At 44.0% G+C, this 69,332-nt stretch overlaps 1 long non-coding RNA gene across 1 annotated transcript; it reads left to right on the top strand.

Annotated features, from left to right (window-relative positions):
- The first annotated feature begins 46,132 nt into the window (after positions 1-46,132).
- On the top strand, positions 46,133-60,222 carry LOC309377283. Its single transcript, XR_014171504.1, has 3 exons — positions 46,133-46,366; positions 56,114-56,371; positions 60,035-60,222. It is a non-coding gene; the product is annotated as an uncharacterized lncRNA (long non-coding RNA).
- Positions 60,223-69,332: the final 9,110 nt, after the last annotated feature.

A 69,332-nucleotide genomic window follows, 5' to 3' on the forward strand; every position in this document is an offset into this window, starting at 1 on the left:
TACATTTCGCCCCTGTGGGAAGAGAATAAACCTAGTGAACATATTTACTTGCTGTTCAAGAGAGAAAATATTTTAGTGACTAATTTCCTAAGGATGCTCTTACCTCTTCCTTCTACCTTCTAAGCGTCATTGAAGGAAGAGAAATGTGGTGCCAAAAATGTAAAAATGAAAACTGGATATGCCTCAGTGTATCTGACTGCAGTGCCAAGGTAACATCACCTCAATGCATAGGAGCCAACTCCTAGGGGCTGAGTGGTCTTTGCCTCCTCCACATAAAATATTTGAGGGGGCCAGGCCCTTCCAAAGCTGATGGGCATTGCCATTCCAATGGTGTGTGTGCACTGTGTCATGTGATCAATGATGCAGGGCAGATCTTACCCGCCCCATATTTTATTCAAGTTGGCTTCAATGGTAATGACATGTGTGGCACCCCACTGAGAATTTCATTAGCCTTTTCAAAACGAATGTTTTGTAAATACAGACAAACATACGGCATATGGCAGTAACAGTTGTTGATAACATTGCTATACTATTATATAAAATATATAAAAGATCAGTATGGATTAGCTGACAAGTAAAAAGTTGAGGGTCAAAGGTAGAGAAGGATTAGGGGTGTGTTTCTTCTGGCTGAGGTGAGAATAGAACAAATTATTTGTCCCAGATGTCTATAGCTGCTGGACAAAGAGTTGGTAGTTTTTAACAAAGTCTGATAGTTTAGTCTAAAAATTTCCACCAGACTGCCATAAAGGAGCCTGGTTTTGCCTTTCCCTGTAGGAATCTGGCATGCCATATAAGTTTTTCAGAAAAGCACAGCTCCAAGCATTAGTCCATAAGTTTGAAATACAGTGGTACCTTGGTTTAAGTACTTAATTCATTCTGGAGGTCTGTTCTTAACCTGAAGCACCACTTTAGCTAATGGGGCCTACCGTTGCTGCCACGCCACCGGAGCACATTTTCTGTTCTCAACTTGAAGCAAAGTTCTTAACCCGAGGTGCTATTTCTGGGTTAGCGGAGTCTGTAACCTGAAGCGTATGTAACCTGAAGCGTATGTAACCCGAGTTACCACTGTACAGAAATCAGAAAGTGTCTTCCAGCACTGAGTTACAGCCTTGTTGCAATAATCAGAAAGGTAAGCTGTTTTTTGTGGATTTTTTGAATTTATTAACCTCAATTGTTCCTTCAAATATCAAAAGTAAAGCAAGTGCTCGATAGAACTGAATACTGCCTTAATAATTTTTTAAAAATTCTACAGATCCCTCAAACATATTTGTTGAACTTTTGGACATTCCCACCCCATATCAAAATCTGTGCCCTGTTGACCACACTCTTTCCAACACTTTATTTTTATCTCTTCACTGAATATGAAAACGGGGAAATGCCATCCATTTGTAGCTCTCTGGAAACTTTTGACTAGTTTGGTTTAGCATCTGTCATAGGAATCTGTGTGAATTAGCTCTTAATGTGTTCTTATCAGCAGAGACATAGGGTGGGGATAGTTAACAACAACAACAACAACAACAACAACAACATTGATTTTAATGGGTGGTTTTGCCCCTTGGAAGCACTATACCAGCGATGGTGAACCTTATAGAGGCCGAGTGCCCAAATTGCAACCCAAAACCCATTTTTTTATGACAGCAAATTAACCTGAATACTGAGGTTTTAGTTTAGAAAAAACGACTCATCCATTAACATCTTTTGTCTTAAAAGAAAAACACAATAACAGAGCTTTCAATGATACAAACAATTTTTTATTGAAAGGTCAAAGTTTGCATTATCCTTGTTTGGGAAATCATGAAAAAGGAAATGACAACATGGCCGTTTTGATAATTTCCCTTCAAGAAACTCTTCTTTGGGAGATTTCAAAGCAGAAGCTGAATGGCCACCTGCCATGGATGCTGTCGTTGTGATCCCTGCATTGCAGGGGGGCTGGACTTAGATGACCCTCGGGTTCCCTTCCAACCCCCCACAATCCTATGGAAAAAAACCAAACAGTCTCCTTTGCCCTCCACTGTGTGTTCCCTAGCAGGGAGGATCTGGCACTTACGCATGGTGAGGGGAGAGAGTTCAGCTCAAACGTTTCCCCCGGTGTAGAACTGCCAGTAAGCCTGGCGGCATTTTGCTCCCACTCACACAAGCGGGCTTTAGAAGAGCAGCCCGGTGGGCTAGCCATCAAATCATACGATTGAGGGGAGTTGGGAGGGGCGACGGCGCCTGTGCCCACAGAGAGGGCTCTGAGTGCCCCCTCTGGCACACCTGCCATAGGTTCGCCACCACTGCACTATACAAATAAAGAGCAAATGACATTAATAAGGAAAGTATTTTCCAGACATTCTATCTTACTGTGTGACTCCTCCAAAAGCACGTACTGGTCATTATTTTCAGAGTGGGAAGTAAACTTGGGGAAATCGCAGCGCATTTGACCATAAACAGCATAGCAATTATAGTTTAAATAACCCCATTAATGTGTCATGTTATGAAGTTTATTGCACAGAGCCATGAAGAGCATAATGGCTGAGCAAATGGGCACACAGCAGAATAAATAATCCTCCTTTGCTTAAAAATATCCTCATAAGTTGCAAGAATAAAGAGCATACACTGATCACACTTGAAGAAGCACTCTATAGCTGGCTTCAGTAAACTTTCCTTCCTGGGCAGTAAAGAAAGTTGCAATAATTTTTTAATGTGCAAAGTTGATTCTTCATTAGCAACTAACATCAGTGCAATCAAAATGTCACCAGAGGTTCTGAGGTGATTTAAACCATTCCTCTAAAAGATGTTAAGTCACCACAAACATGGCTTTTAGACATCCTTAATGTGTTTTGGGAGAGAGGAAGGTGTTTTATTGCCAACTAAGAAACTAAGTTTCTATATCTCTGAGGGTTTTGTAAATGGTTGTTTCCAAATAAGCACTTGATGATATTTTAAAAAAGGAGTTGAAATGTTTTAACTCATTAAGCATTATGCTCAAAACCTCCAAAATTAGACATGAATGAGCCTCATAGTTCTAAAATATTCTGAAATGCTATAATTCCTCCTTGTTTTATTATTCCTGCTCTTGTTCCTCAGATTCACTGAGCAAATCTATACCACAGTTTTAGAAGACAACCCTATCCTTAAGATACGCCACCAGAGGTGATGAGCTGTAGAAAAGGGGTGAGGGACCTTTTTGGCCCAGTGTGCCAATCAGATCTTCATCTCCCTGCACCTCACATGCCAATTTCGACAGGTGGGTGGCATCAGCTGCCTGATAGGTGGGCTTACACCACCCACCTATCAAAGGTGATCCATAGGGCGGGGAGAGCGGTCTGCTTTCTACAGCATGTTCAGTACAGGGCAAAGCAGGAGTTACCTAGTGACATCAGCTTATAGACAGATGTGTGTGGTTTAAGGGAAATCGCCTCGCAGGTGAGCTAAGATAGGTCTGTGGACCAGAAGTCCCCCACCCCTATTAGAAATGCTAAGATTTTGATTATTTGGGATGTGAAGGGAGAAATATAAGCTGCAGAGGAATTCTTGGGCTAGCCTCTGCAAAACAACCTGGCTAGCTAGGACCATTAAGGAAGAAGAGGGCCATTGAGGACCATTGGAAATGCAATCTGCCAATGTGCCCTGTGGTGTGAACAGAGACTGGGTCTGGAATATTGCTAGGGTGACTGGGTCTGAGGTGACAGGTAAATAGAATTTTGAGCTGGGGTTGCTGGGAAGAAGAAGGTCCGGGATCCATTGGACAGGCTGGCTGAAGGCCGGCTGCACTGCTGTGGGAGGACACATCCCTCTTGAAATGACCATGCTGTAAGATCTAGACTTCCTCCATGCAGACTCAAGGTGTCTCAATCTTCCAGAGGAAGACAGACCCTGAGTGAGTGCCTGGAACCCCATGGGTCTTGCCCATTTGGCAGAGAGGGGGGGAGGCACCCACTTGGGTGGATTCCCCAATATGGCACAGGAAGTTCAGATACACACCACCAGAGGTATGCCAGCACAATTGCCCATATACTTTTTAAAATGTTTGTTTTCAGTTGATGAATACAATGGATAAAAGAAAATCTTACACACACACACACACACACACACACGAAATGGAGCAAGAAGAACAATTTTAGTTCATTCATTATAAATTAGGTCCCTGATCCTCACAAATTTATTGCCAAAGGATTTCTGTGCAAGAATTGCCGTGATGCAGTTAGCTTGGCTAATGATGACTGAAATGGAATTCCTAAAACAGTTCTGTTCTTTGTGGTATTTGGTTCACTTTCCTCAACTGAGTAAAAGAAAATATTTCTAGGCCTATAATATACAGCACAGTTCCTAGTTTATCAGCACAAATAAATAGTTTTCCATCAATCCACAAACAGAAGCTAGAAGCCAGAACTATGCTCATGGAAACATTTTATTAATAACATTGACCACCAGTCTCCAAAATTTATTCGCTTGCATCTATCTATAGGAAACCAAAAAGAAAAACAACCAAAATAGGAAGCATTCAAGAATAACGTACACAAATGCCTAAGAAAATTGAATTCTTTATTTCTGCAATATGCCCTAAACGTTGCAGCCACAAATGCCTTTGTCAAGGGCATGGGTAGGCAACCTAAGGCCGGGGGCTGGATGCAGCCCAGTCGCCTTCTAAATCCGGCTCACGGACGGTCCGGGTATCAGCGTGTTTTTACATGAGTAGAATGCGTCCTTTTATTTAAAACACATCTCTGGGTTATTTGTGGGGCATAGAAATTTCGTTCTTTTTTCTTTTTTTCAAAATATAGTCCAGCCCCCCCCCCCCCGCCAAAGGTCTGAGGGACAGTGGACCGGCCCCCTGCTGAAAAGGTTTAAGGGCTTATCTAAGACGATAAGAATGTGACATTTATTATATAATTATTAAGCTACACATTAAAATTATTTTTAAAATTAGAATGTGAGATGACAGTTTCAATCACTTTGAAAAGTTTAGCTTACATGTAATCAAAAGGTTTTAATGTGTCTTAAAGGCTGCTTGCTTAAAACTATTTTCAACTACCCTAATCATTTCAATGTGAGAGATGAACACATGTTTAAAACACCACATTGGGATAAATGAAAAATCATGCCCCTATTTTTTTAAGAATCTTTATATTAACAATTTAGTACCGCAGACAAAATTTTAAAGTTGTGTAATTTATAATGGGTTGTATTATCAGTCCATTAGTGCCAGTCAGTTACTGCAAGGACCACTGTGATTACGGAGGTCTGTTTCTCAGTGCTGCCGAACCAAGGGGTTCATTGCCACAAGTCCTGTGACAGAACCATTGGGCAAATGTTTGTGCATTTTACAAGCTAGTTGCTTGTAAAACTTGTGCAAGAAGACCCCCTTGAACCCACTAGCAGAACAACTTCATTGCCAACTCTCTACTTTATTGGGCTCCTTTGGTATACCATATTTTTCGCTCTATAAGACGCACCAGAACACAAGACGCACCTAGTTTTTGGAGGAGGAAAACAAGAAAAAATATATTCTGAATCTCAGAAGCCAGAACAGCAAGAGGGATCGCTGTGCAGCGAAAGCAGCAATCCCTCTTGCTGTTCTGGCTTCTGGGATAGCTGCGCAGCCTGCATTTGCTCCATAAGACGCACACACATTTCCCCTTACTTTTTAGGAGGGAAAAAGTGAGTCTTATAGAGTCTTATAGAGCAAAAAATACGGTATATAAATTTAACAAATAAATGATTCAACCCAGTGTTTTTATTTGATGCTGAGTAGAACAACAACAAAATCCCACCTGCTTTTTTACAGATGTGATTGTGGTAGAACATTTTACTGTTGTTATATTTTTTTTAAAAAAAAGAACTTTGGAATTAAAGAAAAAGAGAAACTAGAAAATATTTACATTTTAGATACTTTTAAAAGGCCAGTACAATGAAAATTTATTGCATGAGTCAAAAGACATAAAATTAATTAAAATAGGTCATAATATATTATTTTTCTTTAGAAATGTAAAAGCTCAAGTATGCAGTGAATCTTTTGAAAATTTGATGTAATGAAATATTTCTTCATTTCTGATTTTCACTGTACTTTTATTAAAACTTCAGCCTTTAACATGGGTGTCTTTAATTCTGGGTCTCATTAATTTTATCTTCACAGACTGTCTCTCCCTTTCCCTTCAGAGACATAGCAATCAACTTTAGATCTTAAACTTTTTTAGCAGAAATTGAATCAAGCATCAGTTCAAAGGCATAGGTTCTTAAATTTTTCACAGCCCAAAAGGAGTGTGGCTCAAGAAACTTTATAGATTGACAAGCACTGGGAATGATCAGCAGGGAAATCTCAAATAAATTTAATAGAAGAGGGCTGCAGCTGTATCTATTGTTTTTGAACTGTAGATGAAGCGAATGGAAAGTATGGTCCTTTCATACTCATATAGAAGACAAATGCCATTATTATACTAGCAGTGCTTTTTCTATTTATTATGGAAACCAATGAATTTTTGCTCTTAACTCTTGCAGCAATAATCAGGGAAAGAAGCAAGCACAAATCAATCAAAGTTTTTTTTTTTAATCTCTTTGCATGTAATGTACAAAGTGGCCCTTATGGGATAAGAAAGTAAACATAGAGATAATGCATTGCCAAGCACTGACCTCCGTAGAACCAGAAAACAGTGTTGTAAGGTCAGGTGATAGCGCTGACTCTGATATCTTGGGGACAAAGCCAATAACCAAAGTTTTCTGCCACTGGGAGCAGTCCTTGTGTTCCATGAGATATGTAGGATACCATGGAAAAGCCTTTTTTATGGTGATTCCACATCTGAGGAATCACCTCCTCACTGAAATGTGTCTTGTCCTAGTCTTAGAGATACCAGGAAAAGCTCTCACTTTTATCAGCTTTTTTTAAAAAAAATAGTTTTAAAATACGCAAAACAAAATTACGGTTAACAAAATTTGTCAGACACAACTAGTCGGCATTATTCAGGTGGGAATTATGTTATTCTCTTTTCTCATTTCCCCTCAGAATAATTCAATATACCGGTAACATTTAAGTACAGTTCAGGAGAATCTGGTGGTATTCCAGTCTGACCGTACAAATTGTGAGGGAAACAATTCAGATACACAAAGTCATGAAGACTGCATTTGTAAAGATGCAGCTGGAAGAATGTTTTTCAATGTTGTATCATTGGTATATATGCAATATATGTTCACCATGTGGCTTTTAGAGGCTGATAGGTTAAGTCATTTTTTATGATGCTGCTAATTCTGTTGTTTAGGAATTTCATGAGAATTATTTTTAATTTTCTTGCTTATAATATATTATATTTTATATTTATTTTGTTCTAAACCACTCTGTGACCATTTTTGGTGAAAGGCAGTCAATAAGTATCGTACTGAATAAATGATACTTTTGATCACCAAATGGAACATGGTCCATCAGGAACTTGATAGATTTCCTGGGTTGTATGTATGTAACTCATACTCAATGATCTCAATGGCTCTTCTCTGCGTATGACTTAGCTACTTATAACCCCTTATCTTTGCTGCCTATCTAGGATCCTAGATAGTCCCTCCTATCTAGGACTTGAGGGAAGTGGGTTTCTCAACCAATTGGCAAATGGTTGGTGGGCTGTATTCAGCTTGGTGAGTCACAAGATGTGAAGGGCAGATATAGGTGCTGAACTCTAAGCACTTGCACTACACTAGTGAAACCATCCTTTCAACCTCATAAATGTCAAGGGCAACACAAACTTCACTCTCATTCTATAGTGATGAACAAATTGCCTTTGTAATTCGAGTCAATATATCTTTAACACTAGGGAATGACTTGGTTTAGAAGCACGGTTGATGTGACTTCCATTTTTAGTCCCATTTTAAAACAGAGGACTGGCTTAGTTTGTATTCTGTATGTGTGTGGGGGGATTTATGTGCAGAAATGTCATTAGCAGTAAAGAATGTCTGCTTGGCTCTCTCCCAGTGACCCCAAAGACCAAGCAGCTCATTCGATGTTCTCCAGCTGTTAAGCCTCAGACATCAGTCGGTGGAAGATCAGAATGAGAGAAAATTTGCAATCATTGTGAGGGTCACAAGGGGCCAGTGAAAGGTCATGGGTAGCTAAAATAAAAGTCAGCAGTTTTATTTTTAACCTTGTGGCCATTTACCAAAATAATAATAATAATCAAAAAGTCGATTTATACAGATAAAACATTTATTAGGAAATCATTGCTGCAAACTGTTCAACTTTTGTCAGATATTTCTTTGTATGCTGCAGTGTAAGAAAGCTTTTTTGTCATGACAGCATTTTGAACATGGTCTTGGTGCTAGGTTAGATTACTGCAACACATTATATGTGGGGCTGTCTCAGAAGACAATTTGGAAACCTCAGCTAGCGAAGAATTCAGCGACTAGGTTGCTCACCAGGGCAAGACGGTTTGAGCACACAGCCTTGGGGCCGTCCATTTTTACTTCCAACCACGTTGGTTGTATTTTGAGTCCATGGGGGAGTCATGAAACTCAACATATTGTTAAGAAATCTGTTCTGTTTGGGGCTAACAATCATGAAGTTTTTATATTGATGAAGATTTCTCAAAGAAACTTCAGTTTGTTGTATCAGTTTCCTTAAAAAAGATGGCTGTTTCAATCAAAATCTCACCAAGTGCAGTTTTGTGAGGCAGAATACATGTGTTATTATTAATTTGTAGACAAGTGGTAATTTTCTATGATTGTTGCTGATCTACCCCTTGTAGTTGGAGTGTTTCACTATGATTTGATTGAGGCTGGTTATTTAAGCCTTTCTTTTTTAAAAAGTGGTGGAAGAAAGGAAGGAGCATTGTTCACAGCACCCTCTGGGTCACATGCCTCGCTTAGGATAGTTACTAATGAAAGATAATCACTGGTCTTTCTCCTTTAAACTGCCACCTTGGGACCAGCAGATACTCAGCTTGAATTGGTCAAAGCATCCCTTAAATCTAGGAACTGTTGGTCACCCAGATCTCTTCAACACAAACTTGCAAACACCTGAATAGTAGTGAGAGGAAGCTGAACAGAGGAAAAGAAAGGAGGCAGAGGACCACAGCTGATGGAAAGATCAGCCAGCTGCTTTGGAGAGCAGGGAGGCAGCCAGAGCACACATGCAGGGGTGTCAGGGAGAGAAACGTGCTGAGTGTGGTTTGCGGGAGAGGATCAGGCAGGAAGACCTGGACAGGTCTTCAACTCTGCTTGCTCCCAAATGGAAAGGAAATCAGCCCAGACAACGACATTCTCCCCTCGAGGAAACCCCACAATAAATTTCATTGGGAGGGAAAGGCTACCTTATGGGCGATGCCATCTTAACATGACAGCTGTTTTGAACACAAGTAGTTATGTGGGCTGTTGCTTATCTCATGGAGTGGTCACATTTCTTGATTCTTTGCTTCCAAAGTGAGCAAGACGCCATATCACATGCCCTTTTCTCAGGGCCACCCACCCAAGAGGCAAGGTGAGGATGCTTCACAGGGGCAGCAGATCCAACCTCCAAGGAATGCATTCCCTGCTGCTGCCACACGCTCCATGGAGTTTGGATCTGCCACTTTTTTGGCAGCTCCCCCAATGACGCCTCTACCGTACCCTCTTGGCAAATAGGAGGTGCTGCTGGTCTCCTCCCATCCTTGTTCCCAGCGTAGATCTTCACTCACCCCTTCTTCCTTGGCAGAAAGGGGAGAGACATTGGCAGAATGGGTGGGCGCCATTGCCATTCTAGGAGAATGGGGGAAGTGTTCTTGGTGAGTTCCAGCACCTCTTTTTCTAGAAAAATTGCAACGACTGTGAGGTAGGTTGAATGCTAGCTAGACAAATAGGTGTGAGAGGAGCAGTAGTGGCTGCTTGTTTAGGAACAAAGGGTTCCTAAAGTAGAAAAAGCACGGGAAGCAAGATTTAGGAGGTTCTCTCCCTGGTGGAAGGTTGCAGCCTGATTCTTCAGAGGTTTGAACTCTGTGTTATGTTAATCGAGCTCTCATTTTTGCCACTTTTATTTTGAAGAAAAAGCAGCCACTCCCACAGTGGTTTCCTGCAGAACCCTCACTGCTCACCCCTGGCTGTGCTTTGCCCCCAAAGGTGTTGTTTACTGCAAACAAAAAGCTAATATGAATGCAAGACAGACACAAAGGAGGAGCAAATAAAAGACCATGACACTTGAGTTCAAGTTACTTTCTTACGGGGTGGGGGGTGGGGGGAGAAATGAAAAGAAAAGAAATCCCCAAAAGAGCTGTAGTAACTTTGGGAAAGAAAATGAATTATCTAAATAATTTACTCAGGTAACTGGAGAGGAGATGGTGCATACTAATTTATTATCAATTGCCCTTTCTTAAGCTAATGTTTAATATATGTGTGGCATTTAATTTAACTTTGTGAAATTTATAATTAAACAGTCCACAAGAAGCAATTAATTCTTTGCCAGCCAACTTTTTTAAAAGGTCTCTGATCCTGGTTCTACCCCCACCCCATGTCAGTGGTCTTCTTTTTAAATACTGTAGAAACAGCTAGAGAACTCAGTCGAGAAAGTTGTCTGCTGTAATAATAATGTTGTTGTTGTTTAGTCGTTTAGTCGTGTCCAACTCTTCGTGACCCCATAGACCAGAGCACACCAGGCACTCCTGTCTTCCACTGCCTCCCTCATGCTGGTAGCTTTGAAAACACCGTCCAACCATCTCATCCTCTGTCGTCCCCTTCTTCTTGTGCCCTCCATCTTTCCCAACATCAGGGTCTTTTCCAAGGAGTCTTCTTTTCTCATGAGGTGGCCAAAGTATTGGAGCCTCAGCTTCAGGATCTGTCCTTCCAGTGAGCACTCAGGGCTGATCTCCTTAAGAATGGATAGGTTTGATCTTCTTGCAGTCCATGGGACTCTCAAGAGTCTCCTCCAGCACCAGAATTCAAAAGCATCAATTCTTCAGCAATCAGCCTTCTTCATGGTCCAGCTCTCACTTCCATACATCGCTACTGGGAAAACCATAGCTTTAACTATACGGACCTTTGTTGGCAAGGTGATATCTCTGCTTTTTAAGATGCTGTCTAGGTTTGTCATTGCTTTTCTCCCAAGAAGCAGGCATCTTTTAATTTTGTGACTGCTGTCACCATCTGCAGCAATCATGGAGCCCAAGAAATTAAAATCTCTCACTGCCATTATTTCTTCCCCTTCTATTTGCCAGGAGGGGATGGGACCAGTGGCCATGATCTTAGTTCAGGATCTAAAGAGCTCCTTTTGGCATGACCAACGGTTTGGATGTGGCCAGTGAGAGTTCTGACGTTTTGACTGGTGGATCCCCAGGTCAAATAAAGTGAACTCCATTTCAGAATAGGCTTAGCATGTGTCATGGGAGTCTGCTGAATGAGAAAGACAAGTTGAGCACCTTGTGGTTCTTTGGATCCAGGACAAGGAACAACCATTAGCATTGGTTTGTAAATATGTGCATCTGAAGATCATTTCCATCGGCGAATCTTTAAGATGTGATAGAATTCCATAAAAATACTTACCTGTGGCCCACCAGAAATTGTTGGACTATTGTCTCCATCCCCTTGAACATTGGCCTTGCTGGCTGGGGCTGTTAGGGATTGAAGTCTACCAACATCCTGCTGGAGGGGCAAACAAACAGGTGGTTCTTTTTTCATATGTGGTGGACTTATAAGAAAGCAAGGAAATTGTGGGAAATGATATATGATGAGATTTAAAAAAAAGATTTTAAAAGTCATTCTAGCCCCCCAAAAACCAAACAAAAACCCTGAAGCTTTTCTTCTTATAGGGACAGAAGTTACCCAAAAATATGGTTAGGTTGTTGATGTACGTAACTACAGCAGCTAGGATTCTTTATGTATAGAAATGGAAAGAGGAAGAAGTTCCCACTAAAGAATAATGGATAAGTGAAGTGATGAACTATGCTGAATCAGCAAAGCTAACAGCTAAAATAAGAGAACTTAACAATGACTGCTTTGCTGAAGAATGGAAGTATTTTCCTGACTATTTAAAAATATATTATAATATGATGAATTCTAGAGCAGGATTTGAACAATGAGCAACAGAAAGAGATTGTTGTATGGGTATGATACAAAAGAAGGAAGATAGGGTGCAGCAAAGGGGGGAAACACCGCGGAAAATGGGGTGCTAAGTCAATAAAACAAAAGAAAAAATTATTATGTATTGGAATTTTATGTGAAATATGTGGAAATTTAATCAAATATATATTTTTAAAAAGAAGTCCACCAACCTCAAGAGAGCCAGTGTGGTGTAGTGGTTAGGAGCGGTAGTCTCGTAATCTGGGGAACTGGGTTCGTGTCTCCGCTCCTCCACCTGCAGCTGCTGGGTGACCTTGGGCCAGTCACACTTCTCTGAAGTCTCTCAGCCCCACTGTTTGTTGTGGGGGAGGAAGGGAAAGGAGAATGTTAGCCGCTTTGAGACTCCTTAAAGGGAGTGAAAGGCGGGATATCAAATCCAAACTCTTCTTCTTCTTCTTACCCACTCCTGACTTACATAGGGTTTAACTTCAGTTTGACAGACAGATTTTAAAAATGAACAAATTTGGAAGTTCAATGCCTTTGCTCTTTTCCAGCTATATTATCTCGACCCAATGCATGTGGCATATGATTAGCCATACTCTTGGCATCTTTTGGACAGAGCAGGGAGATGGTGGTCTGGAAATGGAAGGCTGGCCTTTAACTCCCTTGCCGTGGTTCATTCCTGATGGGGTTCAGATGGTCAGAACCATTCCTCTTCACAGCTTAATGGACCTATTAAGTTGGTCCACCCATACAGTAACAAAACCGGCACAGCTAACAGCTCATTTAGTAATAAAGTATGCATTACTGGGGCCTTTGGTACCCAATTAGTTCATCTTTAAAAATCCAGCTTACTGAATGAAAAATTAAATTAATACAAATGCCTAGGGGAAAAATAGCTGATGTTTTGTTTTTTGTTTAAAAAAGCATTGCTTGCAGCCTGTGCAAATGGAAAGCAAATTTTGAATTAATATTAAAAGTGGTGGATTCTAAATAAAAACTAAAAGATGGTGGCTCCTTTCAGGGGAAAAGAGGAAGAAGAGAGGGATAATGTGTTGTGTCCCGGGAAAATTTGTTTCTTTCATTTTATGGGGGCAGATGAGGTGATGTGCGGTTTCTTCTACATTTCTCTATAATTAAGCCAATTTATACCGCATGAGGCTATAAGCCAACAAATGTATGCTAAGTAATAAACATTTTAGCTGTACTAACTAATAAGCATTACAAGTAAGGCCTTTTTCCTTCCTTGATGTATAAGTTAATCTACCATGGAGAAACTGTATGAAGTGCAGAAGTAATGGATTTTCTGTTCAATAGCTTAAATTATATTATGAGGCTAGAGCTTTTGGAACCATACCTGATGGACAGTTTTTTCTTTTTCTGGTAGCATTTACTATTAATAGCTACAGCTGTAAATCCATTGGTGCAAAAGTTGTCAGCCAGCTGCTCATGCAGGTCATTTTGACAGGTATGTAAAAATAAACCTTTCCTATTTGGTAGTGATGAGCTGCTAGCTGATTCTAGCAGATAAAAGTTAAGACTGCTTTTATTTGTTTGTGAGATCCTTGGTGTATGCTCTCATTTTACAGGCAACCTTTACGTATTTCCAATACGCCTGAAATGATTGTCATCAGCACTCAGGGAAAGGCATCTCATTCCCTCTTTTAGCTTTGTGACTAGTTCACACAGTGATTTTCCATTTGCATTTGAAATATGTTCCCGCTGGTATTGCAGGTGAGACAGAAAGACGGAGTTAGGAAAGGCTTGCAATGACATATCAAAATGAAGCCAGGACCCTGTGGGGAGCAGTTCTCCAATAAGTAGAATTGTGTTTAAGAGATGTTGGTGTCAAGGTGACTCCAGTGTAGGCCTGCATAATATGTGACCAGTGTCTTCCAGCTGTGCATAAGGACCTTGATAAATCTTCTGTTTTAGCTGCTTGCAAAGGGTTACCAAAATGGGAGCATTGTCAAGTATCTAGAAAGTCACAAGACATGGTTTGGTTGGTCAAATATTAGACCTGCGTTAGCATAAGCTCCTGTATCGCCCCAGAGTGCTCTTCCCACCACTGACTGATAAGATGGGAAAGGACCTCTCTAAAGTGGATGAACAGGTAACAAAACATAGGATTGCCATGCGTCCAGAATTTCCTGGACACACCCAGAATACTGCAGTTGGAAGCAGTGTCCAGGCAGTAAATGGCAAAATGTGCAGGAAAATCCATATGGCAACCCATGTCAGCAGTGTCTTTTGCCGATTTACCTTTAAAATAGCTCAAAGAACGTCATTTGTTTGCAATGTTGCCCAAAAAGCTGAACAATTTTGTCCACTTTTTGAGATATGGCAGCCCTACAAAATGGCAAGTGAGATGTTGGGTAAATCAGCGTAAAATGATGCACTGCAAAAAAAATATATTCTAATTTCAACAATATATATGAACCGGCAGTGGCTAACATAGAAAGATGTAGTTGTGGTCAGTTTGATGGAAATGTCAGCTCAAGACAAATTCTGTGGTGGAGATTATTAGGAGAGATTCAGCTGGAAAAGCTCCCAGGGTAACTTAAAGATAAATGGAAACAGTACAATTCCTGCCCTCCATCTACAGTCTAAAAGTACACAACAGAAAAAGAATAAGGGGGAGAGGAATACGCAAGCAAACTCAGGCACCAATTTCTTAATGTTAGTAGATACTTATAATTACCACTTCAACTTCAGCTAAGGCAATGTGAATACGCTCTTAGTTTTCTTTATCTAAAGAGGTACAACCCGATGTCTGAAAAATTGGCTACCGAGAGACTTTCTAAAAATACTAACACTCAAAGTTACTCAAAGTCATCTGAAGTTAATGCCAGGTTATGCAACTGGTTGGAGGTGAGTGGCTTCCTGACAAATTTGCTGACTTCAGAAAGAAGTGGCCTTGTCATCGAAGGAAGGATGGTCCATTTTTCTCTGTTGCCTTGTAACCTAAGCCAGAAGCTTAATCAATTGCCAGCGTTGAGTGAAATTAGCCCATGAGGCATAAGCAGAATTCATCTCTAATTAAGTGCTATGAATGTGGGTCAAAGTATTCAAGGAGGAAGCTTATGTTAAGCCTCATTCCTCTTCATTTGTTCCAGGTCATTTTCCTACTCTGCTTGGCTGGAGAACAGTAATGTACCATCATTGGCATCCATCTGTTATATTGCATTTATTAAGTCCAGTCTACCCCATGTGCCCTGATTCCTCCCCTTTCTCTGTTTCAAGACCCAACTAGAAAGGCATTACATTATTTTAGAATAAAACATAATTCTTTTTGGTCCCCATGCAATAGAAAAAGACAATGTGCTATGAAGGTTTTCTTCTGTTCTGTTTTATGGAATGTGGCTGTTTTCAAATACTAGCATATGTGATCTTGATAGCTGAAAACTACTATCAGGCATATGACTCTTTGTAGATTAAGCTTTCTGCACTGAGCAGTATTAGTAATATTGTGCCATTAAATAAATAATTTTAAAGAAAATAGGAGAAATTTGTGGGCAATGGGCTTATTTGAATGGTTGTGAGGTTTGTAGGAAGGGCCCAACTTTCCCTTTTCCAGTGTATTTTGCAACTCTTTCTACCTTCCTCATTCTGTCGGGTGGGAACAGTTTGGCTGATATTCCCTGCCTTGTCATGTTGCACATGCAGATTTATTGCTTGCTAGTGCTTTGCAGCATCGAGTCAATGCAACTCTGGATTCACACCGGGAAAGCTATGGATGCTGCATCTGTTTTCGGATGTTCATCCAAATACTCATCCCATTAAGCAGCCTGCATTGCATTAGTATGAATGAGACATGCATTTAGATGCACTCTGTTCCAACTAGTCAACCAAATATGCAGTTGAGTTGTGGCAAAGGACCCAGCAAGCCAACCAGAGCCAGCAGTATAGCCTGCCCATGATTGGCCAGTTTTGCGGGCAGCCTACAATCCACTTCTCCAGGCCATCCATTGGATCACACCAACTGTGCAAAAACCCTCGACATACAATCACTCGCTGGGACATGGCACGGAGGGAGGCACCGCCACACAATGACATCTGACCTTAGAGGGTAAGCAATTTTATGGGATGTTCCCTCTCCTTACCATGCCCCAACTGTCCACAGTGCTAGACCCTTTCTGAAAGAGAGAGAGAAATATCTGAAATAGCAGAAATATTCATAAAACTCATACATTTCTGTTTTGGTCAAGCACTAAACAAAATAGAGTTGTTTACTCCTGTTTGGAATATGTTTGACTCTTTAAAAATCCATGTAGTGACTACATCACCATCTATGATAAATTTGATTGGCTTTTACTTTCCAACAATAAGAGCTGTTCTCTCCTTCCTTGGACTTTTCTAAGCAGAGGTTGGGTATTCATTTGTCATGAGACAGGGTAGAGATTCCTGCATTCCTTACTGTGTTTAGGTACAAAGGGACTGACAGCTGCAATAGAGCTATTAGACACTGTTAAAACAACTATTTCAACCTATTTATTAATACTAGAACTGAGATGAGATTTCTTAGAAAACAATTATCTGATAAATTTTCTAAAAAAACTGTTTTTCAGGCTTCTGCCAAACTGTTGGAGAGCTGAGGGAGAGCTGGGGCATCTTGTGTGAAATGCCCCCTCCCCATCTTCACTCCCCCCCAAAAGGGATTAAAAAAATTGTGCACAAATATATTTTAATATTGTTGAAGTGAGCATAAGCTTGGCCCCAACCTCATTCCAGATCTTCATCATTAGTCCAGCTAACCATATATAATTTCATTAATTTGTAAAGGTGCTGAAATTTCCCAGAAATGAATTATCTGAGAAAATTCCTGATAACATTTTCTGCAATACAGGGGGGTTGGACTGGGTGACCCTCGGGAGGCAGTAGGTTAGGACAGTTGCAATAAAGTACTTCTTCACCCAATGCATAACAGTCTCATGGAATTCCCTGGCACAAGATGTTAGGTGGCTATTAGACAGTTGAACACCATTCTGTCGCTGGCTATTTAAAAGCTACAGTTTTTAAAACTTTGTTTCCTTTCCATTGAAGCAGGCAATCATATATTTGCTCACTTCAGCAATGCGTGAATATTACCTTTTGTATCTTTTGCCCTTTTCTATAGCAACCATCACCATAGCATCTAATGCGATTATATATTTATAGCTCTTTTAGATCTGAAGGGGGAAAGGTGTTTCATATGTAGGGAGAAGAGCTAAATTGAACATTGAAAAGTGTGCATTTATTGAATTATTCTGAATGAGATGCTTATACATATGCCTACCAAACTGAAAACCAAGCTGAGTGCACTGATGTTTTCCTGAAGTTATTGATTTGCTTTTTTAAAAAAGTGTTGCTATTTCTAGGATTAGATAAAGGTAAAGGTACCCCTGCCCATACGGGCCAGTCGTGTCCGACTCTAGGGTTGTGCGCTCATCTCACTTAAGAGGCCGGGAGCCAGTGCTGTCCGCAGACACTTCCGGGTCACGTGGCCAGCGTAACTAAGCGGCATCTGGTGAGCCAGGACCAGCGCCACACACGGAAACGCCGTTTACCTTCCTGCTATAAAGCGGTACCTATTTATCTACTTGCACTTAGGGGTGTTTTCGAACTGCTAGGTGGGCAGGAGCTGGGACCGAACGAGGGGAGCTCGCCCCGCCACGGGGATTCGAACCACCAACCTTGCGATCAGCAAGTCCTAGGCACTGAGGTTTTACCCACAGCGCCACCCCTCTAGTAATAATAATAATTTATTATTTGTACCCCGCCCATCTGGCTGGGTTTCCCCAGCCATTCTGGGCGGCTTCCAACAAAGATGAAAAATACACTAAAATGTCACATATTAAAAACTTCCCTGAACAGGGCTGCCTTCAGATGTCTTCTGAATGTCAGGTAGTTGTTTATCGCTTTGACATCTGATGGGAGGCCCTCTGCCTCTAGGATTTCTAGGATTACTCATTTGTTATTCATGATGGATTTATTGTCATCACTGAGGTTCAGGGCCACTGTTTCTCTCTCACACACACAGATATCACAATGTCGTGCTGTTCACGATGGCAGGGTGATGAGGGCATGGCACTCCAGCTCTTGACAGGAGCACTGCTACCGTTTTTAAGCTGCTGCCACCACTTATCTGGTGAATGCCATTATTTTTCTTTCCCTGCCCCCCAACTTGCACTTTCATGCTGGGTTGACATTCTTGGCCCTCCCAAGTAAATCTGTGTTTGGCTGCTCCACTTCAAATTGGCGGCGGCAGTGGTCTCCGTGCAAAACTATCCTGTCTACACAGAAAACTAAGTGTCTTTCTGTTTTGATTTATTCCTCAAACACTTTACATTAAGTTATGGACTTCTTGTTTTTATTATATTCTTCATTGCCTTCCAGTAATCTCTGAAACAACTCCACTTTCCACCAAGCCCAATTTATAAAATTCTCCCATTTTTAGAACAAACATGCCATGTAATTTTATTCATGGTGGCGAGATCCCAGGGTTTAACCAACCTCTCCCTCAATCACAGAATGCATAAATCAATCTGGCTGAAACTATTATATGAAACAGTAGGGCCTCCTTTTCCTTCAGGATCACTTCCTTTGCATATGCAAGTAGAAACAATTTTAGATTTTGTAGCATTCCTGGATTTAGGAAATGGTTTACATTCGTTTACATTGTAGATGCATTGTAGATACATTGTAGTATGGTAGATTCTAACCTTTAAGGATCCTGATATACAGTATTGGATAAATTTTGGTCTCATATGTTTGCTGAATATGTTAAAATAACACACACACCCCATCCCACCCAATGGCAAGAATTGATATCCATTCCCTGTACATACTAGAGAAAGGGTAATTGCAGTCTGAAAAAGGAAACTGGAGAGGAAGGAGCAGGAAATTCTTGAGCCATAAGACTCCTGTCTTTGTTACCTATCCTAATAATATCCAGATATATAATATCCTGCTCCAATAGGCGGGAAGGGAAGATTCAATATATAGGCCTCAATGCAGGTATTGGAAGGAGTATCTCCCCAAACTCCTGCTCTGCCAGCAATCTATTTTCCAGAAATCAAAGGGATTATCCACTAAAAAATGCTTGAGATAAGTCCAGGCCTAGGGGTAATTCCAGATAGGCAAATGATGATACATTTGGCTCTCCTCTGAGATACTGTAACTGACTAGAAAACATCCAGAAAGGTCTTAGCCTTCTTTCCTGGAATCTGGCGGGTTGGGATAATAAAAGGCAAATAATGATTTTATTTGTATCCTCCAGCAATTTGACACAATACATTTGCAAGATACTTGATCTCATGAACTTAACTGCCCCCTCCCACTTGCAGAGTCAGGCAGCTGCTAAGAAATCTTAACTAGGGGCTTTCCGTCATAGCACTTGGTTTGGCAGGGGCGGTTTGGATAGCAGATTTCAAAATTCAGAATAATTATGTTTTGCCAGCACAAATCAAAACAGAATTAAGAACCTTGCTTTTCTGTATAAACATCCACCTTGCCGTACAAATAGTCTGTCACTGGCCACCAAAATTAGGTCCAATGTAACATCCCCAGACCCCTCAAGTGTCCCAATTTAATCAGGACATCCCGAATTTACAGAACCTGCCCTGGCTTCAGAACTCAATTGGGGGTGCCCCAATTTTCCCAGAAGCTACTCTGGACTGCACGAACTGGGGCGACCTTCCCGGGGCTGCTCTAGGCCTTGCATTGTATGGACACGTGGCGTCTCGTGAGCAGGAGGCCAAAGACAGCAAAGGTAAGAGATAGGAGGGGAGGAGGGGATGGGCAGGGGGGGCAAGGAAGGGGTCAGAGGCAGGGCGGGGGCGGGCAATGAGGATGAGGGATGAGGCAGAGGTGCCCCGATTTTTTCTCACAAAATATTGGAGGGTATGCATCCCTACTGGAGCAGATCAGTCATTAATTCCCCAGTGTTTATACTTCTTTTTTGTGTGCAACTGCAGAGGGTGTCTCGCTACCTTTAGGCTTAGACTTGGAAGGTCTAAGCCTAACACCTTTGGACAAGAAATATAACGCACAAGGCTTTTGGCTAGAACAATAAATTTACATTGTATTGTATATGGGATGTTTTCTTGGTTCATGCTGGCCCAAGTCTCTCAAACAGAGGAATGTATACAAAACAATCCTGAGACAACTATCAAGCATAGCTGTCAACTTTTCCCTTTTCTTGTGAGGAATCCTATTCAGAATAAGGAAATTTCCCTTTGAAAAGGGGGAAAGTTGACAGCTATGCTATCAAGCCCTCCTAGGTACCCTTCCTAGACATCTGAGTTGCCAAGGGCTTCCTAGAAACAGAAGCTGGTCCTGAATCAGGAATTTAAGTTCCCCCTGATGTTGTGGGCTCAGAGACTCAAAGCCACATACTAACTTATGGGGGGGGGGAATTAATTGTGTCTTAGATTATTGAAATTAACTTTGGCAATTAACCCCTGCAAATGGTTGGAACTAAGAGCAGCCATGGATTACTGAATTATAATTGCTTTGCTTCAGTGTGAAAATTACAAACCTTCATTATGAAGAAAGGTGAATGGAGAAGTGGAAAATGGCAAGGATGGTTGGGTGGGTGGGAGAATGTAAGGCAGAGCAATCCAACTCAGAGTTTTTAATCCCATTGTCCCCATCCTTGTTATCTATAGACACTAAGTCTTTGGAGCCTCTGCCTGAGAAATACTAATATGGAACATTTCCAAATACACAATTTACATATTAAAAATCAAGTGGGCGGGATCAAATCTCAAACAGACTATGATTAACCACTCCAACCAAACATTATGCAGTTGTTGTTATTGCTTCCCACATTTTATTCAGGGAGGGGCTTTGAGTGGGGAGTGGAAAGACAGGCATTCACATTAAATAATGATATTACACAGCATTTACTGAATCTAGTGATTTAGAGTAGTCAAAAGGCTTCATAAGTGTTATCTTGCCACAACAACCCTTTATAGCAGGTCTGTATTAGTGTCATTATTTGTAAGATAGCCTGCTGAAGGGCAAGGATTACAAAAAGAGTGATTTGCCTAAGGCAGCGAGGTGAGAGTCAAACTCAATACTGGAAGTGCTCTAAATCTAAATCTACTATGCCAGCTATATAATTAAAGGCCTGTTTATCACAAACCCCTACCTTAGACAAAACTGACTAGCATATGTTTCTGAGACAAAGTGCAACATCAAAAAACCTATGCTGGAAGGTGTGTGTTTTTCTAGAGTTGGACAACAGTAGCAGTAGCTTGGGGTTGGGGGTGGGGCAGTGGCAATCTCCTGGTGCTGCACTCACTGGGATAGAGGTGAGGCAGGGCAAGGTGGCGATGGTGAGGTCAGAGGAGTTGTAGGTTGGCTGTAATGGCTCCCTCGACCTCCCCAGTGCCACTTTTATGAGCCCCATTCCTGTATGGATGAGTGCAGAGCTGCTCTGTCCCCTTTCTCATAAGCCACAACTGGCCAACAGATGACTTGGCAGCAGTGCAAGTGAAAAAGATCCAGGGGTCTTAGAAGACCACAAGCTGAACATGAGTCAACAGCATGAACAACAACAGCAACAAAGTTAATGCTACTCTAGGCTGCTTCAACAGAAGTACAATGTTCAGATTAAGGGAAGGAATAATACTGCTCTATTTGGACTTTGTTTGACTACACCTGGAATATTGTGTCCAGTTCTGGGTACCACAGTTTAAGAAGGATATTGACAAGTTGGAATGTGTGCAAAGGAAGGCAGCCATGGTGATCAACGATCTGGAAACCAAGCATCATGAGGAATAGTTGAAAGGGGTGTGTTTGTTTAGCCTGAAGAAGAGGAGACTGAGAGGAGATATGATCACCATCTTCAAATATCTATAGGGCTGTCCCATGGAACAAGCTTGTTTTCTTCTGCTCTGGAGAAGAAGAAGGAGGAGAGTTTGGATTTGATATCCCGCCTTTCACTCCCTTTAAGGAGTCTCAAAGCGGCTAACATTCTCCTTTCCCTTCCTCTGTGAGGTGAGTGGGGCTGAGAGACTTCAGAGAAGCGTGACAAGCCCAAGGTCACCCAGCAGCTGCATGTGGAGGAGCGGAGAACGAGTCTATCTCTCTTAACCACTACACCACACTGGCTCTGGAGCGTAGGACCCAAACCAATAGATTCAAGTGACAAGAAAGGAGATTCCAACTAAACATCAGGAACAAATTTCTGACCGTAAGAGCTGTTTGACAATGGAACAGTCTTCCTAGGGAGGTTGTGAACTCTCCTTCCTTGGAGGTTTTTAAGCAGTGGTTGGATGGCCATCTGTCATGGATGCTTTAGTTGAGATTCCTGCATTGCAGGTGGTTTGACTACATGACTCTCGCGGTCCTTTCCAACGCTACCGTTCTAATGATTCTGTGATTCTATGGCTCCACAAGGGACCTAATCATAGAGAGGCCTCTATGTAGTTGAGGCAAGCTGCCTCTCAGATGAGCTGTTTGAATACTTTTTCTGTGATCCTTTCTCACCTTCTTCTCTGTATGTTGTGCAGTTAAAAGGATGGCTAGGCACAACCATTGCAAACAAGAAGGAATTCCTTGTGCCACCATGAGGCAGGTAGCAGAAGGTGAGGTTGTGCCTCTATGTCTGGCATATCATGTGTAATTGGACAATATGTCTGTCCCCATTTGCGGGTGGGCTTGATCCATGCCTTACTGACATGGGAGTATAACTGGCATGCCAGCCCATGAATGGTGGGAGTTAGTGATATCACCATGGAGCCTGAGGGTCACTCTATTTGGTGTGTTTTGATGTACCTCTATTTTCTCCTCAGCTTTTGTGCTGGGAGTACATAGGGACTTGACTGATTAAGTTATACCTGAGCAGAAGTTGGCCAACAGTTTGCCAGGACCATAGGACCATCTTGCACACAAGTTTAATATATTATATCACTGCTGTTTTGCATAGATTTATTACCTTTTCCCTACCCAGCTTACCTTAGCACCCCAACACCCAAGATGTCTGTCCAGCTTCCAACAAAGTTTATTTATTGTAATGAGTGGTATTTGGGAAAAGATCCTTGTTTATAGGATTGTGATGTGCCTGGGGCAGCTAGAAATAACTTGGTAGTTTCAGCCCATTTTATGGTTCTCACATTTGGCTGAGGTTGAGAAGCTAAGAATTCTCATAACGCACTGAGGCTGGCATTTCAAAGAACATCTCTTCTGCCCCATGGCTCCAAAGAAGGCCTCAGTGAACTGATCCTGGCAGTCATTTGGCTGTAAGACTTAATATTCTCTTTGGAAATTATTCCATGACTCACATGGATCTCTTTCAGAAATAAATTCCTCTTGAGCCAGTGTCAAATATTGCTGTTGGAAAGAACTTTTGACCCATTTCCCCTTTCTTCCAATGCTTAATGACAAGCCTAAAGGTGATAACACAGCTCTATAGCCTTCTCATTAGAGGGTTAATTAATTTAATTAAAATGGCAGCTCAAAGTTCACTGTACCATATTTAATCAGAATCTCTCCACAAGGAAGAAGTCATGCTCAAGAAAGCCAGGGGGGGCACCCTTTAATTCAATGGTTGCATTTTGACCCAGCAGCAAAGTCATGTTAATTGCAGTCCTTATGAAGAATCTGCTGATACAGAGAGGCAGCCTAGGCAGAGTAACTCTCTTGGGTAGCAGATTTTTGGTGCCATTAAGAGTGCTAGACTGAGGTACAAGCTCTAGTGCATTTCAAAAAGTTTGCACGTCAGAACTTTCTGATAGATTTTGTTGCATATTACCTAGTTGTCCAGAGTCCAGTCCCCTACTCGAGCACACAGTAAGCGTAGTTAATTAAAAAGGATGATTTATTGTCAAAACAACAGATAGCTCCAGGGGGCTCTAACACAGCCTCCCGGCATCATCAATCATGATGACCCTTCTGAAGATCACTTCCATTTTCTACAGAAGATAGAGAAATTTTGTGTCTTACGCCTCTTGATTTGTTTTGGTCTAACAGCCCTTCCCTTAGCCTACTCTGAGGACGGATTGGATCAGCTCCCCCCTCCCTTTCTGACAAACTGCTTCCTTCTCTGTTCCCGCCAGTTTGCACTCCTCAGCCCACTCTCAGCCATTCCCTTATCAACCGGTACTCCAAGATGTGGGGGAGTTTGCACCAGCGATGCTCATCCTGCCTGGCAGTTAACCCTCTCTGTTCCTGGCTGCTTTCTTCAGCTGGTTGCAAACCTTCACTGGGAACTGGCTCATTCATGACATTAGTGAAAAGCAGATTTTCCATCTTAAGCCCCAAAATGCATTGAGACTGAAAACATTAGCAGAATTGCAATAACACTTGTACAATAGACGCTCGGGTTGCGAACGTGATCAGTGCGGGAAGCATGTTCACAACCCGCAGTGTCTGCAACCCGCAGCACTGCGTCTGTGCACGCGCGGGTTGCGATTTGGTGCTTCTGCGTATGCGCGACCACTGAAACCCGGTACTTCCGGCACATCCGTAACCTGAAAAAACGCAATCTGAAGCGTCTGTAACCTGAGGTATGACTGTAATGTAGAAACTACTATGGACAAAATGGAGAGACATAAAACTTGGATGATCTAATAATATGCAGTTGAAAATATCCAAATTTAGGGTGGCCAGATTATGCATTGCCAAAAAGAGAATTTGTATCGTAAAAAAGTGAGTAACAATTTGCATGCAGTAATCTACATGTATAGGGACGCAGGTGGTGCTGTGGTCTAAACCACTGAGCCTAGGGCTTGCTGATTGGAAGGTCGGCAGTTCGAATCCCCGCGACGGGGTGAGCTCCCATTGCTCAGTCCCTGCTCCTGTCAACCTAGCAGTTCGAAAGCATGTCAAAGTGCAAATAGACAAATATGCACCGCTCCTGCAGGAAGGTTAATGGTGTTTCCGTGCGCTGCTCTGGTTTTGCCAGAAGTGGCTTAGTCCTGCTGGCCACATGACCTGGAAAAACTGCGGACAAACGTTGGCTCCCTCGGCCAGTAAAACGAGTCGCAACCCCAGAGTCATTTATGACTGGACTTAACTGTCAGGGGTCCTTTACCTTTCAATCTACATGTATAGAAACAAATAGAGATAATGGCAATAATTTAAACAGAAATGCAATACATCCCACTGCAGTGGGGAAGACACCACAGTCTGCTGGCCAGGGGACTCCTATTGGACTCCTACTATAGTGTGATTTTTTGATCCTTTGTCTCTCCTTGGTCCACAGTATCAGTATTTTGACATCATTCCCTCTGGAATTTTGAGAATATCATGCCAATCAGTTTGAAAGCAACTCAGGACCACCCAAAAGATGAAGGCAGCGTATTATGCATGCATGCAGGACTCTACAAATAGCCAGAAGTATGTTACTTTGGAAACAGAGAGAAAAATAAAGTTTCAAAAATGGTCCAAGAAGGATCTCTGCTCAGAAACCTCCATGACCCAGCAAATGTTGAAGGTGTCTGTGTGAGAGGGAGAAAGGGAAAGCTTTTTCTTTCCTACTCTCTTGAAACCTCTCAAATCCTAACTATAAAGTAATAATGAACTGACCGGCAGCCCCGACACTTCGGGGTGGTGGTGGGGAATAAAAAGGTGTCCTCTTTCATCCAACTCCTTTTGAACCCCATCCCATGAACACACATCTGCATTGCCCCCCCCCCCCCGCTACAAAACTCCTTTTCTAGCCTGGCTAGAAGTCTTTGCAGAAGCTGTCCTCTTAGAGGAGTTATAGGATTCACAATTACACAGAACGATGCGTGTGCATTTGAAAGACCCATGAGAAAATGAGGATTGAGGAGACAGCAAGGACTGTTTTTTTTAAAAAGGAATGCAGTCCATAGATCTGGGCAATTCAAAGGTTCAGCACGTAAAGTAAAAGCAAAATTACTAAAACATATGCAAAAGAGGTCCACTATATTACTTTCATTAGTTCAGATTGTCTTTGGCATTGTCCCTCCCCCCCACCCCCCCACTTTAGTCCATAAAATGCTTTTTCGACACAACATAAATGGCTGTGACATGCATTTTGTGCTGCTCTTGGCTGAATAAAAACCTCAAGCATTTTTAACGTTAGGCAAACTGTAGCAATTTTGCTTTCTTCTCCTTGGAGATTGCTTATATTTAATTGCCTTGAGACCCAGTTCATCTTTACAATGGGGCAGTTATATAGGTAATAAAGCTGTGAACGAACAAACCACTAATAATACATACAGCAAGGATAGTAGAAAAATGCTAACCCATTTCAGAGCAGTATAACCATTATCAAATAAATAAAAACTAAAATAAATAACAGATTACTGTCCTTGCAATTAGCCTAAAAATAAGCAAAGGGTCATCACGGTGTACAGAAATATGTTTGTTAGAAATCCTGTTATAATGTTCCCCTTTCCCCACATGGAGGTTATGCTGGGGAACTGTTGTTCTCCGCTGGAGTTTATCATATTGTTCCCCATTCTGTTTAACATACATGAAACTTCTGGGAGAGGTTTGTAGGAGTCCAGTATTGAGTTCCTCATCCGTAGTATGTTGATGGCACCAAAGCTTTATTTCTCCTTATCTTCAAATCCAGATGAGGCAGTAAGTATCTTGAATCTCTATCAGGAATGGGGAAGAGGAGAAGCAAAGTTAATTAGGGCTGGGAACTCTGAACTGGTTGACTGGAGATATGCTTTTTCTTGCTCGGGTCACATTACCTTGTAGGAGCAGGTTTGTGTGGTAACAAGCCACATAGAACATTCTTAGGTCTAATTACAGTAACCCATGAAGGGGTTAATACCACAGAGCAAGCTGTCTTACCAGGCTTGGCTATGTCCATTTCCCTTGAGAGGAAAAAGGTAATCAAGCCAATTGTTTCCCTTTGGTCCGCTTGATGAACTCAGTACCTGAAGGGCAAATCTGGTTGCTCCATCTTAGAACTTTCATGACTTTGAACGAAGCCAAGTTTTATTGCCTGTGCAACTTTTCTGACTGGTGGTAATAGTAGAAGTCCTGGAGATCATACACAGAAATTTGGCCATAGAATAATTCATTGCTAAGATCATCAGTGACACAGCGGCATTTGCCAGTGCTGGGGGGGGGGCGGGGGGCATGGAGGGTGAATGGAACCTGCCCTGGTTTTTACTTTTTGAAATATGGCAACCCTAAGCACTATGGCTATCAATGTCCCAGCATCGTAGCCAAAGCCACTCATAAGCCACATCTTAGAGTATTGCTGCCAACTGGGATTAGGTGATGCATGTCCAGAACCCAGATGCCTTGTAGCTGAGTAAGATTTTAGCAATGAGTCCGTAAGTGACTGTGGAGGCCAATTCTGGGTCCACATGTCCTTCCACAGTGGGGACATTGGCGGGAGTTCATAATGGTGAGGGCTTGCCAGGCGTGCCTTCCTCTTAGCACGTTTCTCCCTTGCATCCTCAGTTTGAGCGTCTTCAAAGCCCATGACACCTTTGGTAAAGGCTGTTCTCCAACTGAAGCGCTCGCAGGCCAGTGTTTCCCAGTTGTCGGTGTTTATACTACATTTTTTCAGAATTGCCTTGAGACAGTCTTTAAACCTCTTTTGTTGACCACCAGCATTACGCTTTCCATTTTAGGTTTGGAATAGAGTACAGTAGTTGCTTAGTTGTAAGATGATAATCAGGCATCTGCACAACATGACCAGTCCAGCGAAGTTGATGTAGAAGAATCATTGTTTCAACACTGGTGATCTTTGCTTCTTCCAGTACACTGGTGCAGTCTCCTAAAATGGAACTGCCACATTAATGGATTAAATCAGAGGGGGTTAACTTGGCTGCATTTCCCCCCCCCCCATTTCTTGTATATTTCTATTATGTTTGTATTTCAGCAGAAAGACCAGACACTAAACAGTACTGTAGGAATTGTAACCATGGTAACTGAGAAAATTTGGCCTTGTGAATATATATGAGGGTGTTTCAGAAAGTAACTGCAATTTCAACAGAGTCAGCAGCCATTTTGCAAAACAACCTCATACATATACAAAAAATAAAATAAAACAAAAAACCAATATGGGGGGAGAAAGGTATAACATGTGTGATAGAATTACTTCCCGGCAGCAAAAATTATGGTAATTGTAGATTTACGCTCCTGTGCAATGTGGCAATGTGCCCAATATATATATTTGTCTCTTAAACCTTTTCTTTGTTTTCCCTATAGAAAATGAAACAAATATGCATTTAGTTGGAGATAATGTACATCTACTTGAAGGTGTGTCTTTTTGTTCTGATCTGAAGCAAGACCTTTTTTTAAATTACTAGAAGGAAAGAATAAAGTTGTGGTGGTTTTGTTGATAATTTGATAATCTTACATACTAATGGCACAATCTAGAGGGAGCTTTCCTTATAGAAACTGTGTCAAAATGAATGGGAATTGACCCGGCATCTTTGATAGGAGGGCGTGCAAAAGCATGGCTCTGAAATCAAGCCAATGCCATTTGTGAGGAACAAGCATTTCATGTCAACCTCTGCTCCGTTCAATAAGCTGTGTGCGTGATGGTTGCGAATTCACAAATGTCTACTGGCTGAGATACAAACTAATGAAAGATTGGTTGGGGGAAAGCATAAAAAGAGTGCTTAACAGCCAAAGAGTAAATTCCAGCTTTTATTGTAGAATCATTGAGAATTGAGTTGGAAGAGACCCCAAGGGTCATCTAGTCCAACCCCCTACAATGCAGAAATCTTTTGCACAATGTGGAGCTTGAACCAAAACCCTGAGAATAAGAGTCTCATTGATCAATATCTGAGATGGAGTTGATTCTAGAAGCAAGGTGGGTGCTTATTTCTCCCCAGCCCAACCCTTAAACTTCGTAAGTGTGTGTTTGTGTCCAGTGTGCTCAGACTATGGTGAGCTTTAGCTCTGCCTATAATAATAATAATAATTTATTATTTATACCCCGCCCATCTGGCTGGGTTTCCCCAGCTACTCTGGGCAGCTTCCAACCAAATATTAAAAACAATACAGCATCAGACATTAAAAACTTCCCTAAACAATTGTCTTTTAAAAGTAAAATACCGTAGTTGTTTATTGCCTTGACATCTGCTGGGAGGGCATTCCACAGGGCAGGCGCCACTACCGAGAAGGCCCTCTGCCTGGTTCCCTGTAACCTCACTTCTTGCAGGGAGGGAACTGCCAGAAGGCCCTCGGAGCTGGACCTCAGAGTCCAGGCTGGATGATGGGGGTAGAAACGCTCCTTCAGGTATACTGGGCCAAGGCCATTTAGGGCTTTAAAGGTCAGCACCAACACTTTGAATTGTGCTTTGAATTGTACTGGGAGCCAATGAAGATCTTTCAGGACTGGTGTTATATGGTCTCAGTGGCCGCTCCCAGTCACCAGTCTAACTGCCTACCCCTAATTCCACCACCTATGAACTAGGGCCAGAGCAATATTGGGGGGCAGTGGTTTCTGGATCAATAGTGTTTCCCAGAGGGAGGATTCTCCTGCAGCTGTTTGTTTTCGGGCAGCAATAACTACAAAGTCTCCCCAAGTTTGAGAATGTGCAGGCTGCATCTACAGTCTCTCTTCCTAACGGGTATCATCGGTGCCAGTGCCTCAGCTTGTTATAGCACGTTTCAACTGTAAGAAATCTGTAGGTGTTAAAAATTAATCTGATTTGAAGATATGCCAACTTTGTGGGGAAATACAGAAAGAGACTGCAAAGGGCTATTTGGGTTGACACGGTAGAATGGTAACTGAATTGAAACCATTATCGAATACCTTGTTCACTTTGATGAAGCTCATGGTTGTAGCTTGAAGCAAACTTAATTAAGCAAGAGAAGAAGAAGAACAAATAATAAGGAGAATGCCATTGTAGCCGTAGATGCTGTAACTTTTATTGCATGTATCGGATGCTGGCAAAGTTCCCCTGAGTCAGGCGGAAATGAATTTTGGAGGCCTCAAATGAGAGGTGAACTTTACAAGCTTTGAAAACTTTGTCTCTGCTTCAGATTAAAATCTGAGCCAGCGAAGAATCAGTGGTTTGTCCGCCTTTCCCTCACTGCTTCCACCCAGGCCCCAAGACCTTCCCTTGTCAGCCTCAAGCCCCCAGACAAATCTCTCCTTCCCTTGGCACTGGGGAGCAGCAGCCAAGACATGCAAGGAACATTGGGGGCTCAGGCATGCAACACTGGGGGAGATATAGGACTCCCAAGCATTTAAGAGTAGGCAGTATCCATTCTTAAGGAAAGCTGAGACTCCAATACTTTGGCCAAGAGAAGACTCCCTGGAAAAGACCCTGATGTTGGGAAAGATGGAGGGCACAAGGAGAAGGGGACGACAGAGGACGAGATGGTGGGACAGTGTTCTCCAAGCTACCAGCATGAGTTTGACCAAACTGCGGGAGGCAGTGGAAGACAGGAGGGCCTGGCGTGCTCTGGTCCATGGGGTCACGAAGAGTCGGACACGACTAAACAACAACATCAGTCGATCAATCAATCATTTTATTTGTATGCTACCTTTCCAAAGTTAAAACCATGGTTGAAGCTTACAACATAAAAATTATATAACTACAAACATAAGAAAAGTAATTGTAAACAATAAATGAAACATTAAAAGTACATGACCAAATTTGAATAATTTCCACATACCTAAATAACAAGGTCCAAAATAAAGAGACAAAAAGTTAAAGAGGCTGGAGAGGCAAGCCAAAGAGCTCTAGAAAGTCTTTGAAAGTACCTTACCAAGGATCTCATTGGTGGGACACAGAGGGCCTCTCTCCAACATCGTGGCTAGGGCATGGAGAGGGGGCAGGATCCCAGGTCTGTGTGCAGGGTGGGGGGGGAGGTGGGGGAGCAACTGAGATCTTGCACATGCCGAAAAAAGAGAGAGCGCAAAATGCATGACAACGCTGTCATCTCTGTGTGTTCCCCACCCCTTTGCTCTTCATCCACCTCCCTCGTCTTCTGGCAACCAGGTGTAAACACAAATGGAAGCACCAGCTCAGTCCAGAGCACCTGCATTCCCGGGTAACACATGCTGTGGAGGATGAGGGGGGAGAGGAAGGAATCCCAGCCAAAGTGGAGATCCAGCTGATCCCAACACTTTACCCCCATGGAAGCGCAGAGAAAGTTCTCAATGGCTCCATATTTGCAACACCTACCCTACCCAGTTTCCCTCTTGGGGCCTGGAAAAGTTGTGGCATTGGACGTGGTGATCTCTTCAGCCCAACAAAAGCAGGCGGCTGCAGCTGCGGGTCAGGATGTGGAAGGGACTAGGAGACCGAGGGACACCACATTGATAACCATCAGAGGAGGGAGGGAGGGAAGGAAGGAGGAACGGAGGCCAACGCTACCTGTGACTTCCCCCACCCATGGCTCTCCTGACAATCGTTCAAGGCTCCCCAGGGAACCATGGATCACCAGTTGCGAACAGTTGCCTTAAGTGATTAGAATGTGTATGAACATTATGTGCTGTCACAGACAGCAGCTTACCTAACTGATACCAGAGATTTGGCCACCACAAAGAAAATACAATGAATTTTTTGTCCAGTCCCTGACTTGGAATAAGTGTGCATGAACTGCAGTACTGGCACCCTTAAATCAATTATTATACTGAATATCTATACTCGCCACTCATCCATTGCGTGCATTTTATTTCCTTCTTGCACTTTCATAGTTGTGAGATGCAGTGGTTTGTAAAATAAAAGAACAATTCTGATATTTTCCCCCCTGAAAACCTGCTTGGGAGTACAATAACACAAAAATGTTGTGGAGCTGCACTAAATTAAACCTTTTCCTTGAGAGGAGATTGCCAGCAAACACAATGAATTATGCATTTCACTATGAATCGGTGATACGACTAAACCTATTTTTTTCCTCCCTGCTTGCATTTTTGCCTCCCTGCACCATTTCTATCCTTACTGTTCATTTTCTGAGGCTTTGCTCAGAGTGCTAAATCCTGGATAACTGCAAGTAGGCGGAGAGAATTTGTACCAAAGTGCTACCATGGAGCAGAACTGGGGGCTTGTGTCTGGCAGCAAAGCTCCACCCTTCACTGGAGAATGGGTGGACATATCTTAAATCGACTGCCCTCTGCCCCTCTTGGGTTAGTGCTTCAGTCAAGAATTTACAGTGTGTGAAACGATAAGCAGTTCGTACATACAGTCTCTGAAGGCCTTGAGCTGTTCAATTAGGTGCTCTGCATTCCTGGAGCTCTGGGCCTGTGTCTGGCAGTGGGTCTTCCATGACTCTCCAGGTGAAGCTACCCTCAAGGGGTGTGAGAGTTGCTTGTCGCAATGGTTAGAGCGTTGGAGAGACCAGGGTTCAAATCCCCACTCAGCCACGCAGCTCACCTTGGGCCAGTCACATCTCTTAGCTTAACCTACCTCACAGGGTAGGTTGTGGTGAGGATGAAATAGGGAGAAGGAGAATTATGTACACACCACCTCGAGCTCCTTGGATGAAAAAGGTACCATCAATGTAAATCAATCAAGAAATTTAAGTCGGCCACCAAGTCAGAATCAGGGACACGGCTATGAGGACACAAGCCGCTCCTGAAATTCATGGGGCTGTGCAGCTAAAAGGTTAAAACCAATTGTGCAAAAGAACAAAATAAGATGTATTTCTATGCCAGTAGTTTTGAATTCCCTAGTAAAACAAAAGCAGGCTAGAAATATTTGAAATGAGTAAATGTTAAGCACAGAATTCAGCCTTCTAAGACTTTTCTCATTTCTTTTTAAAAGAGTAGTTTTTTATTGTCAGATTCCAAAAGTAAGATTGGAAACAGGTTGACAGTATGTGACAAAATCCCTGAGATATGACTAAATAAGCCGTCCAAAGTGGGGAAGAGGACAACTTTGCTGTGACCTGAAGAGCTTAACCCACCCACCTGCTGCCACTACGAATTCTAAAAGCAGAATAAAAACATGCAAAACCAGCAAAAAAGCTCATAAAATGTTAACAGATTTTATTTTTCAGAACAGAGTGCACATATTCCAATGAAAGCCAAAAGCTTGCATGATTAGTAAGCAGCAAATCTGTCCATTCATAAAATAAATCTTTTAAAACAGCCCTGTTGAAAAGTAGTGAGAGGATGGGCTGGTTCTCTCTGTCGACTAAGAAGTCTTAACCAGAATCTGACATAAGGCAATTGCTCCAATTAGCAAGTCAGTCATGTGTTGTGAGGGCAGCTGATCAAACTGCACTCTCCAGATGTTGTACAAGAGCCTACCTTTCAGTCCTGGCACAGAATGAGTTTCATTCAGTTATTTTGTCTCCCCTTTCCTCACTGTTCATTTATAAGCATGCACAATTGCGCCTTTCAAAGGATGCTGAAACTGGGAGAGAGTTTTTATACCTATGGATTGTACATTCAAGGCAGTGTCACTTTCTCTAAAGCAAGACTGCAACTTGCGGCATATTTTGAATTGTGAGAATGGCTAATACTTGCCTCTGGAATCATTGTTAACAGATCCAAATTATTTCCCTACAGTTTGAAGGGCAGGGCAAGCATTTCTGGTTGTGCTGAGCAAATGTAACTGTAATTTGCTGGGAAGCTTTTCCGAGCGCTGCGCATCTGATATTTTTCCAGCCTCGCAAAAAATTACTGAGTACTATTATTTTTCTAAGCATGTTTCACATTATAAGATGATTTCCAGTATATGACCACTGTACAATCTTAAAAAAAAAAATTAATTAAAGTGGTTTATCTACTGCCCTTCATTTAAAAATTCCAAAGTGATTCAGGCACAATTTACCAAGAAGTTGTCTTGCCACTGAAGTGATGTCAAACTGCATCCTTTTGTGCAACTGCTGTTTGTTTCAACAGGGCTCCTGCAGCAAAATGTCTGGGTGGGTTGCAGTTTCAACGCTTTCCTTCATTTAAAGCTCCATTGCTTTTCTACACAGATGAGCTCAAAGTTTACTCCACATAGTATATCATCGGCTGAAGGAGTTAAGTCATTTTAAAGCCGTCCTGCTGAGTTCTCATCCACCGTGAGAGGTGCAAAGGTTTCTTTTCAGGGAGTTAATGGAGAGAGGGAGTAAATAGATCTGAAATAGACAGTGACGCTGAGCAAAGGAGAACTTGGCTTGTTGCGGATGAGACAGCCTCAGGGGTTATCCCTGAGGCATCGCGTTTTAGTCTGTTCTTCAGTACATGGACTCCTTGTCTTTTGACCCACCATATCAGATAACATGAAGAAATGAATAATTCACAAAGGGCAGGCAGTATCGCCACACACATTAGAAGTTGTGTGCAAAAACTAGCATGTTTTTGACAAGGTCATTCCAGGTTTCGTTTACAAACGTGTTTCACTTTACCCCTTTGCTCATATCAAACATGATGCTATTTCTCCAGTTTGACATTTTATTAAAAGACCCCTGGTGACACCACACAAGGGATTCTTATTATATTTTTGTCAATTGCTTTTTATGGGGCCCCCACGTGGGCAGTCATGGCCCTCCTGCGTTTTCGGCTTGGTCTTTCCAGCTTTTCTCAGACCACAAAAAGTTCAACTTCAATAAAGTTTGTTGAAGATTTGAAGAAGAGTGCAGTCTCTGCTGGTGCTGGTGGCCCATTTTTTAAAAATAATAATAATAATACTTACTTATCAAACCTTTATTAGGCATTATGCGAATAAAACCATAAAAGAGAAAATAACATATAAAGGCCTTGAAATATATATAAAAGGGCAGCAGTTGGCTACATACATATATATATATATATACATATAGAGTCAATGGTTTTCTTTGTTAACCTGCTCCTTGGAGGACTGCTACCAAAAACTCGGCTACCCCCGCCGTTACCCTTTGGTCAACGTCGGATAGATAGAGTCCCACACATTCACCTTGCTGGGGTTCCAGGAGTGGCCAAGGGTAGAGGAAGAGGAAATTAGAGAGATAGTTAAAAATTTCAAATCGGGGAAATCTCCTGGGCCAGACGGTCTACCAATAGAACTATTTAAGACCTATATAGACTGGTGGGCAGAACCCTTAGCTCAACTGTTTACTCTCATAGATAAATATGGGATCATACCTGAGATATGGTTAAGATCAATAATTATCCCAATCTTTAAAAATGGCGACCCAAAAGAACCAAGGAATTATAGACCGATAAGCCTATTATCAGTGATAGGGAAAATCTACGCCAAGCACCTCTTATCTAAACTCCTTACCTGGATGAAAAATCTAAATTTACCAGGGAAAGAACAAATAGGTTTCTCCAAAGGTTGCTCTACACTAGACCACTGTCTTATACTTATGCACTTGGTTGAAAAATACAGATTCCAAAGGCAATCTAAGATATATGCTGCTTTTGTAGATTTTCGTGGTGCATTCGACTCAATTGACCGCCCAAAGTTGTGGAGGAAACTCGCAGAATTAAAAATTGATCAGCGCTTATTGATTCTAATGCAAAATCTACACTCTTCCAATACCTGCCAAGTCAAACTTAACACCAAAGGTCACCTTTCATCAGACATCCCTAACTCGAAAGGGGTAAAACAAGGGTGTGTCCTTGCCCCCTTTCTATTTATTTCTATCAGACTTGCCAGATTACCTTCAAAAAATAGAATCACATGCCCCTAAACTTAATCAGAAACCAGTTCCTCTCTTATTATACGCAGACGATGCTGTCCTACTATCATTAACGAGCTTGGGTCTGAAACGTCTTATATCTTCACTGATCCTTTACTGCGAATGCAACAAACTCTCTATAAATTATGAGAAGACAAAAATTTTGGTCTTCTCGAATGGTTGGAAATTAGAGAAATGGAAAATAAGAGGGCAAGAAATCCAACAAGTGAAAATCTATAGGTATCTGGGAATCTTATTCCAGAGCAATTTAGGGTGGGCAACCCATCGCACAAACGCCACAAAACAGGCAAAGTGCACCTCATCAGCAGTTGCCCGTTTTTACTATCAGAAAGGTAATCAATTTATTCCTGCGGCCAATCAGATATTTCAAACAAAAGTGCAATCCCAGATATTCTATGGAATCCCGCTATGGGTCCAAGCATATAACAGTGATTTAAAAAAGATTCACTCCAGCTTTCTGAGACGTATTCTTGGACTCCCAGCTATGATCAAATATGAAACAATGTGTGCAGAATAATAATAATACTGGTCTTTTAGTAGACATTGAAACACTATTCGACATTAAAACACTGGCACAGCAGCATCTAAATGAATATCACTAATATTGAAAACAGTTAAATACATTACTTTCTCCATGGAGAAAAGAAAGGCATCACCCACAAAAGCAGCTGGAGAGGGATAAAGGCCCATTGGTGAGGCATCTAATCATAAGCCTGCATTTTTATCAAAGCTTATACATTTCAATCAAGGCTTGTATTTTAAAATGAGCTTAAAAAAAGATTTTCAAATGTTTCATGCCAGGCAAAAGACCAGCTGCTTAGAAAACCTTGGCAAGATGTTTTTCCTCCTAAGACAAGGAGCCCCCTGATTTACAGCAGAAGAATAAACAATTCTCAAAGTCGTAAAAAAAGGGAATTACAGACACTGACCTTGCAGATTGCAAAACACAATTAGGAATGGGCAAATAGTAAAATAATACCATGGGCCTCCCATTAAAATGAGCAAGATCTTCTTCCTAAGGTTGAAAGGCCAAGAGCAGTGAAAAAGGCAACTGGCTTGGCTGGAAAAATGAGAGCATTTTTGGGAAATCTTTTAAAGCTGTTTCTTAAACTGAGAGAGTTAAAGGGTAATAAATGCTGGGAAGAGCTAATGGGAGAAGCATCTAGCTGGCTGGGAAAGGAGGGGTGAAAGGAGGGGTGTAAACTAAAGAGGCTTCTTTTGAAGCTGTTTTTTTACTGAGTTCCTTTTTACTTTACAAAGGTTTAATTCTTTTAAAAGGCTACCTATGATAATGTATGAAATATATTAGCTTAAATATATTGGCTTAAATGTAATTATGCAAAGGATTTAAGAAATGCTAGATTCTTATTTCATAGAGTCACATTGCAATAGGAGACCAGAGGGGCAAATGAGCCCAGCCCCCTGCCAGACAGGAGACGCCATAGAGCACTCCTGATATATAGTTGTCAGGCCTTTTGTTTAGAAACCTTCAATGAAGGAGATCTTTCAATGTTGATGTGAACTCAAGATCCTTGACATCTGTTGAAGATAAAAATTTAAGATTAACCATTTGTTTTAGAAGGCAATAGGGCAAGGAGGGCAAGAGGTGAGCTGGTAATTAAGATTCCTTGTTGAGACACATGTAAGATATATTACTACTTATTTGTCATTTATAGATGTAACAATATATAGCTCTTTGTGTTCCATATAAGGACAGGAGGATATGGGTGTATCTATTGTGATTGGTTCTAGCAAACAACCAATAGGAATTTCAACCAGGCTGATTGGACAGAGGCAGCCACAGGAGGGGCAAAGGGGGCTGGATTAAGGGAATATAAGTGCTGGCCAGAATGGCAGGAGGCCAGGCCAGAGCTTGGTAACCATATACCACTGAGCCTCTCATTTATTTGTCTGACAAATAAATTATTATTTTAATTTCTCTATTGCTGCGTTGAATATTTCATTCCAGCTAAGCGTTAACCACAAGCAGAAGGTGCTACATTGGTGCATGCAAATTGACAGAGATAGTGGTGTCTCCATTGGTTTGTGGAAGTGGGGGGCTGCCCCCAGTGGTGACATTGGGGCAGGACTGTTGGGCAATTGCTCAGGGGCCCACTCTGCTGAGTAACCCAGTCAGGCTCCCAAGCACAGCAGAACTGGCTCAGCACATTTGCAGTTAAGTAAAGCAATGCAAATGACCTCCAAGAGAGCCCACCCAGCAAGCAAGGAGCCTTGGGGCAGCAGAGTCCTTGCTGGAGGTGGGTCTTTGCCCTTCACCAGCTTTCCTTTGTTGATGCTTGGTGTGAGCTGCACTCAAAAGAACCTGGCAGCAAAGTTTGGGAATGTGGTGGGTTTAGACCAGGGGTCAGCAACCTGCGGCTCCGGAGCCACATGTGGCTCTTTTAAACCTTTGCCGCGGCTCCGGGGCAGATACTAGCGAGGGGAGAAGGCGCATTGTGCACCCCGACACTCCCCACTGTGGCGGGCGCTGTACTGGCTGTGACGTCGCATGGGGGCGGTGCGTGCGGTAGTCACGCACCGTCCCGACGTCACCTTCCCGCCTGCCCGCTACATTGTAAGGGGCATGTACGCTGGTCACTGCATTGAAAGGGGGCATGTACGCTGGTCACTGTTTTGAAGAACACACCCACACAAAAAGGTAACTTGTTAATTTAACGTTTATTTCTACGAGGAGGAGTAATTCTGAGGGGTGAAACAAAGAAATAATAAAAAAATGTGACAAAAAAGTTATTTTTATAATGACGAGTTTTGCGGCTCCCGGTTTTTTTTTCTTCGGAAACGGGTCCAAGTGGCTCTTTTTGTCTTAAAGGTTGCAGACCCCTGGTTTAGACTGTACCTTCTCTGCTTTGCTGCGGGGCTTTCTGGTCTTCCACTTTGCACGATATATAGGGCTGATTGGTGGAAGGCTGATTAGCATGAAGGTCCTTAATTTAATTTAAGTGGGCTCTGCACTGTAGACTGTTAGCAGACTTTCTGCCTCCTAATTACGGATTGCAATCAGATTTCTTAGTTTTGGCATTATTTGCTATTATTTTAGATCATTTTGGATTGATCAGTTGGGTTGATTGGAGGCATTAATGAATTTATATTTAGTTGCTTGGCTTGTTGGCTGGTGAACTGGGGAAATGAACGGATTTTTGCTCCGCTTTCTATTTCGGCATATTTGTGATTTCATTTAAAAGCACTGCTGAGTTCATAATCATTTTGTCATTATGTATTTTCTCAATTAATGGAGATAAAATAGCAACAATGACCGCTCCCCGCTTAAAACGGGGGGCGCCCTTTGCGTGGACGCGTGCAGCCGTTAAAGGGGTTTTCTGAAGGGAGGCTTTGACCGTACGCCGAAAGGTCGTCATTGCTCTCCCCTGCGGCGGCGGCGTTACGGGGACGGCCATCTCTGCTTGAATGTATGTTCTCCAGAGCTGGCCCATTCCCCCCCCACACACACTGGATAACCCTGATGCTCCCTAGGTCCCCGGCTGGGGACTGGGGAGGGAGAACGCCCAATGCCTGAGCCAAGGTCTACCCACATTTGAAATTTAATAAATTTGTGGCCAATAGCACGTTGTCTTGAGTCGTTATTCCACATGACGGGGGACCGCGTGGGATCTGGGGACTCCGCCTGTCCACACAATTAGCATGTGGGGGGTCTGCAAAATTTTGTGAGATTAAAAAGAGGTCCGTGTACCCATCAAAGTTGGGAACCAATTTTCTAACCCCAAAAGCCCCAATGCTGTAACCTTTTCAACACAGGGAAGCTGCTCCATCCCTTTGATAATTCTGGTTGCCCTTTTCTGATCTTTTTCCAACTCTGCAATATCCTTTTTGACATGAAGCAACCGGAACTGCACACAATATTCCAAATGTGGATGTGTCACAGATTCATATCATGGCAGTCCTATTTTGAATTCCTTTCCTAATGACCCCTCGCAAGGCATCTGCCTTTTTACAGCTGCTGCTGCAGCATCATCATCATCTCAACATCTTCACTGAGCTATCAACTATGACCCGAAGATCTCATTCCTGGTCTGTCACTGCCAGCCCATGTGAAATTCAGATTCTTTTGCCATTACATGCATCACAAAACACTTATTTACACTGAATTTTAAAAGGGACGGGGTGGCACGGTGGTCTAAATCACTGAGCTTAGGGCTTGCTAATCAGAAAGTTGGTGGTTCGAATCCCCGCGACGGGGTGAGCTCCCGTTGTTCTGTCCCAGCTCCTGCCAACCTAGCAGTTTGAAAGCGTGTCAAAAGTGCAAGTAGATATATAGGTACTGCTCTGACAGGAAGGGAAACAGTGTTTCTTTGCACTGCTCTGGTTCGCCAGAAGCGGCTTAGTCCTGCTGGCCACATGACCCGGAAGCTGTACGCTGGCTCCCTCGGCCAATAAAGCGAGATGAGCGCCGCAACCCCAGAGTCGGTCACGACTGGACTTAACTGTCAGGGGTCCCTTTACCTTTTACACTGAATTTTATGGCCCATTCATTCAGGGCTAATCCAGACTTGTGCTTCTCCTATACCTAGAAAACATGGGTCTGGCACAGGTCCGAGCAAAGGTCAGTCTGGAGAAAACCCCATTCACATTTGCTCCAGTTCAGCGATAAATATAGGGTTTCCTTGGGGAAAAGCAAGGACAAGTCTGGATGAGCCCTCCATAAGGAGAGGTCACCTTGGAGCTCTTCGCAATCCCTTTTTGCTTTAATCACCCTGAACAATTTAGTATCATCAACAAGCCTGGCCACCTCACCACTCACCCCAAACCCTGCTGAGCTTCAGGGGAATCCTTTCTGACTCCCACATATAGAAAGAGTGCCTGTAATTTTTTGGCAAGGCTGAAAAATGTTTCAGAACAAACTTCTATCACTGCTGCATCCATTTCTGTTCTCATCCTGAAGCAAAGTTTTTAACCCGAGGTACTATTTCTGGGTTATCAGAGTCTGTAACCTGAAGCGTCTGTAACCTCAGGTTAAGAACTTAATTTGTTTTGGAGGGTTACAGACACTTCAGGTTACATACAAATTAAGTTCTTAACTTGAGGTACCACTGTAAATGCTGTGTATTTGCACATTTACATACATATTCCAATTTTCAAACCTTATTTCAACCACATTCTATAATTCTTGTGCGTGCATGTGTGTGGTGTGTGTGTGTGTGTGTGTGCATGCCCCTTCGTGTATCATAACAGTATGATAGCATCTCCAGCCTATGATTGCATTGACATTTAAAAATAGTGCAGGGAAGAGAATCTCTTTTATGCACAAATGGCAGTGTCTTATCACATACATGGCTTGGAAGATTAAAAGCCTTGGATTCAAAGTAGGTCCTTTAAAAAGAGCGCTTTTTAAAAAATGCTTATCATTCAAGGAAATAAAGAGATTTGCCTGGAAATGGACTTTTAATATTCATTTGATGCTCGAATATAGGTAGCATAGGAGTGTGGGTCATGTTATTTCATTTTTTAAAAAGTTGTTTTCCAGTTTTAATGCACATTAGTCCCTTCCTTATTCTGGAACTCAAAAGTTCAATAAGCTATTCTATAAGCCTGTTTTGGAGTGAGGGGGATACATTGGACCCTGAGAAAATAGGACTGATGCTCCCCGGCCTACAGCATTTTCTCCACATCCCAGAAACTCGGTCATCTCTCAGAGTTTATTCACATTTCCTCTTCTCCCCACTGTTTTCCCCATGTTAGCACTTGATTGGAGCAAATGTCAATTTGGGTTTTCTCTGGATTAACATTTGTGGGAAAATGTATTAAATTTGTTTTAATTTGTGGTTGATTCTATAAAATTTGGAAAAAATCAATAAAAACGATTTGGCAAAAAAACCCATTTGTTGTGATTTAGCGCTAAAGAGCAGGTTTTTGCTGGGAAAGGAGCGGGTCAAGTGAAAAACTGCTCGGACCCGTGCTTTCTAGGCACAGGACAAGCGGAAGTGTAGACAAGTCCTCAGCTGGGCTACTGTGGCTGTACTTCGAAAATGACCCCCAGGTCCCTTGACAGACAGCATCCCGCGAGTCCCGTCCTTCGCTGCATGAGAGATGCAGAAGAGAGACAAGAAAGGCAATGTATGTACCAGCTTGATAAAGCGTGTCCTCCAAATCATGGAGAGCCACGTGTTGCGGTGAGATCACCAAACTGCCTTCTTGTTTGGATGACCTCCGCACCTCATTGGTTGCCTCTTTGTTACTGGGGGAAATTTTCTGTCGGTTGGGGTTTGATTGGCAACTAAGGGGCTATTTAAGGGGCTGCATGAGGCGAAGTACTTTCTCTTTCACATCGTGCAACGGATCTCCCTCCCTCCCTATAATTTAAGGTTGTGTTTTTGACCTTGCTATGCCTGTCTAGGGGTCGTCTGTTTTTGGAGCAGGGGCCCGGTAGGAATTTTGCCACTCGGCTGATTGGCTGGTGCCATTTGGTTTTTTGCCTACCGTGTAGCAAATCGTCACAACTTTGTAAGGTTGGCGGTTAGGCATTGGTTCATTCTTTGGTGGAGGGGATTATGGATTGGCTGTGCCTGCCCCTCATTTTTGTTGCTGCTGCTAGGAAATTCTGTTAAAGGAATCCAGGGGGCCGATTTTCTCTGTCTGAGCCCCTCTCAGGCCATGCCAGAGTTCCTGGGAGCATCTGGGAGTGAACTAAAAGGCGGAAATCCGCCTCTGTGCTCCCCAGTATGTTTTCCCTTACTGACCTCTGGAGGTTCTAGTTGTCAGTCCTGTTCCTGCTGGTGCAGGTTCATGCCTAAGCAACCACTCACATGCTGTAATCAATAAAGTTGTGGCCAAATTAACGCCAACAAATCTTAAACAAATATACTGTGTCCTGTGTGATTTATTTTGGAGGGGGTTTGGGGGTCTTCACACGCAACGCCCAACATGATGGGAAAAATATAATAAATAGGTTGCTGTCCTTTAATGGCCTTCCAAAATCTGCCACCTGAGACTGGCTGCCTCAGCCTGCCTAATAGTAAGGGCAGTTCTGCATGGGGATTGTGTTTAGCTAGGGGTACTGAGAACTGTCAGCTTTCAGTGTAAAACCTAGCACTCCCTTGGAAGGATGACAACGATTCATTTAAATTTGTGGTGTAGACTAGAATTTCTCAAACCAGGTCCAGGGTCCATCAGTGGGACTTGGACCACTTTCAGGGGGTTCCCAGTGCCATGGTCTGCCCATTGCCTCCTCACTTTTCTGCCCCCTCTTCCCCACAGCTGTGCCAGAGTCATTTGGAGGGGGCAATGCCAGCACCAGGAACTCCTTGTAAGTTGTGTAAAGTTGTAGTAGAAGTCAGAGAAGTTTGGATCGGTGAGGAAGGTATCCACCCTCTGAGGGGAAGGAACCAGAGCATAAAAAGTGGTAGTTGTTGTTGTTGTTGTTGTCGTCGTCATCCATAAATAAGCATAACCAGAAGCCTTCCTCTTGGGAATATTGGAACCAGAGATTCCTAAGGAAAAAAGAAGAATATTCTTAAACACTGCAACAGCAGCGAGAGTACTGGTCGCCAAGAAATGGAAAGGTGAAATGATACCACCAAAAGAGGAGTGGCAGGAGAAACTGTTTGAATATCTTGAATTAGCAAAAATGACTGAGACAATTAGGAGACAGCCAACCCAAAGGTATAAAAAAGAATGGGGAATTGATAAAGAATATTCAATTAAACTTTGTCCACAAGTGAAAATCTGGACATGCTTTGACTAAACTCCGCAATCTGTAAGTTAGATAAAGAATACATGAGATAAAACAAAGAAAGAAATGAAGATAAGGAATACTGAAGCAGTGATAATAAAAAGGGGGAGGGGGGAATGAGGAAGTTGGAAGTCATATGGAGAAATTAAGTAATTGTGAATTAAGAAAAATATTTTAAAAATACAAGTCTTCTTTAGGAATTTAAGGATTTATACATATTTGTTTATCTGGTAATCTGTTGTTTCCTTTGTACTTTATTTGGAAGGTATACGGTAATTTTTACCATGTAAGAAAATCAATAAAAAGCAGATATGTAAGGAGGGTATCAATAAATAAGCACAGACTAGAAAAGAAGGGAAGAAGTCTGAAGAGATAGTCAGTAGAGCACAAGACTCTGAATCTCAGGCTGGTGGGCTGGAGCCCCTCTTGGGCAAAGGATTCCTGCATTCCAGGAGGCTGGACTATCGATGACCCTCTTGGTCCCCTCCAACATGGCGATTCGATGACTCTAAGAGAGTAAACATACAAGGACCTGGGAGACAGATGAAAGAAAGTGACGGTGAGCGTGAAAGGAAAATGGGAGAAAAAATTACTGGAGATGAGAAAAATACTTTTGAAAGGCATGTGAGGATAGGAAGGGGGAAATATATATATTTAAATTCCCTTCTCCCCTTCTGAGTTTCTGGACCAGCAGCTTCTGACTAAAATGAAGAGGCTGTCACAATACTTCCAGAGTGAATGTCAGTAGCTGGCTTGAGGAAAGCTGAGCTAGGGAAGGCTGTGGCAAATAATCAAGCAATTTCCAGAGATCAATTGAATATCAATAGAAAAAAGTGTCAGCAACTGCCAGCAAGTCTGCCTCCATCTGCCCCTGTTTTGTGACTGGTTTGGCACCGGCACCTTCTGTGACTGGGGGGCCTGTGACTTTCAGCCATCCCACGTGGGCCCTGGGGGCGGAAGGTTTGAGATGCCATATTCAGCAGCATTTATCAAAGCCCTTCTTCAAACGGTGGAAAGGAAGACTAAATAGGAACTGTAACGCTGGGAAGGGTAAACACATGAAGATGAAAAAGATTCCTTAAATGCATTGTCTCCTGTTACCAATTACAGGGTTGAATTTTGTCTGTTTTGTTTCGCTATTGCATTGTGGACATTAAATAAATAAACATTTGAAAGACAATATACCCTGAAGAAGAAGCCAGTCCCAGCAGAAGCCTCTGATAATCTTTGCCACTCTCATGATCCCTGAGCAAAACCTGTGTATCAGATACAGAATTCTAAGGATTTCATGACTCTTATATGGATTTTTGATGAGACAATAACAATTTAAAAGAAATGAAGCCTTGCTATGAAATCACACTCAATAGATTTATTAAGTAACCACATATCCTCCAACATTTCTCCAATGAAAATAAAGTAAAGGTAAAGGGACCCCTGACCATTAGGTCCAGTCGTGACCGACTCTGGGGTTGCGCGCTCATCTCGCTTTATTGGCCGAGGGAGCCGGCGTACAGCTTCCAGGTCATGTGACCAGCATGACTAAGCCGCTTCTGGCGAACCAGAGCAGCGCACAGAAACACTGTTTACCTTCCCACCAGAGCGGTACCTATTTATCTACTTGCATTTTGATGTGCTTTCGAACTGCTAGGCTGGCAGGAGCTGGGGCCGAGCAAGAGGAGCTCACCCCGTCGCAGGGATTCGTACCGCCGACCTTCTGATTGGCAAGTCCTAGGCTCTGTGGTTTAGACCACAGTGCCATCCTGAAAAATAGGGACATCCTATTCCATAATGATTATGATGATGATGATACTCTAAAGAAAAGCAGGACCTTCTGGGATCAAATCGAAAAATGAGACGGCTTCTGTAAATTTGGGATGTCCCTGGAAAATAGGGAGACTTGGAGGGTCTGTAACCATAAAAGGCAGAATAGGGACTCAGATGCTATTAAGTGTTCCTCATGCCTTCTTTCTGCAAAGCAAGAGAATTTTCTTATAGGTCAGCACTGAATGTCTGTGTATGGTAGAACAATGATTTTTCTAATTTAGCTTTCTTGGCATGCACTGTATGTGGGATTGAATGGAGATGTACAGCCCCCACGCACGCACAGAGCACATACCAGATCAATACTTCAATTTTACAGAATGATTTTTTCCCCACAACAGTATCACATAATCTGCTTTGTGCCTCCCTCTTCCGCCCCATCAAATCTGTAACTTTTTTTAAGCCGCTTTGAAATCAAATAGTCATTTCTTTCTCCCCTTAGATGCAGCAATCATTTTCCAGGTGTTGCACATTACAGCTGGCATGGTTCAATATGGATGGCGTGTGGCAAATGGCAAAAGAAGTCCTCCACACTTTGTTGTTCTTCTCTGACATTTCCTGGCCAGCTCTCCAAAGAAATCCCGCAGTTTTTCTTATCTTGGAGTCTGAACCTCCGGTCAGGCCGCAGGGAGAACAAGCTTCAGGAATAAAACTACACAGAACTCCTAATTATTTTTCATACTAGTGAAAGGCCCAGCAAGTTTCCCTAGCTAGCAGGAGAAGGAGGTTTGGATCAGGCCTATTTTTCAAAGCAGAGTCCAGCCATTTCCAACCTGAACACTGTCCCCAGGCCCTGAAGAGTGTGGGATGTGGAACACATAGCAGTCAAAATAAAAAAATTCCTTCCAGTAGCACCTTAGAGATCAACTATGGTAAGTTTGTTATTGGTATGAGCTTTCGTGTGCAGTTGATCTCTAAGGTGCTACTGGAAGGAATGTTTTTATTTTGTTTCGACTACGGCAGACCAACACGGCTACCTATCTGTAACTAGAACATAGCAGTCAAGTACAACATTCCTAGAGTAGACATGCTAGGGGATGCTTTGTACCAGCCAGGAGAAAACTTCCTGTTTCCTCCTGAGCTGGGACAGACTTCCTCTGCATGTGACTAGAGGTGGGCGTGGTCTAATCTGGCCCTCTCTCTGCCCAGGGAACAAGAGCAGGACAGGGAACAAACCGCTCTCTCTTTCTCTTTCGGCTCTTCTCCATTTTGTTTTTCTATGTGTGAGGAGAAGTGACTGCTTGTTCGCAGTCACTTAGGAACAAACTCCCTTATGGGATAGTTCCACATGTGTATATACTTTTGTAACCTCAGTCTGCCTTCAGGGATCCAACTGTGAACTGAATGAATGTGAGTAAACTACTTTTATATTGACTTTTGTCAGGGTTTCTGGGAGAGAGGAGGAGATGACAGAGGAGACGGAGAGCGAGTGGGAGGAGGGGCAGAAGGATGAGGAAGAAGATGACGGAATTCTGAGGGAATCCACGAGTCTGAGCAGCGAGTCAGAGGATTCTCAAAAGGGGGTTACCTTAATCAAGCAAAAGGGAGGAGAAGGGAGAAGCGGAGAGGAGCCCAGTGGAAGACAGACGCAGCAAGAGGCGTCTCAGCCGGAACGGAGAAAAGGGGGTGGAGTCGTCAGCCTCTCGGAGGGAGCAGGATTAGGAGAGAACAGAGAAAGGGGGTTGGAGCAAGGTGTTCAGCCGGAAAGGGTGGAGAGCAGAACAAGGGGTGGTGTAGCGGTCGAAAGAAAGGTCAGCAGCAACGTACGCGCGCCAAGTTCAAACGTAGAGGCGCGCGGAAGTGGAGAGAGCTCAGGGGAGGAGCCCGGCCCTAAAGCCAGAAGGAGGGGGGAAGAGGCGGCAGAGGATTCAGCCTCAGGCGAGTCACGGAGAGAGGGAACCCAGGGGGGCAGGAAGACCCTGCGGAAAAGAAAGGAGAGGAAGAGGTGGTCTAGAGCCAGGCTATTAAGTTGGTGTGGAAGAGGGGAGGAGTCAGAGGGGACTTCAGCGGTCTAACGTGACAGACGTACGGCCACGATGCTGAACTGTACGAGAAACAGAAATCTTCAATAAACTTTTCCTGTAAATAAACTGCAACGGAGTGAGGTCTCTCGTGAGCTGGGACCCGTCCTGGGTGGCCGTGACAGTAAGTCCCCTCTCAGAAAGCAAAAAATTTTTTTTTGCGAAGCTCACGAACGGGAGCAGCCATGAGCGCTGAGGAGCAGCTGGTTGCACTGCGGGATCAGGTTACCGCTCTCACGTCGGCAGTCATTGCTTCGCAGAAGAAGAATGACGACTTGGAGAAGACGTGCCAGGATTTGCAGGCAAGGTGGGAACACGCGGACAGGGCGGGGGCCCCAGGTTCCAGAGCGGAGGGCATTGCGCTTGGACGGAGGGGGGGTGCCCTGGTTCCGCATTTTAATGGCAACTTGCAAGACTATCCCAATTTCAGAGCGGACGTCGTATATGCACTGCATTTACTCCGTCACGATTTTAAAGATGAGGAGGAGAAAGTGGGGTTCATTGTTTCGCACTTGCATGGGGAGGCCAGGGCTTGGCTACGCAATCTGTGGCGCGAAGATGGACCGGCCCGTCGCAATTCAACTGCGTTCATCAAAGCGATGGATTCTTGTTTTCAATCCTCTGTGGATGTGGACATTGCGCGCCGTCAAATGCACGGGCTGAGGCAGGGGAAAGCGACTGTGCGCCAATACCACTCTAAATTTTTTGCATTGCTCACCGCCTTAGATTGGCCAAAGGACAGTAAGCCGGTCAGAGATCTTTTTTGGGAGGGATTGAGCCCCCCCATCAAGGATGAGATCGCTAGGGGGGACAGACCCCAGACCCTAGAAGACGTGGTGCAACGGGCTTTAGCTATTGGAATTCGACATGAGGGACGTCCGTGGCACGAGGAGGACGGGTCCCAAGCGCGTGCGCAAGCGAGGACTCTCCCTTTTGTGCACAGGGATTTCAGCCGTGCGCACCCCTCGCCAATGGGGAAGGACAGCGAGGAGCCAATGGAGATTGGTGGTGCTAGGGCTCAGAAGCCATCCCAGTGCCCTGTCCCTGGTGCAGCCAAAGCGAAGCCTCCTAGAGGAACCAGGAAGTGTTACATCTGTGACAGTGCGCACCATATGGCGAAAGAGTGCCCCCAGAGGCTCCAGAAGCACACTGCAGCACTGGCAACTGTAACAGCAGAGGTGCAACCAGGGGAGCAGCTTCAGGGAAACGACAGTGCCTGGCTGGAAGCAGAGCTACTGGGGCTCAGCCAGGCGGATCTGTAGACAAGCCCCCAGCATCACTGCAGAGCGTGGACCCTTTGCCTCCCAGACCGGCAGTTCTGCTCACAGCAACACTCCAGTTGCCTGATGGGAGACTCCTCGAGGTTCCAATAACGATCGATTCGGGAAGCAACGCCGACTTCGTGGGACTGCAGTTCGTTAAGCAGCACAACATGGCGCTCCTGCCTGCAACGACGCCTCTAAACGTGGTCACGGTAGACGGCAGGAAGTTGCTGGGGGGGCAAGTGGTGCAGCAAACCCCTCCCATGATGATGCAGATTGGCAACCATCGAGAACTTATTAGTTTCAATGTCACCCACTTATCGGACACACCCATCGTGTTAGGCATGAGTTGGCTGGAGAGGCACAGTCCCGCGGTTGCGTGGTACCAGCGGCAGATCACCTTTTGTTCATCGTATTGTGCTCAGCATTGCTTTCAGACCGATCAGGGAGGAGAAGCCGAGCAGCAGTTGCATCTGGGTATGGTGCAAACAGTGCCTCACAAGTACCAGGACTTCTTGGAGGTTTTCTGTGAGAAGGAAGCTGACAAGTTGCCGCCTCACAGACCTTATGACTGCGCGATTGATTTAGTGCCAGGGGCGCAACTGCCTGCTGCCAAGCTGTACTCCATGTCGGAAGACGAGATGCAAGAGCTTCGGGAGTTCATAGACCATAACCTCAAGCGAGGTTTCATCCAGGAATCTAAAGCAGCGGGTGGCAGCCCTGTGTTCTTTGTGAAGAAGAAAAACACGCCCCAAAAAAGGCTTATAGTGGATTACAGGTTCATAAACAGCTTGACTAAGCCCAAAGCTTTCCCCATGCCCAAGATTGACGACCTTTTAGCGACCGTCAGGAGGGGCAAGATTTTCACCAAGCTGGACCTACGTGGAGCTTACAATCTCATCCGCATCCGGAAAGGAGATGAGTGGAAGACCGCCATGTTCACCCCTCTGGGCACATACGAATACAGAGTCATGCCTTTCGGTCTCCAAAATGGCAGCCACGTTTTTCAAGCATTTATGCACCACGTGCTAGCAGGTCTCCTCTACAAGAAGTGTGTCTGCTTTCTCGACGATATCCTGATTTTCTCGGAATCGTCGGAGGATCACGATAAGGACGTGAGGGAGGTCCTGCAGAGGCTGAAGGACCACAGGCTGTACGCCAAGTTGGAAAAATGCCAGTTTGATGTCAGAGAGGTTGATTTCCTTGGCTACAAGTTGTCCGACGAGGGACTGGCCATGGACAGGGCTAAGGTTCAAGCGCTATTGGACTGGAAAAGCCCTCGAAATCGGAAAGAGGTCCAGAGGTTCATCGGCTTTGCCAATTTTTACCGCAAGTTTATTAAAGGTTTTGCGAACGCGACGGCGGCTATCACTGACACCCTCAGTTCCAAGAAGAAGAAGTTCGTCTGGACCGAACAAGCGGAGCGGTCCTTCCGGACGCTTAAAGGTCTTTTCGCCTCCGAAGAGCAGCTGCTCCACGTGAATCCCGGCAGACCCATGCGGGTAGAGACCGATGCGTCAGACAGAGCGGTTGGGGCCGTTCTTTTGCAAGAGGATTCGCAAGGCAACTGGAGACCGGGTGCGTTCTACTCCCGGAAGCTCAGCAAGACGGAGCGCAATTATACCATATGGAACAGGGAGTTGTTGGCCATTCATGCAGCTTTCAAAGCGTGGCGACACTTCTTAATAGGAGCCAAGCACACGGTGCAAGTCCGCACGGATCACAAGAACTTAGAGTATTGGCGGACGGCTAAGTTACAGACCCAGCGACACATGCGCTGGGCGGAGTTCTTTGCGGATTTCGACTTCAAAATAGAATACATCCCAGGAGACTCCAATGTTATTGCAGACGCGCTGTCCCGAAAGCCGCAATACTTGGAGGAAGCAGCTTCAATCGCAGCAAAGCACATTTTCGCACCGCAGGCGTGGACGTGCGCTACCATCGCAGTCGACCTGGACGCGGTGCGACGCGCGTTGCAAAGGGATCAGTTTGCACAGTCCAAGATGGAGGAGCTACGCGGAGGGTCGCGAGACAACGATGAGTTCCAATTGCAAGATGGACTTTTGACTCGTAAGGGTGCCCTTTACGTGCCCACCGACGATCTTCGAGCCAAGGTTCTGCAACAATTGCATGACGCCCCTAGTGCAGGCCATTTCGGCAAAGAGAAGACGATGGAGTTGGTGGCTAGAGACTTTTGGTGGCCCCAGATGAGAGGAGAGGTGGCGGACTACGTCGCCAGGTGTGATATCTGCCAGAGGTCCAAACCAGTGCACCAGAAGCAGGCGGGATTGCTAGAACCGCTGGAGACACCGCAGCAACCGTGGGAGAGGGTAGCGTTGGACTTTGTTACGGACCTGCCCAGCTCCAGAGGTAAGACGGCGGTGTTAGTGGTGGTGGACTTGTTCACCAAGATGGCGCATTTCATCCCTTGTGCCAAGGTGGCGACGGCAGAACAGACCGCAAAGCTCTTCATCGATCACGTCTTCAGAGTGCATGGACTTCCGCAGTCCGTCTTGTCCGACAGGGGGCGCCAGTTTGTTTCCACTTTCTGGCGAAAGCTTCTGGGCATCTTGCACGTCAAAATCAACCTGACATCGGCGAGACATCCACAAACCAACGGTCAAGCGGAGAGGGTCAACGCGATCATGCAGCAGTACCTGCGGTGCTACGCCAACCAGCGACCTGCGGCGTGGGTGGACTATCTGCCGATGGCTGAATTCGCCTACAACAACACGAAACACGCATCCACCGGGGTGACGCCTTTCTTCGCGAACAATGGCCGTCATCCCAGAACCTTCCCGAGATTTGCGGCACCAGGAGGGGGGGGGCCTCAAGATGCCGACCAGTTTGCAGCGGAGTTGCAAGAGGTGCACGAGGAGCTGCGGAGACATTTGGAGCTGGCAAAACAGGCGTATAAGGTGCAGGCCGATAAGCACAGGAGGGCGGGAGAGGACATCCAGATTGGGGACTGGGTGTGGTTAGCAGCCCACGCGATGCCGGCCAGGTCATTGGCCAAGAAGAAGTTAGGACACAGGCAGCTAGGGCCATATCAAGTTGAGGCTAAGATCAATCCGGTGGCTTTTCGTCTAGCCCTTCCGGAGGGTTCCAGGGTGCACCCGGTCTTTCATAGGTCGGTGCTCACTCCCTACAAAACCCCACACAGGTTTCAAGAGTCAGGGGCACTCCCAGAGCCACGTAGGAGGGCGCCTGAGGGGGGGGAATCGCCAAGACCAGAACCTCTTAACGAGGTCACAGAGATACTGGACTCGAGATGGGGGGAGGAGGGAGTTGAATATTTTCTAGCCAGGGAAGGCACTCCGGCCTCTGCCAATAGCTGGGTGCCGGGTTACGCGTTGGACGAACCCCTGTTGAAGGAGGAGTTCCATGCACTTTTTCCGCACAAGCCCATGCCCGAGGAGTATTTTGATGATTGGCTTTTCACGCCCACTTTGTCAGACAGCACGTTCGAGGGTTTCTCCTCACCCGAGGGCCATACGCCCGAAACAAGCCCGACCAGGGATCCGAGACTGGGGGGGGAGGAGACAGGCCCTTGTTGGTGGGTGGATCAGCCAAGGGAGGCATGGAGTCAGAGATGGATGGTAGGTCCTTGGCAGGCAGCGCCAGGAGAAGCAGTGATGGAGGAAGAGACTGTGAGGTCTGTGGGTGGGGAACCCGAGTTCGAACACACATATACGGAGATGACAGAGGAGAACGTTGAAGTGGACAACTTGTATCCTGAACCGACCCCGGAAGAACCACGTTTTCCTCAACCTGCACCCGGCGAGCGGGAGGGGGGAAGGGGGGGCTTCGAGGGGGGGATGGATGTCAGGGTTTCTGGGAGAGAGGAGGAGATGACAGAGGAGACGGAGAGCGAGTGGGAGGAGGGGCAGAAGGATGAGGAAGAAGATGACGGAATTCTGAGGGAATCCACGAGTCTGAGCAGCGAGTCAGAGGATTCTCAAAAGGGGGTTACCTTAATCAAGCAAAAGGGAGGAGAAGGGAGAAGCGGAGAGGAGCCCAGTGGAAGACAGACGCAGCAAGAGGCGTCTCAGCCGGAACGGAGAAAAGGGGGTGGAGTCGTCAGCCTCTCGGAGGGAGCAGGATTAGGAGAGAACAGAGAAAGGGGGTTGGAGCAAGGTGTTCAGCCGGAAAGGGTGGAGAGCAGAACAAGGGGTGGTGTAGCGGTCGAAAGAAAGGTCAGCAGCAACGTACGCGCGCCAAGTTCAAACGTAGAGGCGCGCGGAAGTGGAGAGAGCTCAGGGGAGGAGCCCGGCCCTAAAGCCAGAAGGAGGGGGGAAGAGGCGGCAGAGGATTCAGCCTCAGGCGAGTCACGGAGAGAGGGAACCCAGGGGGGCAGGAAGACCCTGCGGAAAAGAAAGGAGAGGAAGAGGTGGTCTAGAGCCAGGCTATTAAGTTGGTGTGGAAGAGGGGAGGAGTCAGAGGGGACTTCAGCGGTCTAACGTGACAGACGTACGGCCACGATGCTGAACTGTACGAGAAACAGAAATCTTCAATAAACTTTTCCTGTAAATAAACTGCAACGGAGTGAGGTCTCTCGTGAGCTGGGACCCGTCCTGGGTGGCCGTGACAACTTTAATAAGATTGTCGTGTTTATTCTTTTTAAGAGGGACAAGAAGGGATCTTACCAGGAATCCTATATTTAGAGGCTAAAACTAGCCTGCAACAAGCAAACCGCTGTGCCTTTAAAAGGGAATGTTTAGACTCTGCTTAGATATAGAACTTGCTAACGCAAGTTAGGAAGAATATTATTTAACGATATATCCTCTCCTGCCTCCCTGAGGAGGAGGTGAGGAATATTTTCCTTCCCCCTGTTCCCCAAACCCAGGGGAAGGTGTCTTTCCTACTCCAAATGTGACTCCCAGATTTTGAGGTGGAAATGCTGGAAACAGAGATTACCGTCTGAGCTGTGCATCAGTGCAGTTGGGACTCAGTCCGTTGCTGCTGTGGGGTTTGGGGAGGAAGCAATACATGGTTTGAACACAACCTTCCTTTATTGAAACATAACTAGGCTGAAGGGAAAGCTGCCGACAGCAGCTAGAACTGGAAGAGAACTAACAGAGCCCAATCCGACCAGAAAGCACTAATTTAAGCCAATGGTTTACACTAAACCCCTCCCACGTAGGTTACAGGTTCTTTCATCCAAGGAGGGAATACTCTCATAATGCTGTCTCTGCAGTTCACTGGCATGAGCTGCCATCCCTGGCGGCTGAATTTCTGCAGCAACTGGCAAATATTATCATTGGTTTCTTCACTGTGCTGTTCTAATGAGGTAAAGGTAAAGGACCCCTGGATGGTTCTGTCCAGTCAAAGGCGACTATGGGGTTGTGGTGTTCATCTCGCTTTCAGGCCGAGGGAGCCGGCGTTTGTCCACAGACAGCTTTCTGGGTCATGTGACCGGCAGGACTAAACTGCTTCTGGTGCAAGGAAGGGAACACTGTGATGGAAACCAGAGCACACGGAAGTGCCATTAACTTTCCCGCTGAAATGGTACCGGTTCATCTACTTGCACTGCATGCTTTCGAACTGCTAGGTTGGCAGGAGCAGGGACCGAGCAACAGGAGCTCACCCCGTCGCGGGGATTCAAACCGCCAACCTTCTGATCGGCAAGCCCAAGAGGCTCAGTGGTTTAGACCACAGTGCCACCCGCACCTGATGACTCCTCAGGTAGTGCAGCAGGAAAAGCAACTACTGGTTGCTCTAGTCTAAAGGATGTTTCTGCTGGTGTCACTTTGAGAGGAACCGCACTCCAGTCAGGAAGGATGTGAACAAACTGATTTTTTTTTCAGAATTACTATACAAGTAGCTCACAACTTATGCACATTTAACTTGCATGCAATCAGCTTTACGTGCTTGGCAAAAATAAAATAAAATTTAAAAGGGGGCAGAAAGGGGGTGGACGTCCAGGTAATAAGACTGGGAGACTGTGAGCTGAGAGTCACCTGTCTTTTAAGAGAGGCTTAAAAAACAGGGCTCCACAATTCAAGCCCTCCTTCTGAACTGCTGCAGAAGCCCATCCTTCTCTTTTCTCAGAGTAACATATAAAGACTAGCCAATGGCAACTCTGGAGCTGGCCCTGGGAGCAGCCAGCATTAGCTTTCTCGAAACTTCCTCTTATTCAGGAATTGGGAGGGGGGGTTAACGTGCGAAGCAATATGATTGCCTTAACTGCTTCTGACATCCATAAAATCTAATGCAGTATAAAGTCATTTGATCTGAATTATCAGATTATAGAGAATGCTTCTCTAATGTGATGCCACAGATGAGGTAAAGAATAATAAACCCATCCATTAATTCCCTCTGTCACCACTTAACAACTCCCACTCCCAGGCGGCGCTGCCTTAACACTGTCAATATATGCTGCTAGATTTGCCGTGCATTCTTCACTCACTAGAAACAAACAAACAAAACCATAACTCTGTAGCTTGAAAATACATAGACATGCACTGCAGAAAATAAAATGTTTCAAAACAAAAATTTAAAGGGAAGACAGGCATAATGGAATGCCCTCCCATCAGATGTCAGGGAGATAAATAACTACAACTTTTAGGCAGCCCTATATAGGGACGTTTTTAAGGCTTGATGCTTTATAATGATTTTATATCTGTTGGAAACCACCTAGAGTGGCTGGGGCAACCCAGTCAGATTGACAGGGGAAAATAAATTATTATTACTGTTATTATTCTGTAAAGATAGCATGATAGCACAGTTGTTCCACTGTACATATTTGCAGTTTTTTAAAAAATACATGTACTGTTTTTCACCATGAGCTCTGAGGACCAACAATACTGTAGGCTTTTAGCAAGGTTCAGTTTTCATTTGGGTGTTTGTAGAGCAGAAGTGGTGGGCCTCAAAATTAATGACCTCATGTTGCCCAAGCACTCTTGCCCCATAATAATGAAGTTTTTATTGGTGCCAACTTTAATTTTTTTTTAACAACCTGACCACTGGGGGGAGGATGGTGCCGAAAGGCTTGCTTCTGCACCCAGGTCTAGAGCAATTCTTCTGAAACTTTCTGCTTGATGGAATTGTTTTGGGAATGATTCATCTCCTTGGCAACACACCAGACCAGAGCATGTCATTACCGAGGAGGCAGGTTTAGTCATTTTTTGAGGACTATCCCTGCTTTAGTCGTTTTTTGAGGACTATCCCTGGGTGGCGCTGTGGGTAAAACCTCAGTGCCTAGGACTTGCCGATCGTATGGTCAGCGATTCGAATCCCCGTGGCGGGGTGAGCTCCCGTCTTTTGGTCCCAGCTCCTGCCCACCTAGCAGTTCGAAATCACTCTTCAGTGCAAGTAGATAAATAGGGACCGCTTTCTAGCGGGAAGGTAAACGGCGTTTCCGTGTGCGGCGCTGGTGCTGGCTCGCCACTGCAAATGTTCCAAGGTGCTTTACATACTCAGTTCAAAAGGGACACTAGCCAGGTCTCTTGAGTCTCATCGCTACTCCATATGAACTCAGAACAGGAGCTAGAACTCACTAACTTTTCAAGGATCTTTCAGGGAAGCCAGTTGGCCATTAGCTGATTTTGATGGGGGTTGAATAACTTTTTACAAATTCAAGGATCCTCAGAATTCCCTGGAGAGCTCCTCATTGCGTAAACCACACCATTTGTCCAGAAGTGAGCTTGAAAACCCTGGTATGGAGAATAAAATGGGTACTAAGAAATCAGAATGCAGAAGTTGGCCACACCTGGTTTAGGGGAGTTGACCAAAAAACCTGGCAGCCCCATTCCTCTTTCGTTTTCTATGCCTCTGTGAACTTTATGGCAGATGTTTCTTTTCTGCCGTTTCAGAAGTGTTTGTTAGCAGTGTCAGCTCTTCACATGGAAGCAAACTGGAAAAAACCAGCAGGAAGTTCTGCACAGCTACCCCAGGACTGAAAGGCAGGTTCCACCTCTAGGTGTGAGTGGTGAGCAGAGAAGAAACCCTTCAGTTTTCATGCTGTGACAGGAACTAGCACAGAAAACCTTCAACAGATATGTAGTCTGCAGCTAACAGACACCAACGGAGAATTAAGCAACTAATTAGTGGCTATATTGTGAAAAATCTAGGTATGCAAGGTTGTTCTTCCCTTTTCATTTCTTGATCCAAAGCTGTCAGGTGGTAATAATAAACGCTCCTATTCTGAGACAGTTCACTCCTTTGGTTTTCTAAGCCAAAGAGGCTGCAACTTTTCTCCCACACCCCAAAATTTTTATGGTGCCAGAGTTTTTTCATCTTCTCTCGACGGCTACACTCAGCAGGACTGGGCTAATTATTTTCTTCCCACTGTCTGTACAAATCTCTCCTTTTTTTTATTGTCAGCATGCTGATGGTCCAGATCAGAGATTTAACTTTGTAATGGGCTCTGAAAACCCTCTCACAGGCATGTCTCACAGCTTGGGAAATGTCAGCAAAATTTATACCCCCAAAGGTGGTCTAGAGGCCTGATCTTAAATAAAGTAAAGTAAAATGGACAGTAAATAAGGAACTGAGGTAGCTCTGAATATTGGAGTCACTGGAAGGGCTTCTTGTTCTGATATCAGTGCAGGAAGCAGGGAATCCAAGTTAGATTCCACTTTCTGCATGGATTTGAAGACTGAATTTCTACTTTCTTCAAGCTCAGCCTTCTTTCATTCCTTGCTCTTGAGTTCTCATTACCATAATAAAATTGTAGCCAATGTCTCTCTCAATACACAAAGCTTTTGTGTACTTAGGGTAATTAGACCATGACACTGATACCAAGAACTATGTAGTTCTGCGTACACCTACATACTGCAACCAACACACTAACCCAGTTTGGAAAGCTCTGAGCTAGGCTTTAGAAGAGAACACGCCCAAGAGGGCAGTGGGCTTTGCTCTGCAGCAAAAGCAGCCCTACTTTTCAGCTACAGACTCAACACCAGTTAGCTAGTATTAATGGCCTAGTAATCTTCTGTGCACATCTCCTTTAAAGAGTTGGCCATAGTAAGAGGGCTACTTTTTGAAACCAAATGCAAATACATCAGTAACACCAGTTTTGAACAGATTGCCTGAGGTGTCTCTGATTCACAGTAGAGAGAAAAATACTCCAATACCAAGTCACAAAAAGCAAAACTTGGGGTTTTTTTGCGAGTGTGCACACTTTATTTGAAATATTTATTTTTGTGCACTTTTTTGTCCAACAGCCTATCTCTTAAGGGTGGGAAATTATTTCCGAAGAAGCATCTTTTGATTGGTTAAGTTTCAAATGAAAACAATCCATGAGGAGAGGCAGTTTTGGGAGCATCAGGAAGATTAAAGCAGAAGGCTAAGAAATATCTACGTCCTAATGCTTTGCACTAATGGGATCATTAATGTTACCACTTTGGTTTACTACCTTAAAATGATTTTATCTCTATGAGATGTGACACTGCTGTCAGACATAGAGCAGCTTCCTGTAATTGGATACATATGAAAGCATCAAGAGCAGAACTAATCCAGCTCATGGTTCTGCTCTGGCAAAAAAGAAAAATAATCCTTTTGATATCTGATTTTTAAAAATGGCTTTGGGCCATTTTGGAAGGAATAAACAAATGCAGAAAAGAGCTGAAATGATAAACATTTATTTGTTGTTGTAATTCTTTTTCATTTTTACCACCGCTAAGGGCACACCCTCAGTCTCAGAAAAGCACAGATTAGTTGCCCAGTACAGTGGTACCTCGGGTTAAGTACTTAATTCGTTCTGGAGGTCTGTTCTTAACCTGAAACTGTTCTTAATCTGAAGTACCACTTTAGCTAATGGGGCCTCCTGCTGCTGCTGCGCCGCCAGAGCACAATTTCTGTTCTCATCCTGAAGCAAAGTTCTTAACCTGGAGCACTATTTCTGGGTTAGCGGAGTCTGTAACCTGAAGCATATGTAACCTGAGGTACCAGTGTAACATACTTCTTATACTAAAGAGTTGTCCTCAGAATCAGAGCAATTGTTTTTTTTCAATACAAATGTGAGGGTTACTGAGCCTCCTCTACCTTTCCTGGCCTGTGTAAGCTAAGCATAGAACCATAGAACCATAGTTTTGGAAAGGACCTTGGGGGTCATCATTCAACCTCTGATTAAACCCCCCCCCCCAATGAATGAGAGTCCGTCACCTTCCAATGGAGTCCCATTCCACTGTGAAATAGCTTTTACCACCAGAAAGTACTGACCGATATTTAGTCAGAATCTCCTTTCTTGTAACTTGAAGCCATTGATTTGGGTCCTCCCCTCCCGAGCAGGATTAAAAAAAAAAAGCTTGCTCCATCTTCTATGTGACAGCCCTTCAGGTATTTGAAGGTGTCTATCATGTCGCCTCTTTTCCAGGCTAAACTTACCCAACTCCCTCAGCCGTTCCTCATATGGCTTGGTTTACACACCCTTGAGCAGGGGTAGGCAAACTAAGACCTGGGGACCGGATCTGGCCCAATCGCCTTCTCAATCCAGCCCACAGACGGTCCGGGAATCAGCATGTTTTTACTTGAGTAGAATGTGTCCTTTTATTTAAAATGCATCTCTGGGTTATTTGTGGGGCATAGGAATTTGTTCATTCCCCCCCCCCCCCAAAAAATATAGTCCAGCCCACCACATAGTTTGAGGGACGGTGGATCGGCCCCCTGCTGAAAAAGTTTGCTGACCCCTTCCCTTGAGCATCTTTGTTGCCTTCTCTGTACATGTTCCAGCTTGTCAATATCCTTTTTAAATTGGGGTGCCCAGAACTGGACACAGGACTCAAGGTGAGTTTTGACCAAGGCAGAATAGAGCAGCACTATTCCTTCCCTTGATCTGGCTACTATACATCTGTTGATGCAGCCTAGAATAGCATTAGCTCTCTTCTTCCTCTTCTTCTTCTTCTTCTTCTTCTTCTTTTTGCTACTACATCCCACTGTTGACTCACATGAAGCTTGTGGTCCACCCAGACCCCTAGATGCTTTTCCAGTATACTACAGGCAAGCCAGGTGTCCCCCGTCTTATATTTGTGCTGCTGGTTCTTCCTGCCTAAGTGTAGAACCTTACATTTGTCCCTACTGAAATCCATTTTGTTACTTTGGGCCCAGTTCTCCAATCTGGAATCCTGATTCTGTCTTCTGTGGCATTGGCTACCCCTCCCAGTTTGGTGTCATCTGCAAATTAGATGAGCAGCCCCTCGATTCTTTCAAATGCTCAGGAAATGGTGGGAAACAGTGGGCAAATATGCTATAGATCAGGGGTGGCTTCCAGACGTTGTTGGGCTCCAACTCTCACCATCCTTGATTAATGGCCACTCTGACAGAGACTGACCTTGGGGGCCACAGATTAGCCACTCCTGCTGTAGATCTGTGGCCTGAGTCCATCCACCTGTGACTAATCCCTTACTCTCCAGTGATGTTACAACTCCCCACTACCTGGGAAGCGTGTTAGTTCCCCTAGAGCAGGAAGGAATAAGTTTAATGTGCAGCATATGTTGTAGTCTGGTGGCAGGGGGGAATCAACAGTCCCCTTTACAAAACAAAATCAGTGACTCTAATGAGCTTGGGATGAGGCTGATCTCTCTCTGCATGTTTCTGTTTGCTTTGCTTTCTCTAAGAGGGATTACAGGATCACATCTGACCATGCAATGTATAAACTGCAATTTTCGAAAAAGAGGAATTCATGGAAATTAATTTCTCATCTGAGGATGCTGAGTGTAGACAATAGCAATTGCAGAGTACTGATTGCAAACATTATCTCTTCTGTCTTGATTTTCCTTGTTCTCCCCCCACAGCCTTCAATCAACATGACTGAATAGAAACCTCAGTGTTCAGTATCACAAGACATGAACTGGCACTTAGTCAACAATGCCTTGTGTTCTGTCAGCAGGCTTCATGCCTGGTTCTCATATTACCTTCTCTTTCTGCATCAATATGTATGATGATTAGCAGTAAAATAACAATTCATCATGATTCTCTCCTCTTTTTGAACCCCTGCTGTGGATTTACATTTTTGTTGTGTGGGTAATTTTGTCACCTGAGCTTAGTTTTGTAAAATTTAAATGCACAAAATGCTAAGAATCTGGTCATTTCTTAGCATGGCAAGATCTGTAAGGCAAGGTCAGCTTACCATCTCCTGTGGCAGGTTTTAGATACCATTAAGAGCAGAAGGGACAAAGGAATCTCGTCCACTGTTTTGCTCTTGTGCAGCTCATTTCAAATTGGCTTCCCCAGGAGAGCTTCATGATAGCTTGCACGCCATGTTAATTAGTGAGAGGAACATGCAATGCAGATGGATTGATTGATTTTGCCTTGCATTGTTTTTAGTTGATAATGCCAAAAGACAGACCGGCCAGGCTGACCACTGATATCAATAGGAATCCCCCCCTTGAGGTTTGGAGGGGTGGTTTTCATCAGAACAACGGCATGGGAGGATTGTATTCTGCTGAAGTCCTGATTCTGGATAGGTTATCAATTAGCTCTGGCAGCTGTCTGGAATTTGAAAAAGATATGTGTGATGATAAATCACGTGTTTAATGGCACATATCATTTGGCCCTTGAATAGCTGGAAGTGGTATAAAACTGAAGTATTTTTGTTGCTAGGTTGGGCCCTGGCAGTGAGAATAAAAGGTAAAGGGACCCCTGACCATTAGGTCCAGTCGTGACTGACTCTGGGGTTGCGGCGCTCATCTCACTTTATTGGCCAAGGGAGCTGGTGTACAGCTTCTGGGTCATGTGGCCAGCATGACTAAGCCGCTTTTGGCGAACCAGAGCAGCGCACAGAAATGCCGTTTACCTTCCCGCCAGAGTGGTACCTATTTATCTACTTTGACTTTGGCGTGCTTTCGAACTGCTAGGTTGGCAGGAGCAGGGACCAACCAACGGGAGCTCACTTTGTTGCGGTGATTCGAACTGCCAACCTTCCGATCGGCAAGCCCTAGGCTCTGTGGTTTAACCCACAGCACCACCCATGTCCCAGTGAGAACATATTGTACTTAAATGGATTATAGAGGATCTGTGCAATTAGTTTTGGATTTTGCGTGATCCCAAAGAGAACCAAGGAATTACAAGCCAGTTACACTAACATCTACTTGGTGGCAAAGCAATATTAAAGGTTTATTAAGAGGTTGGGTGGCCATCTGCCTTGAATCCTTTAGTTGAGATTCCTGCATTGCAGGGGGCTGGACTAGATGACCCTCAGGGTCCCTTCCAACTCGACCATTTTACGATTCTATAATTCTAAGCCTTGCTCTGCCTCACCAGACTTTTGGAATTGACTGTGTCAACAAGTGGAGATAGGGGTGAATCAGTGCGTATTATATACTGGGGCTTCCAAAAGGTTTGGGGCAAGGGCTGTCACCAAGATCTCCTGAGTGAGTGTCTAGGATAAAAGGACAAGCCCTCTCATGAATTAGTCCTGGTTAAACAGCAAGGAGCAGAAAGTAAGATTAAGAGGACTTTTTTCTCAAGTGAGGAGGAGTATGCACAGCTGTTCATTAAAAGCAACCACAACCACAGTAAAAGATTTGGTCGTGATGCCTATGAATAAATTTTCCTTGTGCTGATGACCCATTTCTGTCAGTAATAAATTTGTTGGAAAGAATATAAGCAAAAGGTTAACTTTGCCTGTGTGAAGGGGACTGACAATGACCTCCCTGCTGCTGGTGATGTGAGATTTAAAGTAGCATTATATATAATGGTTTATATAATCATGCTGACCCTCTGTAGAGTGGTGAAACGCAATTATCAAAATAAAAGCATTAAACTATTATCATTTTTCATAAGAATGCAGAATTGGATTTCCACTACAAGGTTAGATTGCTTCATTTTAAAAGGTTATACTAATTCATGAAAGATAGATCTGTCAAAAGCTACAATTCCTTCTAGGGGACGCAGGTGGCGCTGTGGGTTAAAGCCTCAGTGCCTAGGACTTGCCGATTGAAAGGTCGGCGGTTCGAATCCCTGCGGCGGGGCGCGCTCCCGCTGCTCGGTCCCAGCGCCTGCCAACCTAGCAGTTCGAAAGCACCTCCGGGTGCAAGTAGATAAATAGGGACCGCTTACCAGCGGGAAGGTAAACGGCGTTTCCGTGTGCAGCTCTGGCTCGCCAGAGCAGCGATGTCACGCTGGCCATGTGACCCGGAAGTGTCTCCGGACAGCGCTGGCCCCTGGCCTCTTAAGTGAGATGGGCACACAACCCCAGAGTCTGGCAAGACTGGCCCGTACGGGCAGGGGTACCTTTACCTTTACCTTACAATTCCTTCTAATAGTGAATCTAACTGATAAGAGTGCCAGTCAGTTTGGCACCAAAAAATGGACACCCCAAAAAGACAGTTAGATGTTCCTCCATACTCAAGGAACTCCCTAGATGTTGAGAAGTATGCAACTTTGTAAAGTAGAAGGACATAACGCCTGAAAACCAGAAGAACCTTTGAGTCTCCAACAGTTTATGAAATGTTGAGATATTAGCTGAGAAAAAGAACCCTGGGGTGTGTGGCAAAAACGAGAATGTGCTTGCTCAGACCCCCTGCTTTTGGAAACGTTGATATCTCTGTGATAGTTTTTGTTATGTGAGTGGCGCCACCGTACCCTCCAACATGTCCCAGTGCAAAACCAGGCCACGTGTCTTCTGGATCGCGCTCCTGTGTGAGTCATGTGACCCACACAAGCACATGGCATCCAAAAACACATGTTTTGGGATGTTGCAATTTCATTTAGTAGGATCCATTCCTTTAAGGATCCTTAAGCCATTTTAGGCTTTACAAGTAGCCATCTCCTCAAATGTTGCTCACAAATGAACCAGGAGTCAGTGCAGCTGGTGCAGATATGGTGTAATACACTCCAAGCAACAGCCTCATTGGTGCATTCTGTAATTGCTGTACCAGCTTAGCAGTTTGCTTTATAGCTCAGCTATCATATGGTTGCTTGTTTTATTCCGAAATGTCTACAAACAAGCATATCTGCACAATTCTTTCCCCCTCATTGCCTCCCTTTCACCTTGAAATTCCAGTTGCACCCATAATAACCGCTCAATCAAACTTCAACGTAGTGTGATAAAGCCTGATTGAAATGTTACAAGCAGGATCCAGCACAATTTCATAAATTATTAGAACAGCAAATGAAAGTATTGGTACAGTCTACTAATCTATTATTGTGTGGTAAATCTGGACTGCGGCATTTGTGAAAGGCATGTCAATGACTCCTAAGTAAGGAATGCCCTATTTGTGTACAGTTTTTAAGGAAGTTTACGTGGAGTGTTTCATCCTGTCTTCAAAGTTACAGCTGATCTTTTCGGAGACCTGCTGTAAGAATTGACTGATGTATCGCTCAGAGCAGGACCTGCCTGCAGCTGTGCAAGTATGGCAGGGACCAGGACCCTGGGTGGACAGCCAGCATTGGAAACATCTGCTGCCCCAGCTAGGCATGCCCCGGTTGCTGGGGCAGCTCTGTAAAGTCTCCCTGCTCTGGGGTCGGGGCCACCCCGGCAGGACCAAGGGAGCTGCCCAATTGGGGGCAGCACTTTGGGGTGGAGCAAGGGCATGGGCCAGCCCCCATCGTGCGGGACAAGTGGAAGTGTGAACTAGCCTTTAGTCCACTAGTTTGTGCAAGCAATTACAATACAGTTGCTAGCAGTTATTTTCAATTCATTCAGTTCTTTGGATGCAATGCAATATGTGGCATTAGATCAATCAATGGGTTGTATCCCGAATACTAGCTGAATTTAATTGCCTTTGGAATCAATTGGTGGTATTCAACTAATTTTTACACAGAGTAAAGGTAAAGGTAAAGGGACCCCTGACCATTAGGTCCAGTCGTGACCGACTCTGGGGTTGCGGCGCTCATCTCGCTTTATTGGCCAAGGGAGCCAGCGTACAGCTTCGGGTCATGTGGCCAGCATGACTAAGCCGCTTCTGGCAAACCAGAGCAGTGCATGGAAACGCTGTTTACCTTCCCGCCGGAGTGGTACCTGTTTATCTACTTGCACTTTGAGGTGCTTTCGAACTGCTAGGTTGGCAGGAGCAGGGACCGAGCCACGGGAGCTCACCCCGTCGCGGGGATTTGTGTTTCCTGCTTGGTGTTTCCTGCTTGGCAGGGAGTTGGACTCAATGACCCTTGTGGTCTCTTCCAATTCTATGATTCTATGATTCTATGAACCACCAACCTTCTGATCGGCAAGCCCAAGGCTCTATGGTTTAACCCACAGCGCCACCCGCATCCCTTTTACAAAGAGTAGACCCATTTAAATTAATCAACAGGAAAGTTAGGTCCATTCATTTCAATGGGTCTGCTCTGAGTAAAAATTTGTTGAATACCTTCCAATGAGACATTACAAACCTGCCCCATTGATTTCACTAGGATCTAAGTTCAATTAATTTGGTCTAAATCCAACTAATTTATTTTTTTTACTTCCAGTTGAAGTAAGTCATGATTTAAACCCATAGAAACCCCTGAAGCAAGTTAAGTCTCAGATAACTTACCCATTCATTGAAAGCAATCTGTTTTTAGCAGAGGTGGATTTAGGGCAGTGCGACCAGTTCCCCCATACTGGGCACTGAGCCCAGTGGGTGTCATAGGCTGATGCAAATATTGAGGCAGCAGAAGGCAAAAGGCAGAGGGGTGCTAAATTTTGGGTTTGCACAGAGTGCCGCTGAAATTTGAAAGACCCAAGTCTGCCCCTGGTTTTAGTCATGATTAACTTTAGCTTAATTGGGACACTGTGTTTAAGACTGAGCCCACAGCAGGGCCAGCCTGAGACATTTTGGCATCCAGCCCTCCGGCCAGGGAACAAAGGGTGAGTGAAGATCCACATCAGGAACCAGAGGGGAGCAACCATCTCCATCGAGAACAAGGGTGAGAGGAGACCAGCACTGTAAGAGAGACCGTCAAGGGGGCCTCCAAGGAGCGCACTGCTGCTGTTGTTGCCATTGCGGCATCAGGCGAAGCCTTCCCTGGAGGCCGGATCTGCTGTCCCTGTGGATCCTGCCACCTGAAGTGCCATCTCACCTTGCCTCATGGATGGGCTGGCCCTAGCCCACAGTCATTTCACTGCACGAAACAACACACACTCCTGGTTTCCTTATGCGGCCCCTTTGCAATTTTCCATATTCCAACACACACACACATACACACACACACACACACACACACACACACAAAATGCCTTTTAAAGTGTATTAGGAGGCCAGAGATAACTTCTCAACTCATTTCATATTTTTAAAAAATGTTCATCTTTGATGTTTTATGAATACTTTAGAAGAGAGTGTGAGGTATGAAAAGCTTTCCCTTATTAAAACCTTCCTTGCATGCCCTTCCTCCTCAGAGTTTTGCTGTGACTTGAGCAAAGCAGGGAGAGAGAGAGAAATAAAAGCATGTACGGTAATTTGCATTTAATGCTAAAGCTTATAGAGGAAAGTTCAGAGGGAGAAATTAGCAAATACATTTAAAATAATGCATTCTGCCAGTTTCTTTGTTTGCCTCAGATCACGTAATTATGCAGATGGCCAGTTGGGAAGGTTCTCTCTTATGGTTAAAGTTGGCAGCCTTATCTAGGGATGGAATTTTCCTGCAACAAGGTACAGCTAAAGTGTTTAGTGCTGGAGTTGCTTTAGGCTGAATTTAGGACCTCACATATGCAAATTCTTCTCTCTCTCTCTCTCTCCCTCTCTCTCTCTCTCTCTCTTTCTCTCTAATTTATGCACACTGCTTCACCATTGTACAGTAACCCCTTCTCCCAGGTTTTCACTCACACCCACACCACAATCCAAAAAGAATTTATTCTGTAAATAACTTCCTGCTTTTGCCTTAAAAACATAAAACATAATCATTGTATTATTCTGACTGAATATCAAGCATGAACAGTTTAAAAATTGAAATTGATATCTATGTCCATTCTGAGTCTCATAGATGGTCTTTCAGTATGGGACCTCAATATATCTATGTGTACATGCAAATTACATAATATGTAGATACACAATAATAGTGTGACTAAATAAAAATCATTTGGGGAGGGGGGAAACATAGCTTCCTGTGCCTTTCAGATGTGAAATTTAGGAGGTACAGAGCATTTTGTGACATCATGCTTGCCGTACAGGACCTCATGGGTGCCATTAGCCAAAGTGGTTTTATTTACCTGTGCAATTCATTTTCCAAATGCATTAGCATTTGTTTGTTTTGAAGTTCTCCAGGGTATCTGCAAAGCAGGCTGCCTGGTGGCAGAAAAATCTGTGCCCCTCCGATAGGTGAGTGACTGTGGCTCCATCAATCAGCGCTGAGACTGGAATAAACAAAGGTGTTTCACAGGAATCCTGTGCCTAATGATCAGCAATTATAGGAAGTCAAATTAAGGCGTCGTTTTTGTGGGTCTTGTGAAATTGATTAAGCAAAAAGAATGAGTGTGCCATTTCCCCAATTTATCCTGCTGCTCATTTTCAGTCAGAGCATTATCTCGGTTAACTGATGCAATTAATATGAAAATGAGGAAATCATTGTTTAAAGAGATGAGAGGGAAGAGAAGAGGCATTAATGCAGCAGTGGCAAAGAATGAAAGACGCCAGGGTGGAAATTTGCATAGGTCAATGGTAATGTGATGCATATAGCACACATTCAAAGCTTTACTTGCAGAGTAATACATATCCATTAAATTATCATTACACTGACCTATGTCTGACACAATTCAATTTTTCTAACTCTTAATGATAAAAAAGTTAATTAGGCTAAGGTGAAAACCTTTTCTGTGTGGACCAAAAGGAGAACATCAAAAGGGCAGGCAGCCTCCCACTTCAATATGGCAAGGTAACTTCACTTCCTCTTCATTCAACCTCTCATTAAGCATGGCAGGATTTTGTAGCTTGCCTTCTGTGTGGACGGTGATTTATAACACTGTCACTACTAATAAATACTCTTTTGACTGTGCAGTTACCGTTTAATATTCTATTTAGAAGGTTTAAGGCCAATTTACATTGCTAATGCAATGGCTGGATTTTTAGATTATTGTTAGTGTATCTGAAGAAGTGTGCATGCACACGAAAGCTCCAAGAACTAACTTAGTTGGTCTTTAAGGTGCTACTGGAAGGAATTTTTTTTGTTTCCACCTAAGCTGGTTTGTGAAGTGCTGCAGACATCCACGTTCCACGCTCCAGATGGCCCACTTTTCATAGCTCGTGACTTTTAACTAGGTATGCAGACAGTCATGCGGCTGCTGGTTCTTCTCATACTCAGCTTTTGCTTTCCAAGGAGATAAAGGTGCATGTCACCCTCTCCCACTGAGTCTGCATTCTAAGATAAAGATAGTGCTCTGAAATACATGTGTAGGAGAAGAGCACTGGGTCTAGGTCCCTGAGTCATCCTCCGGAAAGCACAGATGCACAAATATGTCACCCTGGACTTCACAGATCCAGAGCCCAGCTCAATACTCTTACTCAGTAGGGCCAGTGTTGCTTCTGTTCAGGTTTCCAGCCTGCCCGTCAATCAATTCCACTCCACTCGCCTTAAATTTGCACTTCTGCACAACCTGGGATTCCCCCAAGCCTCCAGATACCTTCCTCTTTGGGTGCAGATCAACTGCAGCAGAGAAAATCCACGTGTGTTTTCCTAATCGTGTGTCAGTAACCTGAAAGGTGATTTATATAATTTTTGCAATTTTTTTCATTAAAATTTTCAAGCATTTCCCCAATACTCATATCAAATAATTACATTGTTTCATAAGTTGACTTCCCACCCTCACCTCCACAGTGTTTTTAATCAAACCTTTTCCACTGCATTATGCTTTTTTTCTTAAAAAAAGAATACTTAGGGGCAGTGGCGTAGCGTGGGTTGTCAGCACCCGGGGCAAGGCAAGTAATTTGCGCCCCCTAACCTGTGGATTTGGATGGAACAAATTAGGGATGATGAATGGAGAGTTTGCCAGACCTTCAGGTATTGATTCTGGTTACCTGGCAGAGCATGGTTCTACTAGCTGAACCAAGTAAACCACTGGCTAGACATCTTGATAGTGTGGGCCAACCTGCAAGGAAGAAGGAGAATATATATATATCAGTTGGATAAACAATATTGAAATGGCTAACAGATTACTAGCCTAAAGATTGAAAGTGTTGATGGATGATACAATAGCAGTCCCCAGACAATCCTCATTACCATTGTAAATTATACATCCTAAATGAATTAATCTGTTTAATGCCATCATTGAATTTACCTTTCACAGCAGCTGCACAGCCACTCTGGGGTTTTGTTGTTGTCTGCTCTGTGTCAATTACACTAATCAGAAACTCATAGGCTGCCATTCTGGGAGTAATAGATAACAGACTCCTGGAGGAACATCCACCCACATTTAAAATGCCAACAAATTTCTATCCATGGTAATACATTCAGTGAAGTCAGTGGACTTGCCCAGATTTGCCTTCAAGCTTTAGAAAATGGAAATAAATTCATCCATCTAGTAGGGATGTATCTATTTCTGCTTTTATTGAGAGGGCCAGCTCACTTTGAAGTTTGCGAGGTGATTATGAGGATAACTACCCAGTGTTCAATATAGTCCTCTTAACTGCTTAATTACCATATGTCTCCAAACACTCCGTAATTAGATAAAAAAATGGAGAGACTGGAAATCTAATTCAATATTTATTGATGTGCTTTGACTTTGCTTCTTATTCTGTGAGGTTGCTAAAAACGCCTAAGACTTGCATTCTGCACACAGTCATCACACAGTTTACTTTCCCCCCTCCCCCCCCCCGCACCCAAACTGCTAACAATATCAACATGGAAACTTAACATTGCACCAATACATCAGTTAACAGGGTCATCCTCCCATTGATTCATTCTAGGCCAGAAAGCCATCCTTCTCCATACATCATTTATTTCTGCGGCTCTGCATTGTCTGATAGATTTCAATGTATAATTCTGTACATTTAATATGGAAATATGTTAAAACAAACAAATGACATTCCATTGTAATTTGTCCTAAGCGATATTGATGTTAAAATCTTATTGATGGTCTTACTTTATAATAGCTTAGCTGGTTAATTGGTGGGAGGAAATTTTATTTTAATTCATCATAACATTTGTATCATACCCTGCAAAAGCACCACCCAGTGAGAAAAA

This window comes from Podarcis melisellensis, assembly GCF_964234715.1.
Source record: "Podarcis melisellensis genome assembly, chromosome: 9".
Classification (NCBI taxonomy): domain Eukaryota; kingdom Metazoa; phylum Chordata; class Lepidosauria; order Squamata; family Lacertidae; genus Podarcis; species Podarcis melisellensis.